Below are 70,000 nucleotides of genomic sequence, written 5' to 3'. Positions count from 1 at the left end.
CCAGCTCTTACTCAGTCCTGTATGTCTCCCTACTACACCCTCTCCTCTACCCAGCTCTTACTCAGTCCTGTCTGTCTGTCTGTCTGGTACACCCTCTCTCCTACCCAGCTCTTACTCAGTCCTGTATGTCTCCCTACTACACCCTCTCCTCTACCCAGCTCTTACTCAGTCCTGTCTGTCTGTCTGGTTCACCCTCTCTCCTACCCAGCTCTTACTCAGTCCTGTCTGTCTCCCTACTACACCCTCTCCTCTACCCAGCTCTTACTCAGTCCTGTATGTCTCCCTACTACACCCTCTCCTCTACCCAGCTCTTACTCAGTCCTGTCTGTCTGTCTGGTACACCCTCTCTCCTACCCAGCTCTTACTCAGTCCTGTCTGTCTGGTTCACCCTCTCCTCTACCCAGCTCTTACTCAGTCCTGTCTGTCTGTCTGGTACACCCTCTCTCCTACCCAGCTCTTACTCAGTCCTGACTGCCTGTCAGCCATCTGGCTTGGTCTCCTCAGGCTGTCTGGCTGGGCCAGTAATTACCCACAGCTGGACGTGAAAACAAAGGCAAAGCAACACGCCCTGCAAGGCCTGGTGACGGAGGGCTAATTGACAGAGACAGGCCACAGTGGTTCACCATTCACTTAGGTTGAGTCCCAAATTGCACCCTATTCCCTAGTGCAATACATTTGACCAGGGCTCATAGGGCTCTGGACAAAAGCAGTGCACTGTATGGGGAGTAGGGTGCCATTTGGGATTCAGCCTTACTGCTGTCCAGTCATTGCTTCCAGGACCGTGACATAACTTCCCCAATGGCAACATCAGTATAATCCCACCTTTTTTCTCTCTGTTTCACTTTTCTTCCAGACGTCAAAATGTTTCACCTTTCTTCCTGAGGTCAAACTATGGTTGAAGAGAACTGGCAGCAGCAGCGATGCCGGATGACTTTAACGTCATTATTTTGGAGTTCAAGACATTGAAAATGCGTCCGCAAAGCGTATTCCTAAACTTCAACGGTCCACAAGAGGTCCTGGTAAGGAAGGCCTTGCGTTTGGCTGATATGAGGAAAATAAATGGTGTATAATGTGACAGGATGTTCTGGGAAACAAGTGATAAACCCTCACTACATTTGTGTGGTCGTCTCTCTTCATCTCCGATTCATTGTTGAGACGGTTAATGATGCAAACCGCTTTCAGGTGATAGTTCTGACATTCCATTACTACTGTTCTGTAGAAGGATCCTTCCTCAGGGGGTAAACGGTTTCATACTAGGGAAGACCTAGGGAAGACACGGCTGCCTGCTTGGTGTGAAAAGGAGTGCTTTCATTGGCCCTGAACGCTGAACAACCCCACAACTGCTATACCCTCCCTCTGAACAACTGGAACCTGATACAACCTTACACTGATTTACATTGTCCATTCTCCAAAATGTCTTTTTCAATTTGGAACCTATCAAGACACGAAGTGGAAACCGTTACTCAGTGAGTCCTCAACATTAATTGCTTGCAGCTGAGATTCCAGCAGCTCTGGGAAGGCCAGAAGAAGGGAGGAGGGGAGAGACTGAGGTCATGTCCCTAATGACACCCTATCCCCTATATAGTGTACTACATTTGACCAGGGAATAGGGTGCCATTAGGGACACAGACTGAGAAGAGAGGAGGGGAAACTGTAGGAGGAACAAGTGCAGTTGACTCCATTGCGACTGACTGAATTCCTCCTCGGTGGGGGGTGATGCCATGTTGAGGTTTAATGGTCCCAGGAAACAGGCTCTCAGCTCTCTCAACCAGACAGGAAATGAAGTGGCAGACAGACACAGACCGGCTTGTGTTTCCCTCCTCTCCCCTCTTCAGCCTTCAGCTGGACCTTGTTAGCCCGGAGACACCGGGCCTCCTGATTATGTTCCCATAGAGTGAACAGTAAACAACCCTGCAACATGTTTAACTTAAACTAACTTCTTGTGAAGGCTGCTGTGGGGTCTTGTGTTTCTCTCTCACACACACACACACACACACACACACACACACACACACACACACACACACACACACACACGCACACGCACACGCACACGCACACGCGCATGCACACACACACACACAGGCACACACACACACACACACACACACACACACACACACACACACACACACACACACACACAGGCACACAGGCACACAGGCACGCACACACACATGAGCACACACACACAAACACACACTGTTTGCCCCTCTCAGAGGGTAGTGATAGAGGGTCCCATGTTGGGAACGGTCCTGTGTAGTGAAAGACAGATTAAAGAGTCACTTCATTTAGTTTAGTTAGCCTTAACTAATATTTAGTCAATCTTTCTGTGTTAGGAAAACATTCACTGCCTCAATAACCAAAGAGTGCTTCAGGACTCTTAACAGTTAAACATCATATATTTAGGTCCTTCTGGTTCTACCTTATATGGGCAATGTGGGACTGGTACATACATCGTTTGACTTTTAAATAACAATATATATAGCTGTTGTTGTTTGAATTTGTGCCTTTCTCCTGTCTGAGAGAGAGAAAGAAAGATACATCCCCCAGTTTGGTCTAGCCATGAATCCTTCACAACGAGAGGTAAAATACGAGTGCTCAGAGATTGCCCTGATAAAGGATACGCTATAGCTTTGTGTCAGGAATGTCCAGATTTATATAGGGTCTGAGCTTGCCCTCCATATCCCATGAATTATGAACCATGCTGGTTTGATACTGGCTTAACCAGTGGCAGCAGGAGAGAGACACTTCATAGGGGATAGATGTAGGTATGTATGGCAGCAGGAGAGAGATACTTCATAGGGGATAGATGTAGGTATGTATGGCAGCAGGAGAGAGATACTTCATAGGGGATAGATGTAGGTATGTATGGCTGTGGGAGTGAGGCAGCAGGAGAGAGATACTTCATAGGGGATAGATGTAGGTATGTATGGCTGTGGGAGTGAGGCAGCAGGAGAGAGATACTTCATAGGGGATAGATGTAGGTATGTATGGCTGTGGGAGTGAGGCAGCAGGAGAGAGATACTTGTAGGTATGTAGGGGATAGATGTAGGTATGTTTGGCTGTGGGAGTGAGGCAGCAGGAGAGAGATACTTCATAGGGCATAGATGTAGGTATGTATGGCTGTGGGAGTGAGGCAGCAGGAGAGAGATACTTCATAGGGGATAGATGTAGGTATGTATGGCTGTGGGAGTGAGGCAGCGAGAGAGGGAGACAGGACGAGGGAGATAGAGAGTGTGTTCTGCCCAAGGTGAGAAGACTGCATTTGGAGCAACAAGCTCTCACAGTCTCACTGCAAAATTAGACGTTTATCCACGTTTCTCCAAACTTCAAATTTCTAAGTTGCTCTAAATGTCAAATTTAGAAGGTTAGGGGTTCAGGTTTGGGATAGGGTTCAAACATAAAGTTTAGGCACTCATTTCCGAATGGTTAAGGTACGGGTTAAGGTTTGGGAAAGGTTTAAAATCATATTTTTTATGAATGACTAAAAAGTAATGGGATTACATCCATCCGCCACCCCTCTCCACAACGCCCTAGCAAAACACAAGCCTACTTGATGGTAATAGTGCTCAATGTTGCCCCTAGTGGCCAGTTCGGAAGGCATTTCAAGTGGTCCTCAATATCACGTGGATAGATGTCCAATTTCGAAGTTACTCTTGAGCGATCTGCCTGGTTCGTTGCATGTTTCCTTGATGTTATTGTTCACCTTGGTCGGTTTACCTTTAATGGTCAGCCAAATGGCTTACTGCAGCGGTGTCAAACTCACTCCTAGTGAATTTGGTTTCCCCTTTCAATTAAGACCTAGACAACCATGTGAGGGGAGTTCCTAACTACTCAGTGACCTTAATTCATCAATCAAGTACAAGGGAGGAGCGAAACCCCCCCGACACCTGGCCCTCTGTGGAGTGAGTTTGAGATGTGGCTTACCATATCACTTGGAAAAATAGAAAAATATGCACATACAATTTATCAGGTGCAGGACAAATAACTTCTCAAAGATAAAAGGAATGTCTTCAACTCTGGTATGTTCCTACGGTGATTTAAACAGATGCACAATAAAGACAAAGTTTCGATCATGACCTGACGAAGATCCAACTCAGATCAGAACGTCTGATTAAATCACCATGGGAGCGCACCAGAGTATTTTCTGACTGTATCACTCCTCATCGAAGCGAGCATAGAAGTTATTTAGCTTGTCTGGTAGGCCCGTGTCCATGGGCAGCTCTCGGCTGTGCTTCCCTTTGTAGTCTGTAATAGTTTGCAAGCCCTGCCACATCCGACGAGCATTGGAGCCGGTGTAGTAGGATTTGATCTTAGCCCTGTATTGAAGTTTTGCCTGTTTGATGGTTTGTTGGAGGGCATAGCGGGAAATATTCTAAGGTTCTGGGTTAGAGTCGCACTCCTTGAAAGCGGCAGCTCTAGCCTTTAGCTCAGTGCGGATGTTGCCTGTAATCCATGGCTTCTGGTTGGGGTATGTACGTACAGTCACTGTGGGGACGATGTCATCGATGCACTTATTGATGAAGCCAGTGACTGATGTGGTGTACTCCTCAATGCCATCGGAAGAATCCCGGAACATGTTCCAGTCTGTGAAAGCAAAGCTGTCCTGTAGTTTATCATCTGCTTCATCTGACCACTTTTTTAAAGACCGAGTCACTGGTGCTTCCTGCTTTAATTTTTACTTGTAAGTAGGAATCAGGAGGATAGAGTTATGGTCAGATTTGCCAAATGGAGGGTGAGGGAGAGCTTTGTACGCATCGCTGTGTGTGGAGTCGAGGTAGTCTAGAATTTTTTTTAACCTTTGGTTGCACGTTTAACATGTTGATAGAAATTAGGTAGAACTGATTTAACCCCTCTCTGTCTAGTTCCCTGACTTTCCACATGACTGACTTTCCACCTGACTGACGTGCCCAGAATAAACTGCCTGTTACTTATACCCAGAAGCCAGGATATGCATATAATAGAACTGGCCACTAGGGGCAACATTGGGCACTATGGTACCATTAGATAGAAAACACTTTGAAGTTTATAAAACTGTTAAAATAATGTCTGAGACTATAACAGAATTGATATGGCAGGCAAAAATTCAAAGAAAATCCGACCAGAATAATTTTATTTTGAGCTCCCAGGCTCTTATAATGGGTTCCTATTGTTTCTATGTAAATCTGTATCCCAGATTGCAATTCCTATGGCTTCCACTAGATGTAAACTGTCTTTATTCAAGGTTTCAGGTTTGTTTTTTGAAAAAACAAACACGTATTTGGAGTTGTGGTGAGCAGAGCACCGGAACAATATCAGTCTTTTGGTGCGTGTGGGAGAGGGAGTGCGCATGGGAGCGGGCATGGGCGAGGGCATGCGCGTGGGCGAGGGAGTGCGCCTGGGACGAGGGCGTGCGCGTGGGCGAGGGCATGCGAGTGGGCGTGCGAGTGGGAGAGGGCGTGCGCGTGGGAGAGGGCGAGCGCGTTAATTTTCCTTTCCTATTGAACATACTACTTTCCGTATGAAATATTATAGTTTATTTACATTTTAGAGTACTTGATGATTAAATAGAAACGTTGTTTGTCTTGTTTGGACGAAGTTTAAGGGTAGCTTTTTGGACTCCTTTGTCTGCATGTTGAACGAGTGGATTACTGAAATCGATGGTGCCAACTAAACAGACATTTTGGGATATAAAGAAGGATTTTGGGATATAAAGAAGGATTCATGTTGTAACTGGGACCCTTGGGACTGTAAACGTAAGTGATTTATTTAATCGCTATTTGTGATTTTGTGAAGCCTGTGCTGGTTGAAAAATATGTTGATGTGGGGCGCCGTCCTCAGACAATCGCATGGTGCTTTCGCCATAAAGCCGTTTTGAAACCGGACAACATAGTTAGATTAGCAAGAATTTAAGCTTTTAAATGATATAAGACACTTACATGCTCATGAATGTTTAATATTACGATTATTTATTTGAATTGTGCGCCCTCCAATTCCACAGGATGTTGTCGGCTTGTGTCCCACTAGCAGGGCGCCTTGATTTAAGTTTCCCTGCATTAAAGTCACCGGCCACTAGGAGCGCCGCCTCTAGATGAGCGTTTTCCTGTTTGCTTACGGCAGAATACAGTTAATTTAGTGTGGTTTTAGTTCCAACCTCGCTCTGTGGTGGTATATAGACAGCTACGAAAATAACAGACGAAAACTCTCTGGGTACATAGTGAGGTCTGCATCTTATCTGCAGCTTATTTGGGGTGGCTGGTAGCCTAGTGATTAGGGCGTTAGGCCAGTAACCGAAACGTTGCAAGATTGAATCCCTGAGATGACAAGATGAAAATCTGTTGTTCTGCCCCTGAACAAGGCAGTTAACCCAATGTTCCTAGGCTGTCATTGTGAATAAGAATTTGTTCTTAACTGACTTGCCCAGTTAAATAAAAAATAAAAAAATGAAGTAGATTATGATAAAATACTCCACCTCAGGCGAGCAAAACTTTGAGACTTCCTTAGATATCGTGCAGCAACTGTTGTTCCCATAAATGCATAGGCCCCCACCCTGTGTCTTACAGGAGTCTGCTGTTCTGTCTTACCAATAGAGTGTATAACCCGCCAGCGCTATGTTCTTAATGTCGTCCTTCATCCACAACTCGGTGAAGCAAAACATATTACAGTTTTTAATATGGTAGGATATACGTGCTTTCAGTTCGTCCCATTTATTTTCTAGCGATGGTACGTTAGCTAGCAGAACTGAGGGCAAAGGCAGACTAGCCACTCGTCGCCTGGTCCTCACAAGGCACCCTGAACTTTTGCCTCAGAACCGCCGTTTCCTTCTCCAGTGAATCACGGGGATCGGGGCCTGGTCGGGTGTCAACAGTTTATCCCTCGCTTTCGACTGATTGAAGACAAACTATTTGTCCAGTTTGAGGTGAGAAATCCCAGTTCTGATGTCCAGAAGCTCGTCACAAGAGACGGTAGCAGCAACATTATGTACAAAACAAGTTACGAGCAATGCGAAAAAACAAACAAAATAGAATGGTTGGTGAGGGCCGATAAGACGGCAGGCCTACCCTCCGGCGCCATCAGAAACTGGGACAGGTGGAGTCCGGTCCGTATATCGATGCCCTTTTCAGCGATCAGTGAGGATTTATCAACAACCGGGTGTTTTTCTCCTCCTCCCTCATCTATAAATGATCTCTCTGACAGAAATCAACGCTCCAAAGTGCCAGCGCCACAAAAACAAGCAGCCAATTATGGAACGTGTGTGTGTCCTTCTAACGAACAATGTGTGTGTGTCCTTCTAATGAAGAATGTGTGTGTGTCCTTCTAACAAAGAATGTGTGTGTGTCCTTCTAACAAAGAATGTGTGTGTGTCCTTCTAACGAACAATGTGTGTGTGTCCTTCTAACGAACAATGTGTGTGTGTCCTTCTAACGAAGAATGTGTGTGTGTCCTTCTAACGAAGAATGTGTGTGTGTCCTTCTAACAAAGAATGTGTGTGTGTCCTTCTAATGAAGAATGTGTGTGTGTCCTTCTAACGAAGAATGTGTGTGCGTCCTTCTAACAAAGAATGTGTGTGTGTCCTTCTAACGAAGAATGTGTGTGTGTCCTTCTAACAAAGAATGTGTGTGTGTCCTTCTAATGAAGAATGTGTGTGTGTCCTTCTAACAAAGAATGTGTGTGTGTCCTTCTAATGAAGAATGTGTGTGTGTCCTTCTAACGAAGAATGTGTGTGTGTCCTTCTAACAAAGAATGTGTGTTTGTCCTTCTAACGAAGAATGTGTGTGTGTCCTTCTAACGAAGAATGTGTGTGTGTCCTTCTAACAAAGAATGTGTGTGTGTCCTTCTAACGAAGAATGTGTGTGTGTCCTTCTAACGAAGAACGTGTGTGTGTCCTTCTAACGAAGAATGTGTGTGTGTTGTAACGAGGCCACTGGGACCGGAGAGTGAACGGATTACTATTACACCCAGAGAGCTGAACCTGAATATGGTCCACACACACACACACACACACACACACACACACACACACACACACACACACACACACACACACACACACACACACACACACACACACACACACACACACACACACACAGTGTGATGACAGCAGTGTGTCAGCTGCCAGAGGACAGGGGAAATCAAACACGACACAACATCTAGAGGAGCCAATAAGGCTGAACTCTGATCAAAGCTCTTCCTGTAAGGAAAGAGGTTCAGTTCCACTTCACTGACTTCTCTACAATCCAAACAGAACTCTAATACCCATGACATCAGTCACCAAGATCCTCACAACATTCATGGCTGTACACATACTAATTCTAACAGGCCATTAGGCTGCTTACAGACACTAACTTAAAACAACTTTTGATTTGGACAAACATATCGTAACATGTAACAATTAATGACACGGTAAACTCTATTTTGTAATTATATATTTTTTCTCCTAAAAACAGAATCATATACTCATATACTTCAATAACCAATTATCATACATGTTGTTTTGTAGATTTGTATTATTTTTATTTTATCTTTATTTACCTCAGCAAGTCAGTTATGAACAAATTCTTATTTTCAATGACAGCTTAGGAACAGTGGGTTGACTGCCTTGTTCAGGGGCAGAACAACAGATTTTTACCGTGTCAGGTCGGGGATTCGATCTTGCAACCCTTCGGTTACTAGTCCAACGCTCTAACCACTAGTCTACCTGCTCTAACCACTAGGCTACCTGCTCTGACCACTAGGCTACCTGCTCTAACCACTAGTCTACCTGCTCTAACCACTAGGCTACCTGCTCTGACCACTAGGCTACCTGCTCTAACCACTAGACTACCTGCTCTGACTACTAGGCTACCTGCTCTAACCACTAGGCTACCTGCTCTGACCACTAGGCTACCTGCTCTAACCACTAGGCTACCTTCTCTGACCACTAGGCTACCTGCTCTAACCACTAGTCTACCTGATCTAACCACTAGACTACCTGCTCTGACCACTAGGCTACCTGCTCTAACCACTAGGCTACCTTCTCTGACCACTAGGCTACCTGCTCTAACCACTAGTCTACCTGCTCTAACCACTAGACTACCTGCTCTGATCACTAGGCTACCTGCTCTAACCACTAGGCTACCTGCTCTAACCACTAGACTACCTGCTCTGATCACTAGGCTACCTGCTCTGACCACTAGGCTACCTGCTCTGACCACTAGGCTACCTGCTCTAACCACTAGACTACCTGCTCTGACCACTAGGCTACCTGCTCTAACCACTAGGCTACCTGCTCTGACCACTAGGCTACTTGCTCTAACCACTAGGCTACCTTCTCTGACCACTAGGCTACCTGCTCTAACCACTAGGCTACCTGCTCTAAACACTAGGCTACCTGCTCTAAACACTAGGCTACCTGCTCTAACCACTAGGCTACCTGCTCTAACCACTAGGCTACCTGCTCTAACCACTAGGCTACCTGCTCTAACCACTAGGCTACCTGCTCTAACCACTAGGCTACCTGCTCTAACCACTAGGCTACCTGCTCTAACCACTAGGCTACCTGCTCTAACCACTAGTCTACCTGCTCTAACCACTAGTCTACCTGCTCTAACCACTAGGCTACCTGCTCTAACCACTAGGCTACCTGCTCTAACCACTAGGCTACCTGCTCTAACCACTAGTCTACCTGCTCTAACCACTAGGCTACCTGCTCTAACCACTAGTCTACCTGCTCTAACCACTAGTCTACCTGCTCTAACCACTAGGCTACCTGCTCTAACCACTAGGCTACCTGCTCTAACCACTAGTCTACCTGCTCTAACCACTAGTCTACCTGCTCTAACCACTAGGCTACCTGCTCTAACCACTAGTCTACCTGCTCTAACCACTAGGCTACCTGCTCTAACCACTAGGCTACCTGCTCTAACCACTAGGCTACCTGCTCTAACCACTAGGCTACCTGCTCTAACCACTAGTCTACCTGCTCTAACCACTAGGCTACCTGCTCTAACCACTAGTCTACCTGCTCTAACCACTAGGCTACCTGCTCTAACCACTAGGCTACCTGCTCTGATCACTAGGCTACCTGCTCTAACCACTAGGCTACCTGCTCTAAACACTGGCTACCTGCCAACCACTAGTCTACCTGCTCTAACCACTAGGCTACCTGCTCTAACCACTAGTCTACCTGCTCTAACCACTAGGCTACCTGCTCTAACCACTAGGCTACCTGCTCTAACCACTAGGCTACCTGCTCTAACCACTAGGCTACCTGCTCTAACCACTAGGCTACCTGCTCTAACCACTAGGCTACCTGCTCTAAACCACTAGGCTAAGCACTGCTCCTGCTCCACTAGTCTACCTGCTCTAACCACTAGGCTACCTGCTCTAACCACTAGGCTACCTGCTCTAACCACTAGTCTACCTGCTCTAACCACTAGGCTACCTGCTCTAACCACTAGTCTACCTGCTCTAACCACTAGGCTACCTGCTCTAACCACTAGGGGACCTGCTCTAACCACTAAGGCTAGCTGCTGCCTAACCACTGGGGACCTGCAATAACCACTAGGCTACCTGCTCTAACCACTAGGCTACCTGCTCTAACCACTAGGCTACCTGCCTAACCACTAGCTACCTGCTCTAACCACTAGTCTACCTGCTCTAACCACTAGTCTGGGGATCCTGCTAAACCACTAAGTACTGCTGCCTTGGCAACCTGCTCCACTAACCACTAGTCTACCTGCTCTAACCACTAGGCTACCTGCTCTAACCACCACTAGGCTACCTGCTCTAACCACTAGGCTACCTGCTCTAACCACTAGGCTACCTGCTCTAACCACTAGGCTACCTGCTCTAACCACTAGGCTACCTGCTCTAACCACTAGGCTACCTGCTCTAACCACTAGGCTACCTGCTCTAAACCACTAGGCTACCTGCTCTAACCACAGGCTACCTGCTCTAACCACTAGGCTACCTGCTCTAACCACTAGGCTACCTGCTCTAACCACTAGGCTACCTGCTCTAACCACTAGGCTACCTGCTCTAACCACTAGTCTACCTGCTCTAACCACTAGGCTACCTGCTCTAACCACTAGTCTACCTGCTCTAACCACTAGGCTACCTGCCACCCCAGATATGTAGTGGTGTAATAATAATGTTATATGATGTACTGTTTTATCTTTTGTTTTATGTGTTTGGACCCCAGGAAGAGTAGCTGCTGCCTTGGCAACAGCTATTGGGGTCCCTAATGAAATACAGTTCTATCCTTAGTCGTATGCGTCTCTTTCCCCACTAACTAGTCTTGTGAGACAATCTGATCTGCTTCAATATCATACTCCAGTTAAGTTTAATATAATTATTAGTGACTGTCCAGTCAGAGGAATAGTTGACAGGTGATGGATGCCTGGCAGGACAGAGACTTCCTGTTTGGCAGTTGCAGGAATTCTGGGATGTGCTGAGGCCAGAGCTGACTGTGTGCCCATGCAAACACACACACACGCACACACACACACACACACACACACACACACACACACACACACACACACACACACACACACACACACACACACACACACACACACACACACACACACACACACACACACACAGCCCTGCTCTCCAGTCTAAAGGAGTCCACTGTATACAGATCTGCTATGACTGCTGCTGTTTCATGTGGGGGTACCGAGGGCCAAGTCAATAAGATAGTAGAGGTACACCTCAGAGTTTTTGTTGGCCAGGAAGTTGCAGTTTGTGTGTATTTAACACTGCCAGTCATGGAGTGTAAACCTAGTCTTGTTGACTGACCATGTTTGTAATGTTAACAGAGCTCCTCTCTGCCTCTCAGGTGTACAGGGACCTCTCAGTTTGGTGTGGGGGAATGACCTGCATGGCCTCTGCTACACTGCCCCACAGCACTGTGTGTGTGTGTGTGTGTGTGTGTGTGTGTGTGTGTGTGTGTTGTGTGTGTGTGTGTGTGTGTGTGTGTGTGTGTGTGTGTGTGTGTGTGTGTGTGTGTGTGTGTGTGTGTGTGTGTGTGTGTGTGTGTGTGTGTGTGTGTGTGTGTGTGTGTGACTTACATACTGAGTGTCCTGCTGTGTGGAGACCTCAGGGCTCCAAAATATTTGAAAGAAAACTAATTTGAACCCAGGTGTAGTATACTGTAGTAGTCCTGAGAGTCTCGTGGGGAATCAGACCTGAGTCAGAACAGGGAACAGGGAGGATAGAATAACTGCCTCCCACATGGCACCCTATTCCCTACATAGTGCACTACTTTTGATCAGAGCTCTATGGGCCCTGGTTAAAAGCAGTCCACTATTTAGGGAAATTAGGTGCCATTTGGGACCAATGACTTTCCTTTTAGTGTGAACTATGCAATTATGGTTTAAAATACATCCTCACAAATAACTCTAGTGTGAGTTTAAATCAGGTGTTCGTCCAGTGCCTCGGTCCCTAGGGGTGATACAATACCATCAATCTAATATATTAATCATTGTGCGTCTATCAAAGGCTGTAGAAGTGTTATATCATTGGAGATTCAAAAGCAGGGCTGCTATGAAGATTGCCAGGAGAATATAGCAGTGAGAATATAGCAGTGAGAATATAGCAGTGAGAATATAGCAGTGAGAATATAGCAGTGAGAATATAGCAGTGAGAATATAGCAGTGAGAATATAGCAGTGAGAATATAGCAGTGAGAATATAGCAGTGAGAATATAGCAGTGAGAATATAGCAGTGAGAATATAGCAGTGAGAATATAGCAGTGAGAATATAGCAGTGAGAATGATTGTTTGAGTACAAGTTGTTGTCATGGATATGAATTGTTGTAAATATCTTGTGTTTAATGTTTTAAAGATGATTCTGAGGAGAACAGAGTTCTGTCGTGAGACGTTGTGTACTGAACTTGAGTTTCTACCACAATAGTGAACATTCTGACAATCAGAAGAAAGCATTTAACATGCAGGAAGTTATATTTATTGTAGCGTCTACAGCCTTGTTGCAGTGGGTGTTTACCAGTCAGTTCAGGGTGTTTTAAGAGTTCCCTCTTGACTGTGTAAATATGGTCACTCTTCCTGGGGTCCAAACACATGAAGGCACTTACATTACATATCAAACTAATAATGAAACAGTTAAAGACATAGCATTATTACACCACTACATATCTACAATATAAAATGGTATTGGTTAAATATAAGAGTATATCATTCTGTTTTTAGGATTTTTTAAATTTACAAAACGGCACCCTATTCCCTATATAGTTCCCTATGGGCCCTGGTCAAACGTAGTGCACTATATAGAGGATAGGGTGCCATTTGGGACCCATTTCAGAGTCTTCTCTAACCTCGTTAAGTATTTATCATGGTGTTCAAGGCCAGAGAACCCAAGTGTACCACTGCATCTCCCAGACAGCGTTAGGTATTATACTGGTAATGAAAGCCAGAAGGTTTAGGTTCATTTTCGTTTGTTGCTTGTTGAGCTTCTTTCCATCATGTTATGACTCAGGTTCTGTTCAGCGTGACCTTTAAAACTGGAATCCCCAGTAGGGGGAAACAGCGCCACGGGCTGCCACGGGCCGCCACGGGCCCCCATGGGCCGCCACAGGCCCCCACGGGCACCCACGGGCCGCCACGGGCCACCACAGGCCGCCACAGGCCCCCACGGGCCGCCACGGGCCGCCACAGGCCGCCACAGGCCGCCACAGGCCCCCACAGGCCCTCACAGGCCGTCACAGGCCCCCACAGGCCCCCACAGGCCGCCACAGACCCCCACAGGCCCCCACAGGCCCCTACAGGCCACCCCAACTGTCACGACTTCCGCCGAGGTTGGCTCTCCTGCCCGTTCGGGCGGTGCTCGGCGGTCGTCGTCACCGTCCTACTAGCCACTACCGATCCCTTTTCGTGTATCTGTTGGTTTTGTCTGATTGGTTTCACCTGTGTGTTGTTTAGTTAATTAGTGTCTGTATATAATGTAGGTTGTCCCACCCTTGTTTTGTGCGGGATTGTTTATTTTGTCATTAATTTTCGTCTGTCGGTGTTATTGTGTTTCTTATTCTCCGGTTAGTCTGTTATCCTGTGTTGGATAATTTCACCCTGTGTGTGTTTGGGTTGACCGTGTTTGTTTTGTTCACCGGAGAATAAACCTTATATCGCTATCTGCTCTCTGCGCCTGATTCCACCCACCTTGATTAGACGTGACACCAACACCGTTGTTATTGTTTGTGTTGCCATGCTGAGGTGTGTTGTGCATCAAGGTAAATGAAATCACACTACATATTGTGCTCTTCTATGGAGCGTGAAATGTCTGATGGGGAAAAACAGTGTTGGTTGTTTGCAGTAACTTCTTTGTTGTTGTAATGTCCCAAACTGACAGTTTCACCATTACGGATTCCAGCACAGAAAAACAACATCAAACCTTTGAGTTCGAGCAGTAAAATAAACTTTCAGAAATACACAGAAAAACGTGAAATAGTAATACCCATTCAAATGTATTTCAAATGGAATATTTTATTTGTTCTTGTTGTTTGTTTTAATATATTTAATGAATCTACTTCATCAGGCAAAAATGTTAATCTACTTTGCTACATCCCCCCCTCATACTGCAACCTAATCGTCGCCCAAACTCTCAGTCAAACTCTCTCTTCCTCTCCATCTTGTTGTTACTTGGTTGATCCCATCTGTTGGAGTAGAGAGAGTAGAGTTTTGACAGGCAGAGGTCCTGCTCCCTGAGAGTTAGCGCTCAGCTCGAGGGGGCTTGTTACGATCAGGGGTGAACTAGTCGCCCGTCCATCTCCCTGACAGGACTGACAGCCATTCAGCAAGACCTGAAGAGGCCCTGCCAGCAATCAAAGGCTTTTGCATTGAGGGAGTCCAGCTCTAGTCTGTCATCAGGGAGTGTTCCCATATGTGTTCCCAGCTGTCAGACCCAGAGAAGAGAAGAGGGGTCCCCTCTAGTACCGCCCCCTCCTCTCCTCCCTCTTCTCTCCATTCTACTCCCTCTGTCAACTTTCTAGACCGAGGCATTGGGCCAGAGCAGGAGCTCCACCCTCTCTCTTGCTCTGTCTCTGTGGCTCTCTCTCTCTCCTTCTCTCTTTCGTTCTCTCTCACTCTTTCTCTCTCTCACTCTTCCTCACTCTTCCTCACTCTCTCTCTCTCTTTCTCTCTCTCTGCATCTCTCTCTCTCGTTCTCTCTCTCTCCCCTTCCCCTGTCTGTCTCTTTCTTTCTTTCTCTCTCTCTCTCTCTCTCTCTCTCTCTTTCACTCTCTCTCTCTTTTGTTATCTCTCACTCTTTCTCTCTCACTTTCTCTCTCTCTCTTCCTCTCTCTCTCTCTCTATCTCTCTTTTGTTCTCTCTCACTCTTTCTTCCCCTTTCTTTCTCTCTTCGCCTCTCTCTCTCTCTTTATGTGAAACCATAAAGATCGTCTTTAGATCTAGTGGTTCATTTTGAGGGTGTAAACTGAAGCAACGTTAGAAAGAAATGTGATGCAACCAGAATACACCCCCAGTAATCAGTAGGGTACCACACATTGTCTGGGTTGAACATGTGATGACAGGAGAGGTTTGTGTGTCTAGATCCAGCTGCTGGTTGTGGCAGGAACAACTAGTGTCCCTCGGTAGTCACACCCACACCTCTCACACAGCCCTCTTTTCATTTTGCTACCAGACTAATTATTGTCCATTTTGAAATAGTTATTTTAGTACTAGTTAATAAGTGCCAACTCTGTATTTCATTGGCGGCCCACCTCAAAATAAATGAAATGCCAGGGGAGATATTAGCCTGAGTGCCAGACTGTGTTGTCATGCCAAACATGTGAAAACTATTGGATGGTCCCGTGTGGCTCATTTGGTAGAGCATGGTGCTTGCAATGCCAGGGTTGTAGGTTTGATTCCCACAGAGGACCAGCACAGAAATGTATCCACTCACTATTGTACGTCTCTCTGGATTAGAGTGTCTGAGAAAATGACTGAAATGTAAATTATAGACTCTGGTTGTATTTGTGGCGCGTTGACCAAAACACTAATCTGTCATGAATTTCACTACACCCGCAATCACATCAGCTAAATATGTGTATGGACCAATCACATCAGCCAAATATGTGTATGGACCAATCACATCAGCTAAATATGTGTATGGACCAATCACATCAGCTAAATATGTGTATGGACCAATCACATCAGCTAAATATGTGTATGGACCAATCACATCAATCACATCAGCTAAATATGTGTATGGACCAATCACATCAGCTAAACATGTGTATGGACCAATCACATCAGCTAAACATGTGTATGGACTAATCACATCAGCTAAATATGTGTATGGACCAATCACATCAGCTAAATATGTGTATGGACCAATCACATCAGCTAAATATGTGTATGGAAATAATCACATCAGCTAAATATGTGTATGGACCAATCACATCAGCTAAATATGTGTATGGACCAATCACATATGTGTATGGATCACATCAGCTAAATATGTGTATGGACCAATCACATCAGCTAAATATGTGTATGGACCAATCACATCAGCTAAATATGTGTATGGACCAATCACAATATGTGTATGGACCAATCACATCAGCTAAATATGTGTATGGACCAATCACATCAGCTAAATATGTGTATGGACCAATCACATCAGCCAAATATGTGTATGGACCAATCACATCAGCTAAATATGTGTATGGACCAATCACATCAGCTAAATATGTGTATGGACCAATCACATCAGCTAAATATGTGTATGGACAGCTAAATATGTGTATGGACCAATCACATCAGCTATGTGTATGGACCAATCACATCAGCCAAATATGTGTATGGACCAATCACATCAGCTAAATATGTGTATGGACCAATCACATCAGCCAAATATGTGTATGGACCAATCACATCAGCCAAATATGTGTATGGACCAATCACATCAGCTAAATATGTGTATGGACCAATCACATCAGCTAAATATGTGTATGGACCAATCACATCAGCTAAATATGTGTATGGACTAATCACATCAGCTAAATATGTGTATGGACCAATAACATGTGATTTGATTTGAACAGGAAAATGAGGAAGGATCAGACTCAGTGGAAGAAAGGAAAATGAATTCCCTCTTTAGAAATGCTCTTTAAAGCTCCAATCCTTAGTTGAAACAATAACTGAAAGGCTGAGGGATGGACCTGAAGGAAGGTCACCACTCTCAAAGTCATAGACAGAGCAGTCTGTTTGTGCTATCATGCCAAATCCTTGGGACTCAACATGTTGTCTGGACAAGGACAGCGACGTACTTGGCTAGAGAACAAACAGATCTGGGACCAGGGGATCTACCTGTGGGACTCTTTTCACTGGGTCATCAAACTAAACCATGTTTATCTTGGAATGACATATATCTCTCCATTTACTCTGGATGCATGAATACCCAATCTAAATACACTATCTACACATTATGAGGATACCAGAGAGCGCTGGAGACAATAGCTGCATAAAAAATACGTTGCAGATATTTTTTTGTAGGTGAACATGTGTGATAATTCATAAAGAATGAAGTTGGATTCGCTACCTGTAACTGTGAAGTGTTGAACCTTGAAGTTCTCCGAAGGAGGGAGTTCAGCTCAGTCACAGATTGACGAGCCACTCGGGACCAGGGCTTAGATGGGATGTGAAGGAAAAAACAGGCTTCACCTCAAGATGTCACTGTAGATTGATGATCATTATTGATGTTTAAAGAAAACAGAATGTATTTGAAATGAGTTCAGATGTTGTTTTTCACCCTGCAACAGCCTGTATTTATTCTGCTGACGTGACAGGTTACAGGGGTAGAGCTCTGCAGGAGACTGGAAGACCTACAGGAACACAGATATCACACATCAAAGAGTGGATGGGAAAAACATCTTAAAGTTGGCCTTTTCAAGCATCCAGTAAACAAATGAGTAATCAATCAATTGATTGATGTATTGATTGATGAGTAATCTCTAGTATCACCTTGCTTGTCTGTGGTTTGTGTGTGTGGAGTTTTGAACAGATGTGGAAAACCTGTCAAACTGTCAGAGTTCCCATTGCTGTTATTGTGAGACTGTCTGTGGGGTTTAGTGTTGTAATAATCTCGGTTAACCCAGAACTAAAATCTCCTAGTCTTTACGTAGTCTGTCCACGAAAAGATGAGTGTTGTTAAACAAAGGTTTGCCATGGTTGATATGTGTCCTGGGGCTAGACTAGTATCAGAGGAGAGGGCTGGGGTCCTGCAGGGGGGAGAGGAGGGGGAAGAGGAGGGCCCTCAGGTCCTGTGTGGGAGCAGCAACCTCTGACCTCCTCCTCTCCTTATTTTTCTACACTTAACCCCCCCCTCCATCTCTCCTCTCTCTCTCAACCCCCACCCTCCATCTCTCCTCTCTCTCTCAACCCCCACCCTCCATCTATCCTCTCTCTCTCAACCCCCACCCTCCATCTCTCCTCTCCTCAATCTCTCAACCCCCACCCTCCATCTCTCCTCTCTCTCTCAACCCCCACCCCCATCTATCCTCTCTCTCTCAACCCCCACCCTCCATCTCTCCTCTCTCTCTCAACCCCCACCCTCCATCTATCCTCTCTCTCTCTCAATCCACACCCTCCATCTATCCTCTCTCTCTCAACCCCACCCTCCATCTCTCCTCTCTCTCAACCCCCACCCTCCATCTCTCCTCTCTCTCTCTCAACCCCCACCCTCCATCTATCCTCTCTCTCTCAACCCCCACCCTCCATCTATCCTCTCTCTCTCTCAATCCACACCCTCCATCTATCCTCTCTCTTAACCCCCACCCTCCATCTCTCCTCTCTCTCAACCCCCATCCTCCATCTCTCCTCTCTCTCAACCCCCACCCTCCATCTCTCCTCTCTCTCAACCACCCCACTACCCTCTGTCTCTCCTCTCTCTCAACCCCCCACTACCCTCCATCTCTCCTCTCTCTCAATCCCCCACTACCCCCATCTCTCCTCTCTCTCAACCCCCCACTACCCTCTGTCTCTCCTCTCTCTCAACCACCCCACTACCCTCCTTCTCTCCTCTCTCTCAACCCCCCACTACCCTCTGTCTCTCTTCTCTCTCAACCCCACCCACTACCCTCTGTCTCTCTTCTCTCTCAACCACCCCACTACCCTCCTGCTCTCCTCTCTCTCAACCCCCACCCCACTACCCTCCTTCTCTCCTCTCTCAACCACCCCACTACCCTCCTTCTCAACCACCCCACTACCCTCTGTCTCTCCTCTCTCTCAACCACCCCACTACCCTCCTTCTCTTCTCTCTCTCAACCACCCCACTACCCTCTGTCTCTCCTCTCTCTCAACCCCCCACTACCCTCTGTCTCTCCTCTCTCTCAACCCCCCACTACCCTCTGTCTCTCCTCTCTCTCAACAACCCCACTACCCTCCTTCTCTCCTCTCTCTCAACCACCCCACTACCCTCCTGCTCTCCTCTCTCTCAACCCCCACTACCCTCTGTCTCTCCTCTCTCTCAACAACCCCACTACCCTCCTTCTCTTCTCTCTCTCAATCCCCCCACTACCCTCTGTCTCTCCTCTCTCTCAACCCCCCACTACCCTCTGTCTCTCCTCTCTCTCAACAACCCCACTACTCTCCTTCTCTTCTCTCTCTCAATCCCCCACCCTCTACAATATTTATGCTCTCTCTTGCCCAATTTCTCTCTGCTTTACATGTGTCCAAAGCAGAGACAATATTGACCAAACATAGAACCCTGGCATCTAGTCTTGTTTTGTCATGTCTGAGAGCACTGTTTGGCCGACCACGGGCAATGGACACATCACTTACAGACTTAATCCTTTTAGTTCCTGGAGGAACATAGGGCCTGTACTAAAGTTATCCTCTTAGTTCCTGGAGGAACATGTGGCTTGTACTAAAGTTATCCTCTTAGTTCCTGGAGGAACATGGGGCCTGTTCTAAAGTTATCCTCTTAGTTCCTGGAGGAACATAGGGCCTGTTCTAAAGTTATCCTCTTAGTTCCTGGAGGAACATAGGGCCTGTACTAAAGTTATCCTCTTAGTTCCTGGAGGAACATGGGGCCTGTTCTAAAGTTATCATCTTAGTTCCTGGAGGAACATGGGGCCTGTTCTAAAGTTATCATCTTAGTTCCTGGAGGAACATAGGGCCTGTACTAAAGTTATCATCTTAGTTCCTGGAGGAACATAGGGCCTGTACTAAAGTGATCCTTTTAGTTCCTGGAGGAACATAGGGCCTGTACTAAAATTATCATCTTAGTTCCTGGAGGAACATGGGGCCTGTTCTAAAGTTATCATCTTAGTTCCTGGAGGAACATGTGGCCTGTACAAAAGTTATCATCTTAGTTCCTGGAGGAACATAGGGCCTGTTCTAAAGTTATCCTCTTAGTTCCTGGAGGAACATAGGGCCTGTACTAAAATTATCCAATATTTCCAGTCTTGGGTTGTTCTTTTTGCCTCTGACCATGACAGCAGATCTTCTTGAGTTCTGCATGTGAACTTCTGTGCCAGGTCAAGGTTGGGCGTCCTTTTCTGCGCCTGCCTTTTCAAAGACCTGTAGCTTGTGTTCTGCTCCATAGAGTAGCAGTAGGCAACGGATAACAACAGTTAAAAGGGCGCAGTGACAAGGTGACGAGCATCAGTTCCTCCTGTCTATGTCATAAGGAACAGGATGACATTACTTCTGAGCCGTACTGCTTCTTATCAATGAATATTTAATGTGTCAAAACACTGCGGGGCCTTTGATTGGGACAGGAAACCAAACCAAGCAGACAAGGTAGCACAATAAACGTTGAAGAACAACATGTGTACAGTCCATGTATCTCCACCGGGTCCCAAACACTTTGACTGATTTCTGCAGTTAAGAACAGCATCTTGAAGTCTTTGTCTCTCTATTGCACATGAAAGCCTTTTGAATGCCGAGCCCTGGAGTGAAGGGAGGCGTGAAGAGAGAAAGAGGGAGATATAGAGGAGTTAAAACCTTTGACAGACGAGAGAACCAACACAAGTTCCTTCCACATCCACACAGAGAATATGTGGTACTGTACGGCTGTACGGGGAGTTGGATCTATGGATCTGAGGGCTTCTGTTTTTGTAACAGTATTTTTATTGGAATTTCACCATTTTCACCCATATTAAGAGATACAACAACAGAGACAAAGCACACAGAACAAAAACAAGAAAAACAGCACCCACTTACACATATCTACGTGCATTTATATACACATACATACACATACATACACATACATACACATACATACATATACACACACATACATATACCCATGCATATACACACACATACGCATACATACATACACGCACACACACACATATACACACCCATACATACGTACACCATTTTCCTCTTCCCGCTCGGTGCTTCTCTCACCCCATCACCATCATTGATCTCTCAATACATACATTTTAAACAAACTTACAAACAGAAATTAAACAAAAAAGCTCAGTTTAAACCAAGAGGTTAGGTTCCACACATGGAACGTACAGTGTAGTTCTGAAATACATAGATCCCCGCCATTCTAAGAGAATCCTTGCAGCATAATAGCTGATATCTCAGGTTCTAGGTAATTTAGATAAGGTTCCCATACTTTGTAGAACTGGTCTGTTTTAGAATGCAATGTACATGTCAGATATTCCAGAGGCACCCATTCAAATAGTATCTTATGCCAATCTTTAATAGAAGGAACCTTATCACTAATCCACTGTAAAAGGATGTTTTTCCTCGCTGCGAAGGTAAGGATGTTGTAAAGCCTCCTTTTACCGACAGAAGTAACATGCCTACTAGGGAGACCTAACAGTAACGAAACTGGGTCCAATTCTAGATCAACCCCTAGGATCTTTTCAATTTCTTGCAGAACACCAGACCAGTATCTTTGTATTTTGGTACATGACCATAAACAATGTGTTAGGGTGCCTGTATCAGTTTTGCATTTAAGACACTGAGGGGAAGAGGAAGTGGGGCTAAAAGCATGTCTGCGATTTGGGGATAGAGGGCTACTGTTTTAATGTTCAATCAACCAGATCACAACCAGGACATCATCATCACCACCAGGTTCAATCAACCAGATCCCAACAGGACATCATCATCACCACCAGGTTCAATCAACCAGATCACAACCAGGACATCATTATCACCACGACCAGGTTCAATCAACGAGATCCCAACCAGGACATCATTATCACCACGACCAGGTTCAATCAACCAGATCCCAACCAGGACATCATCATACCACGACCAGGTTGAATCAACCAGATCACAACCAGGACATCATCATCACCACCAGGTTCAATCAACCAGATCCCAACCAGGACATCATCACCACCACCACCAGGTTCAATCAACCAGATCCCAACCAGGACATCATCATCACCACCACCAGGTTGAATCAACCAGATCCCAACCAGGACATCATCATCATCACCACCACCAGGTTCAATCAACCAGATCCCAACAGGACATCACCACCACCAGGTTCAATCAACCAGATCCCAACCAGGACATCATCATCATCACCACCAGGTTCAATCAACCAGATCCCAACAGGACATCATCACCACCAGGTTCAATCAACCAGATCCCAACCAGGACATCATCATCATCACCACCAGGTTCAATCAACCAGATCCCAACCAGGACATCATCATCATCACCACCACCAGGTTCAATCAACCAGATCCCAACAGGACATCATCATCATCACCACCAGGTTCAATCAACCAGATCCCAACCAGGACATCATCATCATCACCACCACCAGGTTCAATCAACCAGATCCCAACAGGACATCACCACCACCAGGTTCAATCAACCAGATCCCAACCAGGACATCATTATCATCACCACCAGGTTCAATCAACCAGATCCCAACAGGACATCATCACCACCAGGTTCAATCAACCAGATCCCAACCAGGACATCATCATCACCACCACCAGGTTCAATCAACCAGATCCCAACCAGGACATCATCATCACCACCACCAGGTTCAATCAACCAGATCCCAACAGGACATCATCATCACCACCACCAGGTTCAATCAACAAGATCCCAACAGGACATCATCACCACCACCACCAGGTTCAATCAACCAGATCCCAACCAGGACATCATCATCACCACCACCAGGTTCAATCAACCAGATCCCAACAGGACATCATCATCACCACCACCAGGTTCAATCAACCAGATCCCAACCAGGACATCATCATCACCACCACCAGGTTCAATCAACCAGATCCCAACAGGACATCATCATCACCACCACCACCAGGTTCAATCAACCAGATCCCAACCAGGACATCATCATCATCACCACCAGGTTCAATCAACCAGATCCCAACCAGGATCTGCCTTCCTATCTAGTCCTGTCTTCCTATCTAGTCCTGTATATTAGTCCTGTCTTCCTCTCTAGTCCTGCCTTCCTATAAAGTCCTGTCTTCATATCTAGTCCTGTCTTCCTATCTAGTCCTGTCTTCCTGTCTTGTCCTGTCTTCCTATCTAGTCCTGTCTTCCTCTCTAGTCCTGCCTTCCTATAAAGTCCTGTCTTCATATCTAGTCCTGTCTTCCTGCCTAGTCCTGTTTTCATATCTATTCCTGTCTTCCTATCTAGTCCTGTCTTCCTATCTAGTCCTGTCTTCCTATCTAGTCCTGTCTTCCTATCTAGTCCTGTATATTATTCCTGTCTTCCTATCTAGTCCTGTCTAGTCCTGTCTTCCTATCTAGTCCTGTATATTAGTCCTGTCTTCCTATCTAGTCCTGTCTTCATATCTAGTCCTGTCTTCCTATCTTGTCCTATATATTAGTCCTGTCTTCCTATCTAGTCCTGTCTTCATATCTAGTCCTGTCTTCATATCCAGTCCTGTCTAGTCCTGTCTTCCTTTCTAGTCCTGTCTTCCTATCTAGTCCTGTCTAGTCCTGTCTTCCTATCTAGTCCTGTATATTAGTCCTGTCTTCCTATCTAGTCCTGTCTTCATATCTAGTCCTGTATTCCTATCTAGTCCTGTCTTCTAGTCCTGTCTTCCTTTCTAGTCCTGTCTTCTAGTCCTGTGTTCCTATCTAGTCCTGTCTTCCTGTCTAGTCCTGTCTAGTCCTGTCTAGTCCCTTTATAGTGCACTACTTTTGACCAGGGCCCATAGGGTATAGTGTCCTATATAGGGAAAAGGGTCAGCCGTTTGGGACGCAACCCTCCCCTCTCTACTGAACTCAGCCCTCATGTGTGCCTCCTGGTCTGTTTCATCTAAAGGTTAATACCCAGTATAGCTCAAAGTGACAGAGGTATTTCAACTACTCCTTAGACTAGATACATGCCTGCTGGTCAGGGGCAATCCCCATCACCTCTACAGTCAAAACTGATCTAGTGGTCCAAAACTCCAGGAACACAGTGTTGACATTGTTAATGTTGTAAATGTCTGTTGTAGCTGGAAATGGCAGATTTTTTATGGAATATCTACATAGGCGTACAGAGGCCCATTATCATCAACCATCACTTCTGTGTTCCAATAGCACGTTGTGTTAGCTAATCCAAGGTTATAATTTAAACGGCTAATTGATCATTAGAAAACCCTTTCGCAATTATGTTAGTACAGCTGAAAACTGTCGTGCTGATTAAAGAAGCAGTAAAACTGGCCTTCTTTAGGCGAGTTGAGTATCTGGAGCATCAGCATATGTGGGTTCGATTACAGGCTCAAAATGTCCAGAAACAAAGAACTTTCTTCTGAAACTCGTCAGTCTATACTTGTTCTGAGAAATTAAGGCTATTCCATGTGAGAAATTGGCAAGGAACTCATACAATGCTGTGTACTACTCCCTTCACAGAACAGTGCAAACTGTCTCTAACCAGAATAGAAAGAGGAGTGGGTGACCCCGGTGCACAACTGAGCAAGAGGACAAGTACATTAGAGTGTCCAGTTTGAGAAACAGACACCTCACAAGTCCTCAACTGGCAGCTTCATTAAATAGTACCCCCAAAACACCAGTCTCAACGTCAACAGTGAAGAGGCGACTCCGGGATGCTGGCCTTCTAGGTAGAGTGCCTCAGTCCAGTGTCTGTGTTCTTTTGCCCATCTTAATCTTGTCTTCTTATTGATCAGTCTGAGACATGTTTTTTTCTATGCAACGCTGCCTAGAAGGCCAGCATCCCGAAGTCGCCTCTTCACTGTTGACATTTCAGTGGGGAATACACAAGCAATCTGGCAATCCTCCAAACAGGATTTCTTGAAAAACTGTGCATTTTTTAAAATTACAACTATATCCAATGCCTTGTGGTCAGGGGTCAACCTCCATCACCTCTAAACACTGGCTGGCTCAGATCTGTGGGTACTGACTGAACAGTTCACACTAGCAATCTCAGATGTGTGGATGTTGACTGAACAGTTCAGACTAGCTGGCTCAGATCTGTGGATGTTGACTGAACAGTTCAGACTGGCTGGTTCAGGTCTGTTGATGTTGACTGGAGGTGGGTGGATGGGTAGATGCGTGGGTGTATAACAAGAACGTCCAACAACCCAAAGGTTGCGTGTTAGAATCTCATCATGGACAACTTTAGCTAATTCACTCACTACTTTTTAGCTACTTTGCAACAACTTTGCATTTTAGCTAACCCTAACCCTAACCTTAACCCTAACCTTAACTCCTAATTCCTAGCCTACGTAAACGTCCAACTTCAACTGTAGGTGGCTAATGCTAATGTTATCTAGGTGACTAAAGTTAGCGTTAGCCACCTACAGTTAAAGTCGGAAGTTTACGTACACCTTAGCCAAATACATTTAAACTCAGTTTTTCACAATTCTTGACAGTTAATCCTAGTAAAAGTTCCCTGTCCTAGGTCAGTTAGGATCACCACTTTATTTTAAGAATGTGAAATGTCAGAATAATAGTAGAGAGAATGATTTATTTCAGCTTTTATTTCTTTCATCACATTCCCAGTGGGTCAGAAGTTTACATACACTCAATTAGTATTTGGTTGCATTGCCTTTCAATTTTTTAACTTGGGTCAAACATTTCGGGTAGCCTTCCACAAGCTTCCCACAATAAGTTGGATGAATTTTGGTCCATTCCTCCTGACAGAGCTGGTGTAACTGAGTCAGGTTTGTAGGCCTCCTTGCTCGCACACGCTTTTTCAGTTCTACACATTTTCTATAGGATTGAGGTTAGGGCTTTGTGATGGCCACTTCAATACCTTGACGTTGTTGTCCTTAAGCCATTTTGCCACAACTTTGGAAGTATGCTTGGGGTAATTGTCAATTTGGAAGACCCATTTGCGACCAAGCTTTAACTTCCTGACTGATGTCTTGAGATGTTGCTTCAATATATCCACATAATATTCCTCCCTCATTATGCCATCTTTTTTGTGAAGTGCACCAGTCCCTCCTGCAGCAAAGCACCCCCACAACATGATGCTGCCACCCCCGTGTTTCACGGTTGGGATGGTGTTCTTCGACTTGCAGACCTCCCCCTTTTTCCTCCAAACATAACGATGGTCATTATGGCCAAACAGTTCTATTTTTGTTTCATCAGACCAGAGGACATTTCTCCAAAAAGTACGATCTTTGTCCCCATGTGTAGTTGCAAACCGTAGTCTGGCTTTTTTATGGTGGTTTTGGAGCAGTGGCTTCTTCCTTGCTGAGCGGCCTTTCATGTTATGTCGATATAGGACTCGTTTTACTGTGGATATAGATACTTTTGTACCTGTTTCCTCCAGTATCTTCACAAGGTCCCTTGCTGTTGTTCTGGGATTGATTTGCACTTTTTGCACCAAAGTACATTCATCTCTAGGAGACAGAACACGTCTCCTTCTAGAGCGGTATGACGGCTGCCTGGTCCCATGGTGTTTATACTTGCATACTATTGTTTGTACAGATGAATGTGGTACCTTCAGGCATTTGGAAATTGCTCCCAAGGATGAACCAGACTTTTGGAGGTCTTTTCTGAGGTCTTGGCTGATTTCTTTTGATTTTCCCATGATGTCAAGCAAAGAGGCACTGAGTTTGAAGGTAGGCCTTGAAATACATCCCCAGGTACACCTCCAATTATCTCAAATGATGTCAATTAGCCTACCAGAAGCTTCTAGATCCATGACATAATTTTCTGGAATTTTCCAAGCTGTTTAAAGGCACAGTCAACTTAGTGTATGTAAACTTCTGACCCACTGGAATTATGATACAGTGAATTATTAGTGAAATAATCTGTCTGTAGACAATTGTTGGAAAAATTACTTGTGTCATGCACAAAGTAGATATCTTAACCGACTTGCCAAAACTATAGTTTGTTAACAAGAAATTTGTGGAGTTGTTGAGAAACGAGTTTTAATGACTCCAATCTAAGTGTATGTAAACTTCCGACTTCAACTGTAGCCAATTCGTCACATATCATCTACGAAATGAATGATGGACATCCACAAATGAATACAAACAAAACGTAACATGCTGTATCATACTAAATGAAGGGAGACAGATGTACATTTACTATGTTACTTCTACTCCTGAGTCCAGGTTTACTTATACAGTCATAATTATATTTAGAATGTGTGGGTAGTATAGTGCAGTATAGTGTAGTAGAGACTGGTATAGTGTAGTATAGAGTAGTATAGTGCAGTATAGTGTAGTAGAGACTAGTATAGTGTAGAATAGTGTAGTATAGAGTAGTATAGAGTAGTATAGTGTAGTATAGAGTAGTATAGAGTAGTATAGTGTAGTATAGAGTAGTGTAGAGTAGTATAGAGTAGTATAGTGTAGTATAGACTATTATAGTGTAGTATAGAGTAATATAGAGTAGTATAATGTGGTATAGTGTAGTATAGAGTAGTATAGAGTAGTATCGTGTGGTATAGTGTAGTATAGAGTAGTATAGAGTAGTATAGAGTAGTATATTTTGGTATAGTGTAGTATAGTGTAGTATAGAGTAGTATAGAGTAGTATAGTAGTAGTGTTCCCTTGAGCTGAGATTTACCTTGCTATCCTTATGAAACGATAACATCATTCTGATTTCAAAGTGCAGTACAACATAAATGAGTAATAATCATGAAGTGAATGAAGCTGTCCCCTGGGCTGGTACAGTATGTTGTAATGAGGGTATGCATACATTCATGTAAATAGGCTACTTACTGGGCACTGCATTTGCATGGGTTTAATGGCAGAGTGTAGTTTCCAAGAATGAATTTAGTTTCCTGTTCCTAGATGTCCTGCTGGGGTTCTATTTCCCCAGAAATTACACTCTCTGGTGTTATGATCATTATTATCATACAAATAGCTTTTATTACATATGACTGACTGATTCACACAGGTTAGCAGAGGGTAGTGAGCTTCTAGTTTCAGTTTCCCTTTCAGATTCTACATACAAAGGTGTTTATAATACTCAATCAGCTTTCATAATGAAAGCTTGTTGTGGCCTTGTAACTAGGATTCTGTCATCATAAACAAACAGTTGGAGAGAGAAAGAAGGAATAAGGAGAGAGACAGTGAGTGAAAGAGAGAGAGAAAGGAGAGAGAGAGGAGGAGGAGAGGGAGGGAGAATGAATAAGGAGAGAGACAGTGAGTGAAAGAGAGAGAGAAAGGAGAGAGAGAGGAGGAGGAGGAGAGGGAGGGAGGGAGAATGAATAAGGAGAGAGACAGTGAGTGAAAGAGAGAGAGAAAGGAGAGAGAGAGGAGGAGGAGAGGGAGGGAGAATGAATAAGGAGAGAGACAGTGAGTGAAAGAGAGAGAGAAAGGAGAGAGAGAGGAGGAGGAGAGGGAGGGAGAAGGAATAAGGAGAGAGACAGTGAGTGGAAGAGAGAGAGAAAGGAGAGAGAGAGAGAGGAGGAGAGGGAGAATGAATAAGGAGAGAGACAGTGAGTGAAAGAGAGAGAGAAAAGAGAGAGAGAGGAGGAGGAGAGGGAGGGAGAATGAATAAAGAGAGAGACAGTGAGTGAAAGAGAGAGAGAAAGGAGAGAGAGAGGAGGAGGAGAGGGAGGGAGAAGGAATAAGGATAGAGACAGTGAGTGAAAGAGAGAGAGAAAGGAGAGAGAGAGGAGGAGGAGAGGGAGGGAGGGAGAATGAATAAGGAGAGAGACAGTGAGTGAAAGAGAGAGAGAAAGGAGAGAGAGAGAGAGGAGGAGGAGAGGGAGGGAGAATGAATAAGGAGAGAGACAGTGAGTGAAAGAGAGAGAGAAAGGAGAGAGAGAGGAGGAGGAGAGGGACGGAGAAGGAATAAGGAGAGAGACAGTGAGTGAAAGAGAGAGAGAAAGGAGAGAGAGAGGAGGAGGAGAGGGAGGGAGAATGAATAAGGAGAGAGACAGTGAGTGAAAGAGAGAGAGAAAGGAGAGAGAGAGGAGGAGGAGAGGGAGGGAGAATGAATAAGGAGAGAGACAGTGAGTGAAAGAGAGAGAGAAAGGAGAGAGAGAGGAGGAGGAGAGGGAGGGAGAATGAATAAGGAGAGAGACAGTGAGTGAAAGAGAGAGAGAAAGGAGAGAGAGAGGAGGAGGAGATGGAGGGAGAAGGAATAAGGAGAGAGTAAGCAAGTGAAAGAGAGAGAGAGAGAAGAATAGAGAACGAGAGCATGACAGAATGATAAACACACAGAGAGAGAGAGAGATCAAAGACCACTATATAGTCAGGCCCCGTAACCACACTGAGGTTGGTCCCCTCGGCTCCCCCTTCCTCTCCTTCCTGTTCTCCTCTGTTCAGTGGATTTGAGAATAAACTCAATCCCTGTTAAATTATAGATTACAGCCCGGCTCTGGCTATAGTCACAGTATGGCTGTGCTGATTGACTGCCTGCCTAGCTGTGTGTGTGTGTGTGTGTGTGTGTGTGTGTGTGTGTGGAACCAGTTCTGAGCCTCACACAGCTGTTTCACCTCTCAACCTCATTAATTAAAAGCAACATCAAACGCTCTCGACAACCCTTCACAGAGCTGGAGCAGGGGATATAGTTAAAGAGACTATATGAATATGGAAACATCTCTTCTCTCACATTCAGTACAATATGGTTTCTGTTGGTGCTGTTGCCGTTTGTAGTCTTACCTTGTGCAATATTATTTATGGTGCATGGCTCTCTGAAACTGTACACATCAAAACTGTACACATCATCTGGTGTAGCCTATACAGTACCTGTGCTGTAATATGGAGAACACTGTGCTGTGATATGGAGAACACTGTGGTGTGATATGGAGACCACTGTGGTGTGATATGGAGTACCCTGTGGTGTGATATGGAGAACACTGTGGTGTGATATGGAGAACACTGTGGTGTGATATGGAGTACCCTGTGGTGTGATATGGAGTACCCTGTGGTGTGATATGGAGAACACTGTGGTGTGATATGGAGTACCCTGTGGTGTGATATGGAGTACCCTGTGGTGAGATATGGAGTACCCTGTGGTGTGATATGGAGAACACTGTGGTGTGATATGGAGTACCCTGTGGTGTGATATGGAGTACCCTGTGGTGTGATATGGAGAACACTGTGGTGTGATATGGAGTACCCTGTGGTGTGATATGGAGTACCCTGTGGTGAGATATGAAGAACACTATGGTGTGATATGGAGTACCCTGTGGTGTGATATGGAGTACACTGTGGTGTGATATGGAGTACACTGTGGTGTGATATGGAGTACACTGTGGTGTGATATGGAGAACACTGTGGTGTGATATGGAGTACACTGTGGTGTGATATGGAGAACACTGTGGTGTGATATGGAGTACACTGTGGTGTGATGGTGTGATATGGAGTACACTGTGGTGTGATATGGAGTACACTGTGGTGTGATATGGAGAACACTGTGGTGTGATATGGAGTACACTGTGGTGTGATATGGAGAACACTGTGGTGTGATATGGAGTACACTGTGGTGTGATGGTGTGATATGGAGTACACTGTGGTGTGATATGGAGTACACTGTGGTGTGATATGGAGTACCCTGTGGTGTGATATGGAGTACACTGTGGTGTGATATGGAGAACACTGTGGTGTGATATGGAGTACACTGTGGTGTGATATGGAGTACACTGTGGTGTGATATGGAGTACCCTGTGGTGAGATATGGAGAACACTGTGGTGTGATATGGAGAACACTGTGGTGTGATATGGAGAACACTGTGGTGTGATATGGATAACACTGTGGTGTGATATGGAGAACACTGTGGTGTGATATGGAGTACACTATGGTGTGATATGGAGTACCCTGTGGTGTGATATGGAGTACACTGTGGTGTGATATGGAGAACACTGTGGTGTGATATGGAGTACACTGTGGTGTGATATGGAGTACACTGTGGTGTGATATGGAGTACCCTGTGGTGAGATATGGAGAACACTGTGGTGTGATATGGAGTACACTGTGGTGTGATGGTGTGATATGGAGTACACTGTGGTGTGATATGGAGTACACTGTGGTGTGATATGGAGTACCCTGTGGTGTGATATGGAGAACACTGTGGTGTGATATGGAGTACACTGTGGTGTGATATGGAGTACACTGTGGTGTGATATGGAGTACCCTGTGGTGAGATATGGAGAACACTGTGGTGTGATATGGAGAACACTGTGGTGTGATATGGAGAACACTGTGGTGTGATATGGATAACACTGTGGTGTGATATGGAGAACACTGTGGTGTGATATGGAGTACACTGTGGTGTGATATGGAGTACCCTGTGGTGTGATATGGAGTACACTGTGGTGTGATATGGAGAACACTGTGGTGTGATATGGAGTACACTGTGGTGTGATATGGAGTACACTGTGGTGTGATATGGAGTACCCTGTGGTGAGATATGGAGAACACTGTGGTGTGATATGGAGTACACTGTGGTGTGATGGTGTGATATGGAGTACACTGTGGTGTGATATGGAGTACACTGTGGTGTGATATGGAGTACCCTGTGGTGTGATATGGAGTACACTGTGGTGTGATATGGAGAACACTGTGGTGTGATATGGAGTACACTGTGGTGTGATATGGAGTACCCTGTGGTGTGATATGGAGTACCCTGTGGTGAGATATGGAGAACACTGTGGTGTGATATGGAGAACACTGTGGTGTGATATGGAGAACACTGTGGTGTGATATGGAGAACACTGTGGTGTGATATGGAGAACACTGTTTATTTAGTCCTGTTCCTTGTTACCAGGCTATCTATGCAACACTGTTCTGTACATACTGTGCTGTGTGGCTGCAGGAGTGGAAAATGTCTTCCTTTCCTTCGTATGTCCAGCTTTTAGAACATTGGATGACCATGTTTCTGGTCTTCAGCTTGTGTTAGAACTCTTCAGGTAGCTCTCATAGACAACCTAGAACACAAACACACACCAGTCAACAAAACAGATGACGTCTACTGCAGAATAGATCATTTAATCCATAAAGGAAGCGGCTTCCATGAAATGAAGCTCCACCTTGAGGTGTCTCATCTGCAAAGAGGAAGACATGTTTTACTTATGAGATTGCACCCAATGGCCAATGATTATCAACACAAGCAACACATAATTATATCCTCTGACACTACAGAACAGGACACAACCATGTCCCAAATGGCTGCCTATTCCCCACATAGTGCACTACCTTTGACCAGAGCCCTATTCTACAGTACATCCACTGACCAGCAGAGAGCACTGAGGTCCACCGCAGTCTTCCTCTAGCAGCTCACTCCTGACCAGCAGCAGGGAAGTTGGTCTCCTCACCACTCTCCTCTACCTGCTCCCTCTCTCCCTGGCTCTCCTCCTCCTTCTCCTCCTCCTCTCCCTCCTCCCGTTGCTCTTGTTCCAGGTCGTAAAGAATTACAGGAATGTAGGTGATGCCCAGAGGGGCAGTGGGCAGGACTATCAAGCAGGGGGAGGAGTCTCTCTCTTTCTCTTCCTGGTCTGTGTCTGGCTCCTCCTTGTCCGAGGACAGGATGGCCTGCACCATGTTCCATGACTGAACAGATATTGAACCTGTGCAGTCACTGTTTGCAGTCATTTCTTGGTCCACTACTTGTGTGGTTGATCCTCTTGTATCAGACCAACTATGGCCATCTGTTTCAGAGTCTCTCTTGTCAACAATGTTGTGCAGATCCTCAATAAACTCTGGATTTTCATTGTCTGATCGCAGTCGTCCATTAAAGATGACTGGGCCGTCGTACACATCAAGGGAGGCACAGCACAGAAAACAATAGCAGAACCACCACTTGGCGGATCCTTTGCGTGGTCCTCCTTCCATGGTCAAATGTGAAATAACAGAATTAGAAAGAGTAGAACAGCCCTCCCCATTCAAATGAATACGCCATTATCGGTGGACTGGCAGCCATTATCGGTGGACTGGCAGCCATTATCGGTGGACTGGCAGCCATTGTGAGTGTTATCAGGAGCACAGCAAGAAGCAATAGCAGGTGTTCCACTCAATCTATGCTGTGATTTGTTGTGTCAACTCAACTGACATTTTAAAAAAAATACATTCTTTGAGCCACATCAGTTACTTCGCATCATTTGAATGAACATTCTATATTACCATGGAAACCAGCATCAGCTGATAGAACATTCCAAATTACCATGGAAATGTCCTGTCAATGTTAATTCAATGACTTGTCCCTTGTGTGTTCTTAGTTCTGGGCAGAGCCATAGTCCAATGTTCTTTCCTATTGACCTCCATTATAAAAGAGGCAACTCTGTTGTTGATTTTTTTGGTAATACAGAAATGTAAAAAACATGCCGAAAAGCTGCTGTGTTGCTCAATGTACATGTAGCCAGGTCAAAAATCTCAACCTACGGTTCGCAATGCTCCCTCTGTTGTCACGGCTTCAATAAGTAGTGTTTCCTAATCACACACAAAAAAACAAATGTTGATATATTCATAGGAGGCATGACACACACATTTGTGTACACTGAGTAAAAATCCTATTTTCAGTTTGCATTTGGTAGACTGGGACTGAAGGTTGGATAAACTGGGACACCATTATTAGTCTGAATTATACCCCAATGACAATTCAACTACATTTTGATACATTGATCCTTGTGGAATTTTGTAATTGTATTATGTAAGTTTTGCCCATCCCTCCTTTCTGTTTGAAGCTTGCTCCGCCCCCCTCTAATATGTCATACCAATGACGTGATTTTGACCATGTGGTTTCTCTGTAAGGGCTTAGTAACAATAGTTCTGATTTTCTCTTTTCAGACCAATAAATAAACAAGTCAGGATTAAGCTGTCCCAGTTTATCTAACTTGTCTGGATTAACAAATCAGAATTAAACTGTCCCAGTTTATCTAACCTGTCTGGATTAACAAATCAGGATTAAGCTGTCCCAGTTTATCTAACCTGTCTGGATTAACGAGTCAGGATTAAACTGTCCCAGTTTATCTAACCTGTCTGGATGAACAAATCAGGATTAAGCTGTCCCAGTTTATCTAACCTGTCTGGATTAACGAGTCAGGATTAAACTGTCCCAGTTTATCTAACCTGTCTGAATTAACGAGTCAGGATTAAGCTGTCCCAGTTTATCTAACCTGTCTGGATTAACGAGTCAGGATTAAGATGTCCCAGTTTATCTAACCTGTCTGGATTAACGAGTCAGGATTAAGCTGTCCCAGTTTATCTAACCTGTCTGGATTAACGAGTCAGGATTAAGCTGTCCCAGTTTATCTTGTCTGGATTAACAAATCTGTCCCTGGATTAACAAGTCTGTCCCAGTTTATATGGTGTCCCACTCTTTCTGAATTCACCCTTCAGTAATTGTAAGATTCTTGTGGATTTTGTCTATTTAATAATACTCTGGTATTCCGTAACTGTGTAGTATCATTGGGATCATTGTTTATTCCCTACTGCATAAAATAACCCCAACCGTAACGCATAAAATAACCCTAACCGTAACGCATAAAATAACCCTAACCCTACTGTATAAAATAACCCTAACGCATTAAATAACCCTAACCCTACTGCATAAAATAACCCTAACCGTGACGCATAAAATAACCCTAACCCTACTGCATAAAATAACCCTAACGTGTAAAATAACCCCAACCCTACTGCATAAAATAACCCTACCCTAAAGCATAAAATAACCCTAACCGTAACGCATTAAATAACCCTAACCGTAACGCATAAAATAACCCTAACCCTACTGCATAAAATAACCCTAACCCTACCGCATTAAATAACCCTAACCCTAACACATTAAATACCCTAACCCTAACACATTAAATAACCCTAACCCTAAAACATTAAATAACCTTAACCCTAACGCATTAAATAACCCTAAACCTAACGCATTAAATAACCCTAAACCTAACGCATTAAATAACCCTACCGCATTAAATAACCCTAACGCATTAAATAACCCTAACCCTAACGCATTAAATAACCCTAACCCTAACGCATTAAATAACCCTAAAGCATTAAATAACCCTACCCCTAAGGCATGAAATAACCCTAGCCGTAACACATTAAATAGCCCTAACGCATTAAATAACCCTAACCCTAAAGCATTAAATAACCCTAACCCAAAAGCATTAAATAGCCCTAACGCATTAAATAACCCTAACCCTAAAGCATTAAATAACCCTAACCCTAACGCATTAAATAACCCTCACCCTAAAGCATTAAATAACCCTAACGCATTAAATAACCCTAACGCATTAAATAACCCTAACCCTAACGCATTAAATAACCCTAACCCTAACGCATTAAATAACCCTAACCCTAACGCATTAAATAAACCCTAACCCTAACGCATTAAATAACCCTACTGCATTAAATAACCCTAACGCATTAAATAACCCTAACCCTAAAGCATTATATAACCCTAACCCTGACGCATTAAATAACCCTAACCCTAAAGCATTAAATAACCCTAACCCATTAAATAACCCTAACGCATTAAATAACCCTAACGCATTAAATAACCCTGACGCACTAAATAACCCTAACGCATTAAATAACCCTACCACATTAAATAACCCTACCGCATTAAATAACCCTACTGCATTAAATAACCCTAACGCATTAAATAACCCTAAACCCAAAGCATTAAATAACCCTAACCCTAAAGCATAAAATAACCCTACCGCATTAAATAACCCTACCGCATTAAATAACCCTAACGCATTAAATAACCCCAACGCATTAAATAACCCTAACGCATTAAATAACCCTAACGCATTAAATAACCCTAACCCTAACGCATTAAATAACCCTAACCCTAAAGCATAAAATAACCCTAAAGCATTAAATAACCCTACCCCTAAGGCATGAAATAACCCTAACCCCAACGCATTAAATAGCCCTAACGCATTAAATAACCCTAACCCTAAAGCATTAAATAACCCTAACCCTAACGCATTAAATAACCCTAACCCTAATGCATTAAATAACCCTAACCCTAAAGCATTAAATAACCCTAACCCTAAAGCATTAAATAACCCTAACCCTAAAGCATTAAATAACCCAACCCTAAAGCATTAAATAACCCTAACCCTAACGCATTAAATAACCCTACCCGCAAAGCATTAAATAACCCTAACCCTAACGCATGAAATAACCCTAACCCTAAAGCATTAAATAACCCAACCCTAAAGCATTAAATAACCCTAACCCTAAAGCATTAAATAGCCCTAACCCTAACGCATTAAATAACCCTAACCCTAACGCATTAAATAACCCTAACCCTACTGCATAAAATAACCCCAACCCTAAAGCATTAAATAACCCTAACACTAAAGCATAAAATAACCCCAACCCTAAAGCATAAAATAACCCTAATGCATTAAATAACCCTAACCCTAAAGCATTAAATAACCCTAACCCTAAAGCATTAAATAACCCTAACCCTAACCCTAAAGCATTAAATAACCCTAACCCTAAAGCATTAAATAACCCTAAACCTAAAGCATTAAATAACCCTAACCCTAAAGCATTAAATAACCCTAACCCTAAAGCATTAAATAACCCCAACCCTAAAGCATTAAATAACCCTAACCCTAAAGCATTAAATAACCCTAACCCCAACGCATTAAATAACCCTAAAGCATAAAACAAAATAAAATACTTCACAATTTTCAACACAAACCACACAAAGATAATCTTTTCGCATGCCAGTGCTTTTTAATTATTTACAAAACCACCTGAGGAAGACAGACATAAATTCTATTGAACCTTTCCATTGCACAATTTCTCTCAATATTTCATTTAAGTATTAGTGTAGAATGTAGAAACGGTGAGCAAAATGCTAATTGTGTATCCCCCATACAATACATATAGAGCCTAATATATATATATATATATTATTTATTTAACCTTTGTTTAACTATAATATATGAAAATATTGGCCGTTTGAATTCTGATACGGAGTTGCTATCTAAAATAGGAAACTGAGTCCGTATGTATAGTACCACTTTCAATAGTGCACCGCCACCAGTACACATCTCCCTACTCTCATCAGTGAAGACAAACTACTGTGGAGTACAGGAACAGGAACATCAAAAATAATTGATCAACACAATATTCAGTGTCAACAACAGAACGACCATGTCAAAACATATCAGCATGCTGTCCAATTTGGACTGTAGAAACCTCAGCATACTTCAACTCTACAGATACATTTGGACTGTAGAAACCTCAGCATACCTCAACTCTACAGATACATTTGGACTGTAGAAACCTCAGCATACTTCAACTCTACAGATACATTTGGACTGTAGAAACCTCAGCATACTTCAACTCTACAGATACATTTGGACTGTAGAAACCTCAGCATACCTCAACTCTACAGATACATTTGGACTGTAGAAACCTCAGCATACTTCAACTCTACAGATACATTTGGACTGTAGAAACCTCAGCATACCTCAACTCTACAGATACATTTGGATTGTAGAAACCTCAGCATACCTCAACTCTACAGATACATTTGGACTGTAGAAACCTCAGCATACTTCAACTCTACAGATACATTTGGACTGTAGAAACCTCAGCATACTTCAACTCTACAGATACATTTGACAAATAAATGCATACACATATAGTGTACACATCCAGTGTTGATATCATGCATGTACACATTGAACAGAGCAAATGTTCAGCCATAGGCTGAGTACACTAACATGTACAATAAACGCATGCAACCAAAAGGTTGGTCATAGGCCCTCATAAGCATACTTCAACTCTACAGTCACAAATGATACCCTATTCCCTATATAGTGCACTAGTTTAGACCAGCTCAAAAGTCCCACACTATACTCTGTATAGGTTGCCATTTGTGACACAGACATAGACATGTCAGCTACTCAAGTAGCTGACATAAACATTCAGGAACAAGATCATGCTCCGGTCTACATTCATTAAGGAAAATGACAGGATAGATAGAGGGAGACGGAAATAGAGAGGGCAGGGGTAGATACAGAGAGATACAGAGAGAGATACAGAGAGATACAGAGAGAGAGGAAGGGGTAGATACAGAGAGAGATACAGAGAGAGAGGAAGGGGGTAGATACAGAGAGATACAGAGAGAGATACAGAGAGATACAGAGAGAGAGGAAGGGGTAGATACAGAGAGAGATACAGAGAGAGAGGAAGGGGGTAGATACAGAGAGATACAGAGAGATACAGAGAGATACAGAGAGAGATACAGAGAGATACAGAGAGAGAGGAAGGGGTAGATACAGAGAGATACAGAGAGAGAGGAAGGGGTAGATACAGAGAGAGATACAGAGAGTTACAGAGAGAGATACAGAGAGATACAGAGAGAGATACAGAGAGAGAGGAAGGGGTAGATACAGAGAGAGATACAGAGAGAGAGGAAGGGGTAGATACAGAGAGATACAGAGAGATACAGAGAGAGATACAGAGAGAGAGGAAGGGGTAGATACAGAGAGAGATACAGAGAGAGAGGAAGGGGGTAGATACAGAGAGATACAGAGAGAGAGGAAGGGGTAGATACAGAGAGATACAGAGAGAGAGGAAGGGGTAGATACAGAGAGAGATACAGAGAGAGATACAGAGAGAGAGGAAGGGGTAGATACAGAGAGATACAGAGAGAGAGGAAGGGGTAGATACAGAGAGATACAGAGAGAGAGGAAGGGGTAGATACAGAGAGATACAGAGAGAGAGAGGAAGGGCTAGATACAGAGAGAGATACAGAGAGAGAGGAAGGGGTAGACAGAGAGAGATACAGAGAGAGAGGAAGGGGGTAGATACAGAGAGATACAGAGAGAGATACAGAGAGATACAGAGAGAGAGGAAGGGGGTAGATACAGAGAGATACAGAGAGAGATACAGAGAGAGAGGAAGGGGTAGATACAGAGAGAGATACAGAGAGAGAGGAAGGGGGTAGATACAGAGAGAGAGGAAGGGGGTAGATACAGAGAGAGATACAGAGAGAGAGGAAGGGGGTAGATACAGAGAGATACAGAGAGAGATACAGAGAGAGAGGAAGGGGGTAGATACAGAGAGAGATACAGAGAGAGAGGAAGGGGGTAGATACAGAGAGATACAGAGAGAGAGGAAGGGGGTAGATACAGAGAGATACAGAGAGAGAGGAAGGGGTAGATACAGAGAGAGATACAGAGAGAGATACAGAGAGAGATACAGAGAGAGATACAGAGAGAGATACAGAGAGAGATACAGAGAGAGATACAGAGAGAGAGGAAGGGGTAGATACAGAGAGAGATACAGAGAGAGAGGAAGGGGGTAGATACAGAGAGAGATACAGAGAGAGAGGGCAGGGGTAGATACAGAGAGAGATACAGAGAGATACAGAGAGGGGGGGTAGATACAGAGAGAGATACAGAGAGAGAGGGCAGGGGTAGATACAGAGAGAGATACAGAGAGAGAGGAAGGGGGTAGATACAGAGAGAGAGGAAGGGGGTAGATACAGAGAGAGATACAGAGAGAGAGGAAGGGGGTAGATACAGAGAGAGATACAGAGAGAGAGGAAGGGGGTAGATACAGAGAGAGATACAGAGAGAGAGGAAGGGGGTAGATACAGAGAGAGATACAGAGAGAGAGGAAGAGGGTAGATACAGAGAGAGATACAGAGAGAGAGGAAGGGGGTAGATACAGAGAGAGATACAGAGAGAGAGGAAGGGGGTAGATACAGAGAGATACAGAGTGAGAGGAAGGGGGTAGATACAGAGAGATACAGAGAGAGAGGAAGGGGGTAGATACAGAGAGATACAGAGAGAGATACAGAGAGAGATACAGAGAGAGAGGAAGGGGGTAGATACAGAGAGATACAGAGAGAGAGGAAGGGGGTAGATACAGAGAGAGAGAGGGGGTAGATACAGAGAGAGATACAGAGAGAGAGGAAGGGGGTAGATACAGAGAGAGATACAGAGAGAGAGGAAGGGGTAGATACAGAGAGATACAGAGAGAGAGGAAGGGGGTAGATACAGAGAGAGATACAGAGAGAGAGGAAGGGGGTAGATACAGAGAGAGATACAGAGAGAGAGGGCAGGGGTAGATACAGAGAGAGATACAGAGAGATACAGAGAGGGGGGTAGATACAGAGAGAGATACAGAGAGAGATACAGAGAGATACAGAGAGAGAGGAAGGGGTAGATACAGAGAGAGATACAGAGAGAGATACAGAGAGATGCAGAGAGAGAGGAAGGGGGTAGATACAAAGAGAGATACAGAGAGAGATACAGAGAGATACAGAGAGAGAGGAAGGGGGTAGATACAGAGAGAGAGGAAGGGGGTAGATACAGAGAGAGATACAGAGAGAGAGGAAGGGGGTAGATACAGAGAGAGATACAGAGAGAGAGGAAGGGGTAGATACAGAGAGATACAGAGAGAGAGGAAGGGGGTAGATACAGAGAGAGATACAGAGAGAGAGGAAGGGGTAGATACAGAGAGAGATACAGAGAGAGAGGGCAGGGGTAGATACAGAGAGAGATACAGAGAGATACAGAGAGGGGGGTAGATACAGAGAGAGATACAGAGAGAGATACAGAGAGATACAGAGAGAGAGGAAGGGGGTAGATACAGAGAGAGATACAGAGAGAGATACAGAGAGATGCAGAGAGAGAGGAAGGGGGTAGATACAAAGAGAGATACAGAGAGAGATACAGAGAGATACAGAGAGAGAGGAAGGGGTAGATACAGAGAGATACAGAGAGAGAGGAAGGGGGTAGATACAGAGAGATACAGAGAGAGAGGAAGGGGGTAGATACAGAGAGATACAGAGAGAGAGGAAGGGGTAGATACAAAGAGAGATACAGAGAGAGAGGAAGGGGGTAGATACAGAGAGAGATACAGAGAGAGAGGGCGGGGGTAGATACAAAGAGAGATACAGAGAGAGAGGAAGGGGGTAGATACAGAGAGAGATACAGTGAGATACAGAGAGAGAGGAAGGGGGTAGATACAGAGAGAGATACAGAGAGAGAGGGCGGGGGGTAGATACAGTGAGATACAGAGAGAGAGGAAGGGGGTAGATACAGAGAGATACAGAGAGAGAGGAAGGGGGTAGATACAGAGAGAGATACAGTGAGATACAGAGAGATACAGAGAGATACAGAGAGAGAGGAAGGGGGTAGATACAGAGAGAGATACAGAGAGAGAGGGCGGGGGGTAGATACAGAGAGATACAGAGAGGGAAAGAGAGACGGAAAGAGAGTGAGAAAGAGAGAGATCACAGTGATTTCTTGTACATGAAGGCATAACACATTGGTTACTGGACATCTTTGGTTTCAAAGCCGGTCCATGGATGCACAAGCTTTAACAAACAGGAGGTTTATCACGTGGGCAGCATTACTACATTTCACAAGAGCAGTGCAACGAAGGTGTGAGCAGGAATCTAACATGAATGGATGTTTCACACTCAATGTTCTTGTAATTACAATGTGATAAAGATCAACACGTAGTCCACTGACGTGTCCTACAAGGTGGAAACAAAGTGTAAAAAACAGACCTTTTTAATACCCCAACTAGATCAGTTTGAGGTACAGACACTACAGTACCACACAGCCTCCCCTCCTCTTCTCTTCCCCTCCCTATCTCCTAATTCCCCCTCCCCTCTCCTCCCTCCTCCTCTCTCCCCTCCCTATCTCCTAATTCCCCCTCCCCTCTCCTCCCTCCTCCTCTCTCCCCTCCCTATCTCCTAATTCCCCCTCCCCTCTCCTCCCTCCTCCTCTCTCCCCTCCCTATCTCCTAATTCCCCCTCCCTCTCTCCTCCCTCCTCCTCTCTCCCTCCCTATCTCCTAATCCCCCTCCCTATCTCCTCCCTCCTCCTCTCTCCCCTCCCTATCTTCTAATTACCCCTCCCTCTCCTCCCTCCTCCTCTCTCCCCTCCCTATCTCCTAATTCCCCCTCCCTCTCTCCTCCCTCCTTCTCTCTCCCCTCCCTCCTTCTCTCTCCTCCCTCCTTCTCTCTCCCCTCCCTATCTCCTAATTCCCCCTCCCTCTCTTCTCCCTCCTTCTCTCTCCCCTCCCTATCTCCTAATTCCCCCTCCCCTCTCCTCCCTCCTTCTCTCTCCTCCCCTCCTTCTCTCTCCCCTCCCTATCTCCTAATTCCCCCTCCCTCTCTTCTCCCTCCTTCTCTCTCCCCTCCCTATCTCCTAATTCCCCCTCCCCTCTCCTCCCTCCTTCTCTCTCCCCTCCCTATCTCCTAATTCCCCCTCCCTCTCTCCTAATTCCCCCTCCCTCTCTCATCCCTCCTTCTCTCGCCCCCTCCCTATCTCCTAATCCCCCTCCCTCTCTCCTCCCTTATTCGCTCTCCCCTTCCCTCTCTCTTCAAACTTCAGCCCCCTGCCCCTGAGACAGCTGCCCAGACCCTATACTTCCATCTGACCCCAGATGACCACTAGACTCTGTAGTGAGAACTGAAGTCTGATCAAGTACTGAATTTGACCCAAACTCTGGATGACCACTTGACTCTGTAGTGAGAACTGAAGTCTGATCAAATACTGAATTTGACCCAAACTCTAGTTGCGAGTTCTGACTGGAGTCTGGATTTTGATTGGTCTCTGGGTTGGGTCCTGACTCAGAGCCAGGAATCTGATTGGTCTCTGCAGTTCTGTGTGTGTGCTGCTGATAGGACGAGCCCAGCTCCTTCCACTTCATGCGGTTGGCTGCTATCCCATCAACCATAGGCTTCAGCTTCCCGTTTAGCTTCATCAGAGCCTAGAGGGGAGACAGTGTGGGAGACTGACTTAGAAGGGGCTGTATCGCAGACAGACATCGGCTCATTTCATGCAGGATGACTGAGAAAAGGGAGGAAATAAAGACATTTCAGAAGACATCATACTGTGAAAACATACAGGTCTGGACTAAATGAAAGTACTGGACATAGATTTTATTGCGTTGGATTTCCCCTTGAACTTGGTGTGTCAGTAACAAACAGACTAGATGGGTTTAGAACAGGCAAGTCCGTTACCTGGTAGAGGGGCTTACAGATTCCATCTATCCACTCCAGCTGCAGGGCAGGCAGCTCGTCTTTACGATTACGGTCAAAGATGGCCTGAGGGGAGAGATGGGGGTGAGGTGGGGGGGGCTGCCGTTACAGTATCATTCACTCCTAATCACTTAACTAACTTTAGTCATTTCATCCCAACAGTTGAATATCTAGAGAAAGAACTCCCTACATCAAGGCTAACTTTAGTCATTTCATCCCAACAGTTGAATATCTAGTCTGGGATCCCAGAGGGCGATAGAAAGATACTGACGCTCAGCAGAAGGAAAGATAAAAGTTGACTTCCTAAATGCTGTGCAGACTAAAGGTGCATTAATGGAGCTTGGACTCAAGGGAATCAAGGTCGTAGTGGATGGAGCGTTAATATCAAAGTTGATGATCTGACATTGAAGAGAAGTTTATTTTGAAGGGAGGGGTAGTTGGAAGCGAAGTTGTACAATGAAGTGTAGTTTAACAGGAAGTGTAGTTTAACAGGAAGTGTAGTTTAACAGGAAGTGTAGTTTAACGGGAAGTGTAGTTTAACAGGAAGTGTAGTTTAACGGGAAGTGTAGTTTAACAGGAAGTGTAGTTTAACAGGAAGTGTAGTTTAACGGGAAGTTTAGTTTGAAGGGAAGTGTAGTTTGAAAGGAAGTGTAGTTTGAAGGGAAGTGTAGTTTGAAGGGAAGTGTAGTTTGAAAGGTGTTACAGTAGTACTGTATACTGCTTACCGCTGGAGTTAACTTGAGCTCAGACCTCTCCCTGTCACCTTGCTCGAAAAACTCACTGGTCACCAACTCCGCAACCTGCAGGGGGATTTCAAAGTGATGTCAATGATGTCAATGATGATCATATGGACCCTAGTCAAAACTAGTACATTATACAAGGATTAGGGTGTCATTTGTGACACAGGAAGAAGTTTTGTAACATTTCACCTGTTTGGAGATCTCCCAGGGGCGGGTCACTGCACCCAAGTCACATGCTGTCATTAGCATAGACCTGGTGATGACAGAGGTCAGAGGTTGTTTAGAACCAAACCAAGTCTCCACATAAGGATATTGTTGATCATGGTTCAATACACAAGAAAGATGGAAGGACCTGAGAAGTTCTCTGTGAGCCTCGTCTGTCCAGCTGAACTCTCCAGAGAGAACACGGTCAAAGAACTGGCTCCTCCTCCTGTTTAGGAGCACAGAAAGAGTCAAAGAACTGGCTCCTCCTCGTGTTTAGGAGCACAGACAGAGTCAAAGAACTGGCTCCTCTTCCTGTTTAGGAGCACAGACAGAGTCAAAGAACTGGCTCCTCCTCCTGTTTAGGAGCACAGACAGAGTCACAGAACGGATACAAGGAAAAGGAGAGAGGTTCAATGGCAAAGCAGGCGGGAGGTGGCCTGAGTGCCGGTCTGTTTGTGTTATCACGTTTCTGTTCTACAACTGCATGTGGAAGTTGTAAGTCTTACTGGAAGTGCAGGGTGAGGTCAGTGGAGAGGATGGCCTGTTTCAGTAGCTGCATCATACTACTGTACTCTTTGGAACACAGGTTGGCAAAGATATTATGACCCTGTTGGAAGACATGAGCAAAATATATATTAAGATTTTATGACCCTGATGGAAGACATGAGCAAAATATATATTAAGATTTTATGACCCTGTTGAAAAATATATATTATCAGGTAATACATGGAAGGGGGAATGTCAGGGTTGAGGAATAAATGGAAGCTCTTAAGTAAAGGTGATGGTAGCCAAGGTCACCTCACTCTGTAGGATCATGACTGCATGGTTGAAGTGATGGTGCTCCAGAGTAGCTGATGTCCCGTAGAGCAGGGCCAGAGCAGAGCCAGTCCTGTAGGAAGCAGCAGAGGAGGGACATTCAACTGATTGATTGATTAACAGGGAAGATGGACGGACGGACGTGCAGACTGACTGACTGATCAGACTAATATCGTCCTCATTTTTCTTTATTTTCCTTCATTTTCCTTATTTCTCTTCGGTGCTCAGCCGAGGTGACTCACTTGGCCTGGAAGGCGTTGTTGGTGCCACGGTGGTCTAAGTCATGGCAGAGACAACCCACCATCAACGCCAGGGTCTCTGCATCCGACAGAACATCCTGGAAACCAGCCGTCTGCGGACACAGAGGTAACGGAAGTACGGAAACTATCCAAGACATTACTTGTGTCCCAAACGGCACTCTATTCACTATATAGTGCACTACCCTTGTCTCGTCCCTGGTCAAAAGTGGAGAACAAAATAGGTAATTTGGGACAGAACCATTGTAATTGGTTCATCTTTACTTTAATTGCCGTGGTGGGGAAACAAATTGAGGAACAATGTGAACAAAACAGTTTGCCATGACAAAGGGCATTTCAGCCTTAAATGTGAAATTAATTTCAAAAGTTTCAAAAAACATCATTCCACGTTGACATTACAGGGTATTGTGTGTGTGGGCAAGTGACACAATCTCAATTTAAGACATGTTTTCATTCAGGCTGTAACACAACAAAATGTGGAAAAAGTCAAGGGGTGTGGATTCTTGATGAAGGCACAGTAGAACCCTTTTTTGAAGGTTCTATAAGGGTTTTAAATTGAACTTTTACAGTGCTGTAGAGAACCCTTTCCTGAGGTTCTACAAAGAACCATTCAAATATGGTTCTACATACAATAGCACCAAAAAGGTTCCGCTATGCTTACAACCCTTTTCGTTGCTATTGAGAACGCTTTTTAATGGTTCTTTATAGAACCTTTATGGAGAATGGTTCTTCAAAGAATCTTTGCCAATCTCAAAAGTTCTACAAATAACCTTTCAAATGAACATTACACTGTGTTTTATTCTGGTTAGTCGTATTATATTGTTAAAACTCCATAGTTGCCATTATTGTGTTAACTGGTAGCTGTGGAAGGGCTGGGGTCCCTGAGGAGAGGATTGAGATCGTCTGACTCAGCAAACAGAACTGACACAAGGTCTTACACAGAGTCTTTTACAAGACACTGTCCTGGCCATGTAATAACACAACACATTAGATCAACTGGAATGACACTTTCACTCATGGCAGCACAAAAAGATTTTTGAGGAAACCCCGTCCTTAAATTTGAATTATCACTAAAAGATCAAAGAACCCTTTTCTGAACTGCAAAGAACCATTTAAGGGCTCAAAGTGAACTTTGACTCATTATGGTTCGGTTCCACATAGAACCATCCGCCTTACCAAAGAACCCTTGAGGAACCCTCTTTTCTAAATGTGTACATAGAGCATCTTTTGTTGTGTTGACTCACTGTGATCATGAGGAACATGCACTGGCACACGTTGAAGGCATGCCTCCAGTTATGGTATGCCACCGTACGATAGTTCTTCCTCACCGTCAACAGCCAGCGACACAGGACCTGAGAGGGAGGAGGGACGGTCATAAGGAATAAACAGTCATAAGGAATAAACAGTCATAAGGAATAAACAGTCATAAGGAATAAACAGTCATAAGGAATAAACAGTCATAAGGAATAAACAGTCATAAGGAATAAAACAGTCATAAGGAATAAACAGTCATAAGGAATAAACAGTCATAAAGAATAAACAGTCATAAGGAATAAACAGTCACAAGGAATAAACAGTCATAAGGAATAAACAGTCATAGGGAATAAACAGTCATAAGGAATAAACAGTCATAAGGAATAAACAGTCATAAGGAATAAACAGTCATAAAGAATAAACAGTCATAAGGAATAAACAGTCATAAGGAATAAACAGTCATAAGGAATAAACAGTCATAAGGAATAAACAGTCATAAAGAATAAACAGTCATAAGGAATAAACAGTCATAAAGAATAAACAGTCATAAGGAATAAACAGTCATAAGGAATAAACAGTCATAAAGAATAAACAGTCATAAAGAATAAACAGTCATAAGGAATAAATGTTTGCTTTGCTGTTGTTCTCATATCAGGTGTTACTGTAACATGTCACCAAGAGAGTTCATCAAAAACAAGATCAATAGGGTTGTAATATTCTGGTACTCCCAATAGGGTTGTAATATTCTGGTACTCCCAATAGGGTTGTAATATTCTGGTACTCCCAATAGGGTTGCAATATTCTGGTCCTCCCAATAGGGTTGCAATATTCTGGTACTCCCAAAAGGGTTGTAATATTCTGGTACTCCCAATAGGGTTGTAATATTCTGGTACTCCCAATAGGGTTGCAATATTCTGGTCCTCCCAATAGGGTTGCAATATTCTGGTACTCCCAAAAGGGTTGTAATATTCTGGTACTCCCAATAGGGTTGTAATATTCTGGTACTCCCAATAGGGTTGTAATATTCTGGTACTCCCAATAGGGTTGCAATATTCTGGTCCTCCCAATAGAGTTGCAATATTCTGGTACTCCCAAAAGGGTTGTAATATTCTGGTACTCCCAATAGGATTGTAATATTCTGGTACTCCCAATAGGGTTGTAATATTCTGGTACTCCCAATGGGGTTGCAATATTCTGGTACTCCCAATAGGGTTGTAATATTCTGGTACTCCCAATAGGGTTGCAATATTCTGGTACTCCCAATAGGGTTGTAATATTCTGGTACTCCCAATAGGGTTGCAATATTCTGGTCCTTCCAATAGGGTTGCAATATTCTGGTACTCCCAATAGGGTTGTAATATTCTGGTACTCCCAATAGGGTTGCAATATTCTGGTACTCCCAAAAGGGTTGTAATATTCTGGTACTCCCAATAGGGTTGTAATATTCTGGTACTCCCAATAGGGTTGTAAATATTCTGGTACTCCCAATAGGGTTGTAATATTCTGGTACTCCCAATAGGGTTGCAATATTCTGGTCCTCACAAAATTCCCGGGATCAGGACAGAATAACCAGGAAATCTGCTACAATCCAACCAGGATTTCTGGAAAATGTAGTGATTTTGGAAAAGTTGCTGGAGAGAAATAAGAAAGCCTCTCCATTCTCCCTCATTGTTGACCTCACTCACGTCGTAGTCAATCTTAAACTTCTGGACGGCTCCGAGTTCCAGAAACATCCGGAGGGAGGCAGTGATCATGGCGTCGTTGTCCAATGAGAAATCGTTGAAGTGGAACTCTTCGATGCCCAGCTCACTGCTCAAAGGGATCTTAGCAGCCTGAGGGAGTAGAATGTGGGGGTGAATATTGAGCGTCCTAGTAGGTGAACAGGAAATAACAAACACAAAGCCTCAGGTTCTCCAACCCCCTCCACCCCCCTCACCAGTCCCTCCAGTCTCTCTTTATGATAGGTCCTCTGACCCCCACCTCCACCCCCTCACCAGTCCCTCCAGTCTCTCTTTATGATAGGTCCTCTGACCCCCACCTCCACCCCCCCTCACCAGTCCCTCCAGTCTCTCTTTATGATAGGTCCTCTGACCCCCACCTCCACCCCTCACCAGTCCCTCCAGTCTCTCTTTATGATAGGTCCTCTGACCCCCACCTCCACCCCCCCTCACCAGTCCCTCCAGTCCCTCTTTATGATAGGTCCTCTGACCCCCACCTCCACCCCACACCAGTCCCTCCAGTCTCTCTTTATGATAGGTCCTCTGACCCCCACCTCCACCCCCTCACCAGTCCCTCCAGTCCCTCTTTATGATAGGTCCTCTGACCCCCACCTCCACCCCCCTCACCAGTCCCTCCAGTCCCTCTTTATGATAGGTCCTCTGACCACCCCCTCCACCCCCTCACCAGTCCCTCCAGTCCCTCTTTATGATAGGTCCTCTGACCCCCACCTCCAACCCCCTCCACCCCCCTCACCAGTCCCTCTTTATGATAGGTCCTCTGACCCCCACCTCCACCCCCTCACCAGTCCATCCAGTCCCTCTTTATGATAGGTCCTCTGACACCCACCTCCAACCCCCCTCACCAGTCCCTCCAGTCCCTCTTTATGATAGGTCCTCTGACCCCCCCACCAGTCCCTCCAGTCCCTCTTTATGATAGGTCCTCTGACCCCCACCTCCACCCCTCACCAGTCCCTCCAGTCCCTCTTTATGATAGGTCCTCTGACCCCCACCTCCAACCCCCTCACCAGTCCCTCCAATCCCTCTTTATGATAGGTCCTCTGACCCCCACCTCCAACCCCTCACCAGTCCCTCCAGTCCCTCTTTATGATAGGTCCTCTGACCCCCACCTCCACCTCCTCACCAGTCCCTCCAGACCCTCTTTATGATAGGTCCTCTGACCCCCACCTCCACCTCCTCACCAGTCCCTCCAGTCCCTCTTTATGATAGGTCCTCTGACCCCCACCTCCACCTCCACCTCCTCACCAGTCCCTCCAGTCCCTCTTTATGATAGGTCCTCTGATCCCCACCTCCAACCCCCCTCCAGTCCCTCCAGTCCCTCTTTATGATAGGTCCTCTGACCCCCACCTCCAACCCCCTCCACCCCCTCACCAGTCCCTCTTTATGATAGGTCCTCTGACCCCCACCTCCACCCCTCACCAGTCCCTCCAGTCCCTCTTTATGATAGGTCCTCTGACCCCCACCTCCACCTCCTCACCAGTCCCTCCAGTCCCTCTTTATGATAGGTCCTCTGATCCCCACCTCCAACCCCCCTCACCAGTCCCTCCAGTCCCTCTTTATGATAGGTCCTCTGACCCCCACCTCCAACCCCCTCCACCCCCTCACCAGTCCCTCTTTATGATAGGTCCTCTGACCCCCACCTCCACCCCTCACCAGTCCCTCCAGTCCCTCTTTATGATAGGTCCTCTGACCCCCACCTCCACCCCCTCACCAGTCCCTCCAGTCCCTCTTTATGATAGGTCCTCTGACCCCCACCTCCACCCCTCACCAGTCGCTCCAGTCCCTCTTTATGATAGGTCCTCTGACCCCCACCTCCAACCCCCACCCCCTCACCAGTCCCTCCAGTCCCTCTTTATGATAGGTCCTCTGACCCCCACCTCCAACCCCCCTCACCAGTCCCTCTAGTCCCTCTTTATGATAGGTCCTCTGACCCCCACCTCCAACCCCTCACCAGTCCCTCCAGTCCCTCTTTATGATAGGTCCTCTGACCCCCAACTCCACCCTCACCAGTCCCCCAGTCCCTCTTTATGATAGGTCCTCTGACCCCCACCTCCAACCCCCCACCAGTCCCTCCAGTCCCTCTTTATGATAGGTCCTCTGACCCCCACCTCCACCTCCTCACCAGTCCCTCCAGTCCCTCTTTATGATAGGTCCTCTGACCCCCACCTCCAACCCCTCACCAGTCCCTCCAGTCCCTCTTTATGATAGGTCCTCTGACCCCCACCTCCACCCCTCACCAGTCCCTCCAGTCCCTCTTTATGATAGGTCCTCTGACCCCCACCTCCAACCCCCTCACCAGTCCCTCCAGTCCCTCTTTATGATAGGTCCTCTGACCCCCACCTCCACCCCTCACCAGTCCCTCCAGTCTCTCTTTATGATAGGTCCTCTGACCCCCACCTCCTCCTCCACCCTCACCAGTCCCTCTTTATGATAGGTCCTCTGACCCCCACCTCATCCTCCACCCTCACCAGTCCCTCTTTATGATAGGTCCTCTGACCCCCACCTCCTCCTCCACCCTCACCAGTCCCTCTTTATGATAGGTCCTCTGACCCCCACCTCCTCCTCCACCCTCACCAGTCCCTCTTTATGATAGGTCCTCTGACCCCCACCTCCTCCTCCACCCTCACCAGTCCCTCTTTATGATAGGTTCTCTGACCCCCACCTCCTCCTCCACCCTCACCAGTCCCTATTTATGATAGGTCCTCTGACCCCCACCTCCTCCTCCACCCTCACCAGTCCCTCTTTATGATAGGTCCTCTGACCCCCACCTCCACCCCTCACCAGTCCCTCCAGTCCCACTTTATGATTGGTCCTCTGACCCCCACCTCCAACCCCCCACCAGTCCCTCCAGTCCCTCTTTATGATAGGTCCTCTGACCCCAACCTCCACCTCCTCACCAGTCCCTCCAGTCCCTCTTTATGATAGGTCCTCTGACCCCCACCTCCACCTCCACCCTCACCAGTCCCTCTTTATGATAGGTCCTCTGAACCCCATCTCCTCCTCCACCCTCACCAGTCCCTCTTTATGATAGGTCCTCTGACCCCCACCCTCCTCCTCCACCCTCACCAGTCCCTCTTTATGATAGGTCCTCTGACCCCCACCTCCTCCTCCACCCTCACCAGTCCCTCTTTATGATAGGACCTCTGACCCCCACCTCCTCCTCCACCCTCACCAGTCCCTCTTTATGATAGGTCCTCTGACCCCCACCTCCTCCTCCACCCTCACCAGTCCCTCTTTATGATAGGTCCTCTGACCCCCACCTCCTCCTCCACCCTCACCAGTCCCTCTTTATGATAGGTCCTCTGACCCCCACCTCCACCCCTCACCAGTCCCTCCAGTCCCTCTTTATGATAGGTCCTCTGACCCCCACCTCCAACCCCCCACCAGTCCCTCCAGTCCCTCTTTATGATAGGTCCTCTGACCCCCACCTCCACCTCCTCACCAGTCCCTCCAGTCCCTCTTTATGATAGGTCCTCTGACCCCCACCTCCACCTCCCCCTCACCAGTCCCTCCAGTCCCTCTTTATGATAGGTCCTCTGACCCCCCCAACCCCCTCCACCCCCCTCACCAGTCCCTCTTTATGATAGGTCCTCTGACCCCCACCTCCACCCCTCACCAGTCCCTCCAGTCCCTCTTTATGATAGGTCCTCTGACCCCCACCTCCACCCCTCACCAGTCCCTCCAGTCTCTCTTTATGATAGGTCCTCTGACCCCCACCTCCTCCTCCACCCTCACCAGTCCCTCTTTATGATAGGTCCTCTGACCCCCACCTCCTCCTCCACCCTCACCAGTCCCTCTTTATGATAGGTCCTCTGACCCCCACCTCCTCCTCCACCCTCACCAGTCCCTCTTTATGATAGGTCCTCTGACCCCCACCTTCTCCTCCACCCTCACCAGTCCCTCTTTATGATAGGTCCTCTGACCCCCACCTCCTCCTCCACCCTCACCAGTCCCTCTTTATGATAGGTCCTCTGACCCCCACATCCACCTCCACACCTCACCAGTCCCTCTTCATTATAGTCCTGGGGTGTACTCGTTTGTCTGACGTAATAAAACGTTTTGCAACGGAAATGGACGTTTCTATTGGTCAAATTCAGGTAGATTCCTCCCTGTTTCATTCCATTTTCTTCTGTTTGGTTCCTAGTGAATACACCCTTGGGAAAGTAACCAGGTGACTTCTACTGTTGTGATTATTATCTTGTAGATTTAGTTTGTTTGTTTGTTTTTCTATTTCTTCTACATGTAATGTTTCTGTACAGCACTTTGAGATATCAGCTGATGTTCGAAGGGCTATATAAATAAATTTGATTTGATTTGATTTGAATTCTCAGACATACCTTGAGTCTGTCCACCTCTACCTTGGAGCATGTGGCGTGGTAGGACAGCATCTGAGGGAGGAGAAAACATCATCATGGACTCTCTCTCCCTCTTATATCCCTCTCTCTCTCGCTCTATCGCTCTCTCTCTCTCCCTCTTTATCTCTCTCTCTCTCTCTCTCTCTTTTCTCGCTCTCTCTATATCTCTCTCTCTCTCTCTCTCTCCCTCTTTATATCCCTCTCTCTCTCTCCCTCATTATCTCTCTCTCTCTCTCTCTCCCTAATTATCTCTCTCTCTCTCTCTCTCTCTCTCTCTCTCTCACTCTCTCCCTCATTCCCTCATCTCTCTCTCTCTCTCCCTCATTATCTCTCTCTCTCCCTCCCTCCCTCTTTATATCTCTCTCTCTCACTCTCTCCCTCATTATCTCTCTCTCTCTCACTCTCTCCCTCATTATCTCTCTCTCTCTCCCTCATTATCCCTCTCTCTCTCCCTCATTTTATCTCTCTCTCTCGCTCTCCCTCTTTATATCCCTCTCTCTCTCCCTCATTATCTCTCTCTCTCTCCCTCATTATCTCTCTCTCTCTCTCTCTCTCTCCCTCATTATCTCTCTCTCTCTCTCTCCCCTCATTATCTCTCTCTCTCTCTCCCTCTTTATATCCCCCTCTCTCTCTCTCTCTCCATCATTATCTCTCTCTCTCTTTCTCTCTCTCTCTCTCTCTCCCTCATTATCTCTCTCTCTCTCTCTCCCTCATTATATCTCTCTCTCATGAACCTCTCTGGCCCCCTGCAGGTGGGTGTGGGACATGCATGATGATATGGGATCTGGCGCAAAGTAGTGCACTATATAGGGAATAGGGTGCCATTTGGGATGCATACATAGACGCAATATTGTCTTCTTCACACTACTCATGACTGCATTTTTACAGTATCATCCTCTACTGCCTGAGCCGATACGACAAATTAATATTCAGCAGGGTTCTTCTCTCCCACCATAAATATTTCAGGTATTTTCACTGTTTCCAAAGAGGGGATGCTGTCAAAAAAAGATTGCCCACGGCAAAAAGTGTCTGGAGTAAAAAATATACTAGTATATAATATATCAATGTATAGTATATTTAGTATAATATATGGTGTATATAATTTAATATACCAATATATAGTATATATATATATAGTATATATATATATATATAGTATATATATATATAGTATATATAATGCAATATATTAGTATATAGTATATATAATATAATATACTAGTATATAGTGTATACATAATATAATATAATATAATATACTAGCATATAGTAAATATAATATACTAGTATATAGTGTATACATAATATAATATATTATACTAGTATATAGTATATATAATATAATATACTAATATATAGTGTATATAATATAATATACTAGTATATAGTGTATACATAATATAATATACTAGTATATAGTGTATACATAATATAATATAATATACTAGCATATAGTAAATATAATATACTAGTATATAGTGTATACATAATATAATATATTATACTAGTATATAGTATATATAATATATTAGTATATAGTGTATACATAATATAATATAATATACTAGCATATAGTAAATATAATATACTAGTATATAGTGTATACATAATATAATATATTATACTAGTATATAGTATATATAATATATTAGTATATAGTGTATACATAACATAATATAATATACTAGTATATAGTGTATACATAACATAATATAATATACTAGTATATAGTATATATAATATATACTAGTATATCGCCTCTCATCAAGTCTGATATGTGTTTTAACCACATTACCTCCGTTGTTTCATAAAGCATTCTGAGGACCAGACAGACAGACAGACAGACAGACAGACAGACAGACAGACAGACAGACAGACAGACAGACAGACAGACAGACAGACAGACAGACAGACAGACAGACAGACAGACAGACAGACAGACAGACAGACAGACAGACAGACAGACAGACAGTGGACAGTGGAGCCTAAAGCCCAGCAACTAGACTGGCTAGCTAACACGTTCATTTTACATTTACCAGACACTCTTATCCGACTTAAAGTTAGTGCATTCATCTTAAGGGAGCTAAGTGGGACAACCATCTATCTCAGTCATAGTAAGTACATGTTTTCTCAGTAAAACAGCTATCAGTAAAGTCAGAGCTAGTAGGGGGGGGAAAGTCAAGTGTGAGTGTTAGTGCACGAAAGGCATATTAATAAAAAACTAAACGCCTAGTGAGTGAAGGGAGAAGAGTACATGGCTCAGTCCCAAATTGCACCCTAAACCCTTTATAGTGCACTACTTTTGACCATTTGGGATGCATCCTATCAATGCTCACATCCAGGGCCACAGACTGCTTGGCCCAGGTCTTCTTCACTTGATTGTACATCATGGTGTTGTTGATCCCCAGCCCACAGAATATCACAAAGGCCTGTATGGAGACAGGGTAGAAAAACGTTTCCACCAATAAAACAGCTTTCAAATTAAGCAATAAGGCATGAGGGGGTGTGGTATATGGCTGATATACCACGGCAAAGAGCTGTTCTTAAGCACGACACAGTGCCTGGATACAGCCCTTAGACGTGGTACATTGGCCACATACACATACATACGTGGTACATTGGCCATATATCACAAACCACAGAGGCGCCTTATTGCTATTATAAACTGGTTGCCAATGTAATTAGAGCAGTAAAAATACATATTTTGTCATAGCATGGCTGTCAGCCAATCAGCATTCAGGGCTCGAACCACCCAGTTTATAATATCTATTATACAACAGGTGGGTCTAATCCTGAATGCTGATTGGTTAAAACCACATTCTAGCCAGTGTCTATTCCACAAGTTAGCAGCGGCTAAATCTATGACATTGAAATGTCTATTTACTCTGTTCCATCTGACTGCTGAATCCACTGTCTCATCATACATATATACAGTGAGGGAAAAAGGTATTTGATCCACTGCTGATTTTGTACGTTTGCCCACTGACAAAGAAATGATCCGTCTATAATTTTAATGGTGGATTTATTTGAACAGTGAGAGACAGAATAACAACAAAAAAATCCAGAAAAACGCATGTCAAAAATGTTATGAATTGATTTGCATTTTAATGAGGGAAATAAGTATTTGACCCCCTCTCAATCAGAAAGATTTCTGGTTCCCTGGTGTCTTTTATACAGGTAACGAGCTGAGATTAGGAGCACACTCTTAAAGGGAGGGCTCCTAATCTCAGCTTGTTACCTGTATAAAAGACACCTGTCCACAGAAGCAATCAATCAATCAGATTCCAAACTCTCCACCATGGCCAAGACCAAAGAGCTCCCCAAGGATGTCAGGGACAAGATTGTAGACCTACACAAGGCTGGAATGGGCTACAAGACCATCGCCAAGCAGCTTGGTGAAAAGGTGACAACAGTTGGTGTGATTATTCGCAAATGGAAGAAACACAAAAGAACTGTCAATCTCCCTCAGCCTGGGGCTCCATGCAAGATCTCACCTCGTGGAGTTGCAATGATCATGAGAACGGTGAGGAATCAGCCCAGAACTACACGGGAGGATCTTGTCAATGATCTCAAGGCAGCTGGGACCATAGTCACCAAGAAAACAATTGGTAACAGACTACGCCGTGAAGGACTGAAATCCTGCAGCGCCCGCAAGGTCCCCCTGCTCAAGAAAGCACATATACATGCCTGTCTGAAGTTTGCCAATGAACATCTGAATGATTCAGAGGACAACTGGCTGAAAGTGTTGTGGTCAGATGAGACCAAAATGGAGCTCTTTGGCATCAACTCAACTCGCCATGTTTGGAGGAGGAGGCATGCTGCCTATGACCCCAAGAACACCATCCCCACTGTCAAACATGGAGGTGGAAACATTATGCTTTGGGGGTGTTTTTCTGCTACAACTTCACCGCATCAAAGGGACGATGAACGGGGCCATGTACCGTCAAATCTTGGGTGAGAACCTCCTTCCCTCAGCCAGGGCATTGAAAATGGGTCGTGGATGGGTATTCCAGCATGACAATGACCCAAAACACACTGCCAAGGCAACAAAGGAGTGGCTCAAAAGAAGCACATTAAGGTCCTGGAGTGGCCTAGCCAGTCTCCAGACCTTAATCCCATAGAAAATCTGTGGAGGGAGCTGAAGGTTCGAGTTGCCAAACGTCAGCCTCGAAACCTTAATGACTTGGAGAAGATCTGCAAAGAGGAGTGGGACAAAATCCCTCCTGAGATGTGTGCAAATCTGGTGGCCAACTACAAGAAACGTCTGACCTCTGTGATTGCCAACAAGGGTTTTGCTACCAAGTACTAAGTCATGTTTTGGGGTTAGGGGTCAAATACTTATTTCCCTCATTAAAATGCAACTAAATTTATAACATTTTTGACATGCGCTTTTCTGGATTTTTTTGTTGTTATTCTGTCTCTCTCTGTTCAAATAAATCCACCATTAAAATTATAGACTGATCAGTTCTTTGTCAGTGGGAAAACGTACAAAATCAGCAGGGGATCAAATACTTTCCCCCCTCACTGTAGATATAGATAGATAGAACCTGCTCAATCCACTGTTTCATCATACATACATAGATATAGATAGATAGAACCTGCTCTATCCACTGTTTCATCATACATACATAGATATAGATAGATAGAACCTGCTCAATCCACTCTCATCATACATATATAGATATAGATAGATAGAACCTGCTCAATCCACTCTCATCATACATATATAGATATAGATAGATAGAACCTTCTCAACCCACTGTCTCATCATACATATATAGATAGAACCTGCTCAACCCACTGTCTCATCATACATATATAGATATAGATAGATAGAACCTTCTCAACCCACTGTCTCATCATACATATAGATATATAGAACCTGCTCAACCCACTGTCTCATTATAGATATATAGATAGAACCTCAGTGGAGAGGGAGCTCGCCTCAAACAGTCTTTGATCTGCATCATTGAACGTCCTCCTGTCCAGGCGATTTAGAATCTGGGCAACCCCTTAAAACAGTACAGAAAATACATCAATATTTGTCATTATTGAACGGGTGGAATAGCAGAAAGGTAAAAAGACAGAGTGGTTTTCAAGTGACAGTGGATGGCTGAACAGACTGGTGAACCCACCTATTATCTGATGAGTCCGATTCCAGATGGGGACGCACAGTACTGATCTGATGTGGAATCCTGAGGCTTGATCTGCCTGGGGAGTGCGGAGTGGAATGTTACTGTGTGTGTGTGTGTGTGTGCATACAGGTGTAGGATCTTCATTTAATCATTCTTTTGTTGCTGAGAATGTTCCTGCACAGAATGAAATGCAAACCTGCAGTGTATTCAAGGTTTAAAAAAAGCTTTCAAAGTTTGTAATTTCCACTTTGAAATGTCAGGATTGTCAGGATCAAAAAATTTATCAACCCCTACAAAACATTTGCATTAATCATAATCCACATAATATTCACATTTCCTGTTTCAGCAGGATTATTTTCCTGCTGTAGCAAACTGGCTCAAATTAAGATCCTACATCTGTATGTGCGTGCCTGCGTGTGCCTGTGTGTTTGTGTGTCCAAATGTGTGTGTGTGTGTGTGTGTGTGTGTGTGTGTGTGTGTGTGTGTGTGTGTCCGTGTGTGCGTGTGTTGATTGTGAGTGATTGGTGCCCCACCTCAGCATCAAAGCGGGGGTCCTGACAGACGTCGCTGATGTTGACAGGCAGTCCTGTGGACGCCACCAGCTCTGCAATGCTGTTATTGATCAGCCAATCAGAGCAGGACAGCTTCTCCATGCTGACTTTGTCAAAGAGACACACACTCTCAAGAAATGCCAAATACATGGATTGGGGATACAGGAGGATGTCTGTCCTTCCTATCAATGATTATGTATAACTGTTAAAATATCTTCTCCCATGCAGTGGAGACTTCACCTGATGTCACGGTCCATGTTGCACAGGGGAGACATGAGCTCAAAGGTCTTTGAGAACTTTACCACCTGCATAAAATACACACAATTGGAGAGGGGAGAATTGGAGAGGGGAGAATTGGAGAGGGGAGAATTAGAGAGGGAGAATTGGAGAGGGAGAATTGGAGAGGGAGAATAGTAGAGGGAGAATTGGAGAAGGGAGAATTAGAGAGGGAGAATATGAGAGGGGAGAATTAGAGAGGGGAGAATTGGAGAAGGGAGAATTGGAGAGGGGAGAATTAGAGAGGGAGATTATGAGAGGGGAGAATTAGAGAGGGGAGAATTGGAGAAGGGAGAATTGGAGAGGGGAGAATTAGAGAGGGAGAATAGGAGAGGGGAGAATTGGAGAGGGGAGAATTGGAGAGGGGAGAATTAGAGAGGGGAGAATAGGAGAGGGGAGAATAGGGGAGAATTGGAGCGTGAAGTATTGGAGAGGGGAGAATTGGAGAGGGAGAATTGGAGAGTGAAGTATGGAGAGTGAAGTATTGGAGAGGGGAGAATTAGAGAGGGAGAATTGGAGAGTGAAGTATTGGAGAGGGGAGAATTAGAGAGGGGAGAATTGGAGAGTGAAGTATTGGAGAGGGGAGAATTGGAGAGGAGAGAATTGGAGAGGGGAGAATTGGAGAGTGAAGTATTGGAGAGGGAAAACAGAAGGAAAGAGAAATTTAGAATATAAAGGAGGAGAGAATAGCTGAGGTCTCACAGATGAGTTTATTGTTTATGACACATTCATAGCAGAGGAGAGAAATGAGAGAAGGAGGAGGAGAGGAGCCAGGGAGAAGAAATTAGAGGAGGGCAAGGAGAGGAGTCGGGGAGAAGGAAGCGGATGAGAAGAGAGGAGAGGAGCCGGGGAGAAGGAAGCAGAGGAGAAGAGAGGAGAGGAGTCGGGAAGGAGAGGAGAAGAGAGGAGAGGAGACAGGGAGAAGGAGAGGAGAAGAGAGGAGGAGACAGGGAGAAGGAAGCGGAGGAGAAGAGAGGAGAGGAGACAGGGAGAAGGAAGCGGAGGAGAAGAGAGGAGAGGCTCAGACAGGGAGAAGGAAGGAGACAGGGAGAAGGAAGCGGAGGAGAAGAGAGGAGAGGAGACAGGGAGAAGGAAGCAGAGGAGAAGAGAGGAGAGGAGACAGGGAGAAGGAAGTGGAGGAGAAGAGAGAGAGGAGACAGGAGAAGGAAGCAGGGAGAAGGAAGAGGAGACAGGGAGAAGGAAGCGGAGGAGAAGAGAGGAGAGGAGACAGGGAGAAGGAAGCAGAGGAGAAGAGAGGAGAGGAGAGGGAGAAGGAAGCGGAGGAGAAGAGAGGAGAGGAGACAGGGAGAAGGAAGCAAGGAGAAGAGAGGAGGGAGACAGGGAGAAGGAAGCGGAAGAAGAGAGGGAGAAGAGGGAGAAGGAAGCAGAGGAGAAGAGAGGAGAGGAGACAGGGAGAAGGAAGCAGAGGAGAAGAGAGGGAGGAGGAGAAGGAAGCCAGGGAGAAGGAAGCGGAGGAGAAGAGAGGAGAGGAGCCAGGGAGAAGGAAGCAGAAGGAAGGAGAGGAGACAGGGAGGAGAAGAAGAGAGGAGAGGAGCCAGGGAGAAGGAAGCAGGAGAAGAGAGGAGAGGAGACAGGGAGAAGGAAGCAGAGGAGAAGAGAGGAGAGGAGTCAGGGAGAAGGAAGCGGAGGAGAAGAGAGGAGAGGAGACAGGGAGAAGGAAGCAGAGGAGAAGAGAGGAGAGGAGACAGGGAGAAGGAAGCGGAGGAGAAGAGAGAGAGGAGAGGAGAAGGAGCCAGGGAGAAGAAGGAAGGAGACAGGGAGAAGAAGAGAGGAGAAGAGAGGAGAGAGCCAGGGAGAAGGAAGCAGAGGAGAAGAGAGGAGAGGAGACAGGGAGAAGGAAGCAGGAGGAGAAGAGAGGAGAGGAGAGGGAGAAGGAGGGAGGAGAAGAGAGAGGGACAGGGAGAAGAAGGAGGAGAAGAGAGAGAGGAGCCAGGGAGAAGGAAGTGGAGGAGAAGAGAGGAGAGACAGAGAAGGAAGGGAGAGAGGAAGGAGCAGGGAGAAGGAAGAGGAGAAGAGAGGAGAGGAGACAGGGAGAAGGAAGTGGAAGGAGAAGAGAGGAGAGAGAGGAGAGGAGAAGAGAGGGAGAGAGGAAGTGGAGGAGCAGAGAGGAGAGGAGACAGGAGAAGGAAGCAGAGGAGAAGAGAGGAGAGGAGGAGAAGGAAGCAGGGAGAAGGGGAAGCGGAGGAGGAGAGGAGAGACAGGAGAAGGAAGGGAGGAGAAGAGAGGAGAGGAGACAGGAGGAGAAGAGGAAGCAGGGAGAAGGAAGAGGAGAAGAGAGAGAGGAGCAGGGAGAAGGAAGCAGAGGAGAAGAGAGGAGAGGAGACAGGGAGGAGAGGAGAGAGGAGAGGAGACAGGGAGAAGGAAGCAGAGGAGAAGAGAGGAGAGGAGACAGGGAGAAGGAAGCAGAGGAGAAGAGAGGAGAGGAGACAGGGAGAAGGAAGCAGGAGGAGAAGAGAGGAGAGGAGACAGGGAGAAGGAAGAGGAGGAGAAGAGAGGAGAGGAGACAGGGAGAAGGAAGGGAGGGAGAAGAAGAGGAGAGGGAGAGGAGACAGGGAGAAGGAAGTGGAGGAGAAGAGAGGAGAGGAGACAGGGAGAAGGAAGTGGAGGAGAAGAGAGAGAGAGGAGAAGGAAGTGGAGGAGACAGGGAGAAGGAAGCGGAGGAGAAGAGAGGAGAGGAGACAGGGAGAAGGAAGTGGAGGAGAAGAGAGGAGAAGGAAGAGGAGAAGAGAGGAGAGGAGACAGGGAGAAGGAAGTGGGGAGAAGAGGAAGGAGACAGGAGGAGAAGAGAAGAGGGAGACAGGGAGAAGGAAGGAGAAGAGAGGAGAGGAGACAGGGAGAAGGAAGCAGAGGAGAAGAGAGGAGAGGAGACAGGGAGAAGGAAGCAGAGGAGAAGAGAGGAGAGGAGACAGGGAGAAGGAAGTGGAGGAGAAGAGAGGAGAGGAGAAGGAAGCAGGGAGAAGGAAGTGGAGGAGAAGAGAGGAGAGGAGACAGGGAGAAGGAAGAAGGAGGAGAAGAGAGGAGAGGAGACAGGGAGAAGGAAGCAGGGAGAAGGAAGAGGAGACAGGAGAAGAGGAAGAGAGGAGAGGAGAAGGAAGCAGGGAGAAGGAAGGAGAGGGAGAAGGAAGAGAGGAGAGAGACAGGGAGAAGGAAGCAGAGGAGAAGAGAGGAGGAGAGGAGACAGGGAGAAGGAAGTGAGGAGAAGAGGAGGAGGGAGACAGGGAGAAGGAAGGGAGAAGGAAGCAGGAGGGAAGAGAGGAGAAGAGAGGAGGGAGACAGGGAGAAGGAAGCAGAGGAGAAGAGAGGAGAGGAGACAGGGGAGAAGGAGGAAGCAGAGGAGAAGAGAGGAGAGGAGACAGGGAGAAGGAAGTGGAGGAGAAGAGAGGAGAGGAGACAGGGAGAAGGAAGGAGACAGGAGGAGAAGAGAGGAGAGGGAGACAGGGAGAAGGAAGCAGAAGAGGAGAGGGGAGAAGGAAGAGAGGAGAAGGAGACAGGGAGAAGGAAGCAGGAGGAGAAGAGAGGAGAGGAGACAGGGAGAAGGAAGGAGAGGAGGAGAGGAGACAGGGAGAAGGAAGGAGAAGAGACAGGGAGAGAAGGAAGTGGAGGAGAAGAGAGGAGAGAGGAGACAGGGAGAAGGAAGTGGAGGAGAAGAGAGGAGAGAGACAGGGAGAAGGAAGCAGAGGAGAAGAGAGGAGAGAGAGGGAGAAGGAAGGAGGGAGAAGAGAAGAAGAGGGAGAGGAGACAGGGAGAAGGAAGCAGGAGGAGAAGAGAAGGAGAGGAGACAGGGAGAAGGAAGCAGAGGAGAAGAGAGGAGAGGAGACAGGGAGAAGGAAGCAAGGAGAAGAGAGGAGAAGAGAGGAGAGGAGACAGGGAGAAGGAAGCAGAGGAGAAGAGAAGGAGAGGAGACAGGGAGAAGGAAGCAGAGGAGAAGAGAGGAGAGGAGACAGGGAGAGAAGCAGAGGAGAAGAGAGATAGGAGAAGAAGGAATAATATATATATTTACATGGAGGAGAAGAGAGAGAGGAGACAGGAGAAGGAAGAGAGGAGAAGAGAGGAGAGGAGACAGGGAGAAGGAAGCAGAGAAGAGAAGAGAGGAGAGGAGACAGGGAGAAGGAAGCAGAGGAGAAGAGAGGAGAGAGACAGGGAGAAGGAGGAGAGAAGGAGGAGAGGAGACAGGAGAAGGAGAGGAGAAGAGAGGAGAGGAGACAGGGAGAAGGAAGCAGAGGAGAAGAGAGGAGAGGAGACAGGGAGAAGGAAGCAGAGGAGAAGAGAGGAGAGGAGACAGGGAGAAGGAAGCAGGAGGAGAAGAGAGGAGAGGGAGACAGGGAGAAGGAAGCAGAGGAGAAGAGAGGAGAGGAGACAGGGAGAAGGAAGCAGGGAGAAGAGAGGAGAGGAGACAGGAGAAGGAAGTGGAGGAGAAGAGAGGAGAGGAGACAGACAGGAGAAGGAAGCAGAGGAGAAGAGAGGAGAGGAGACAGGGAGAAGGAAGCAGAGGAGAAGAGAAGAGGAGACAGGGAGAAGGAAGCAGAGAGAGAGAGAGGAGAGGAGACAGGGAGAAGGAAGCAGAGGAGAAGAGAGGAGAGGAGACAGGGAGAAGGAAGCAGAGGAGAAGAGAGGAGGGAGAGGAGACAGGGAGAAGGAAGCAGGGAGGAGAAGAAGAGGAGAGGAGACAGGGAGAAGGAAGCAGAGGAGAGAGAGAGGGAGAGGAGAGAGGAGAAGAGAGGAGAGGAGACAGGGAGAAGGAAGTGGAGGAGAAGAGAGGAGAGGAGACAGGGAGAAGGAAGTGGAGGAGAAGAGAGGAGAGGAGACAGGGAGAAGGAAGCAGAGGAGAAGAGAGGAGAGGAGACAGGGAGAAGGAAGAGGAGAAGAGAGGAGAGGAGACAGGGAGAAGGAAGGAGGAGAAGAGAGGAGAGGAGACAGGGAGAAGGAAGTGGAGGAGAGAGGAGGAGAAGAGAAGGAAGAGGAGAAGAGAGGAGAGGAGACAGGAGAAGGAAGGAGGAGGAGAAGAGAGGAGAGGAGAAGGAAGTGGAGGAGAAGGAAGACAGGGAGAGGAAGTGGAGGAGAAGAGAGGGGAGAGGAGACAGGGAGAAGGAAGTGGAGGAGAAGAGAGGAGAGAGACAGGGAGAAGGAGACAGGGAGAAGGGAAGTGGAGGAGAAGAGAGGAGAGGAGACAGGGAGAAGGAAGTGGAGGAGAAGAGAGGAGAGGAGACAGGGAGAAGGAAGCAGAGGAGAAGAGAGGAGAGGAGACAGGGAGAAGGAAGGGAGGAGAAGAGAGAGAGAGGGGGAGACAGGGAGAAGGAAGTGGAGGAGAAGAGAGGAGAGGGAGACAGGGAGAAGGAAGCAGAGGAGAAGAGAGGAGAGGAGACAGGGAGAAGGAAGCAGAGGAGAAGAGAGGAGAGGAGACAGGGAGAAGGAAGCAGAGGAGGAGAAGAGAGGAGAGGAGACAGGGAGAGGAGGAAGCAGAGGAGACAGGGAGAAGGAGAGAGAGAAGGAGAGGACAGGGAGAAGGAAGCAGAGGAGAAGAGAGGAGAGGAGACAGGGAGAAGGAAGCAGAGGAGAAGAGAGGAGAGGAGACAGGGAGAAGGAAGTGGAAGAGAGGAGAGGAGACAGGGAGAAGGAAGTGGAGGAGAAGAGAGGAGAGGAGACAGGGAGAAGGAAGCAGAGGAGAAGAGAGGAGAGGAGACAGGGAGAAGGAAGCAGAGGAGAAGAGAGGAGAGGAGACAGGGAGAAGGAAGCAGAGGAGAAGAGAGGAGAGAGGAGAAGGAAGCAGGGAAGAAGGAAGACAGGGAGAAGGAAGCAGAGGAGAAGAGAGGAGAGGAGACAGGGAGAAGGAAGCAGAGGAGAAGAAGGAGAGGAGACAGGGAGAAGGAAGCAGAGGAGAAGAGAGGAGAGGAGACAGGGAGAAGGAAGCAGAGGAGAAGAGAGGAGAGGAGACAGGGAGAAGGAAGCAGAGGAGAAGAGAGGAGAGGAGACAGGGAGAAGGAAGCAGAGGAGAAGAGAGGAGAGGAGACAGGGAGAAGGAAGCAGAGGAGAAGAGAGGAGAGGAGACAGGGAGAAGGAAGCAGAGGAGAAGAGGAGAGGAGACAGGGGAGGAAGCAGAGGAGAAGGAAGCAGGGAGGAGAAGAGAGAAGAGAGAGGGAGACAGGGAGAAGGAAGCAGGGAGAAGGAAGCAGGGAGAAGAGAGAGGAGAGAGAGAGGAGACAGGGAGAAGGAAGCAGAGGAGAAGAGAGGAGAGGAGCCAGGGAGAAGGAAGCAGAGAAGGAGAAGAGAGGAGAGGAGACAGGGAGAAGGAAGCAGAGGAGAAGAGAGGAGAGGAGAGGGAGAAGGAAGCAGAGGAGAAGAGAGGAGAGGAGACAGGGAGAAGGAAGCAGAGGAGAAGAGAGGAGAGGAGACAGAAGGAAGCAGAGGAGGAAGCAGGGAGAAGGAAGCAGAGGAGAAGAGAGGAGAGGAGAGCAGGGAGAAGGAAGCAGAGGAGAAGAGAGGAGAGGAGACAGGGAGAAGGAAGCAGAGGAGAAGAGAGGAGAAGAGAGGAGACAGGGAGAAGGAAGCAGAGGAGAAGAGAGGAGAGGGGAGAAGACAGGAGAGGAAGGAAGCAGAGGAAGAGAGAGAGAGGAGACAGGGAGAAGGAAGCAGAGGAGAAGAGAGGAGGGGAGGAGAAGAGGGAGAAGGAGAGAGGAGGAGAAGAGAGAGGAGAGGGAGAAGGAAGCAGAGGAGAAGAGAGGAGAGGAGACAGGGAAGGAAGCAGAGGAGAAGAGAGGAGAGGAGACAGGGAGAAGGAAGCAGAGGAGGAGAAGAGAGAGAGAGGAGGGAGAAGGAAGCAGAGGAGAAGAGAGGAGAGGAGACAGGAGGAAGGGAAGCAGGAGGAAGAAGGAGAAGGAGAGGAGACAGGGAGAAGGAAGCAGAGGAGAAGAGAGGAGAGGAGACAGGGAGAAGGAAGTGGAGGAGAAGAGAGGAGAGGAGACAGGGAGAAGGAAGTGGAGGAGAAGAGGAGAAGGGAGAAGGAGGAGTGGAGGAGAAGAAGAGAGACAGAGGAGAAGAGAGGAGAGAGGAAGCAGAGGAGAAGAGAGGAGAGGACAGGAGAAGGAAGCAGAGAAGAGAGAGAGGAGACAGGGAGGGAGAAGGAAGGGAGGAGAAGAGAGGAGAGGAGACAGAGAGAAGGAAGCAGGGAGAAGGAAGGAGAGGAGAAGAGAGGAGAAGGAGACAGGGAGAAGGAAGTGGGAGAAGAGAGGAGAGGAGACAGGGAGAAGGAAGCAGAGGAGAAGAGAGGAGAGGAGACAGGGAGAAGGAAGCAGAGGAGAAGAGAGGAGAGGAGACAGGGAGAAGGAAGCAGAGGAGAAGAGAGGAGAGGAGACAGGGAGAAGGAAGCAGAGAAGAGAAGAGAGAGAGAGGAGACAGGGAGAAGGAAGCAGAGGAGAAGAGAGGAGAGGAGACAGGGAGAAGGAAGCAGAGGAGAAGAGAGGAGAGGAGACAGGGAGAAGGAAGCAGAGGAGAGAGGAGAGGAGACAGGGAGAAGGAAGCAGGAAGAGAGAGAGGAGAGAGAGGAGAAGGAAGAGGAGAGGGAGAAGGAGAGCAGAGGAGAAGAAGGAGAAGGAAGAAGAGGGAGAGGAGACAGGAGAAGAAGCAGAGGAGAAGAGAGGAGAGGAGACAGGGAGAAGGAAGCAGAGGAGAAGAGAGGAGAAGGAGAGCAGAGGAGAAGGAGAGGAGAGAGGAAGCAGAGGAGAAGAGAGGAGAGGAGAAGGAAGCAGAGGAGAAGAGAGGAGAGGAGAGAAGAAGAGAGAGGAGGGAGGAGCAGAGGAGAAGGAAGCAGAGGAGAAGAGAGGAGAAGGAAGCAGAGGAGAGAGAGAAGGAAGCAGAGGAGAAGAGAGGAGAAGGAAGCAGAGGAGAAGAGAGGAGAGAAGAGAGGAAGGAGACAGGGAGAAGAGAGGAGAAGGAAGCAGAGGAGAAGAGAGGAGAAGGAAGCAGAGGAGAAGAGAGGAGAAGAGAGGAGAAGAGAGGAGAGGAGAAGAGGAGGAGAGGGAAGCAGAGGAGAAGGAAGCAGAGGAGAAGGAAGCAGAGGAGAAGAGAGGAGAAGGAAGCAGAGGAGAAGAGAGGAGAAGGAAGCGGAGGAGAAGAGAGAGAGGAGAAGGAAGCAGAGGAGAAGAGAGGAGAAGGAAGCAGAGGAGAAGAGAGGAGAAGGAAGCAGAGGAGAAGAGAGGAGAAGAGAGGAGAAGGAAGCAGAGGAGAAGAGAGCAGAGGTCAGTCTCACAGGTGAGTGTATATCCTCCAGCAGCAACACAGAGCAGCGTTCACACTGCAGCAGGGTCACAGCTCTCTGCATGATCTTCCTCACTATCTTCTCCAGGTCTGTCTGTTCCTCAAACAGGTCATTCACCACCTCTAGCAGAGCCTGGAGGAGCACAACAACAACACTGACCACTCTCTCTACTTGTCTAAGAAATGGAGAGAGAGAGAGAGTCTGCAGAACGGTGTAGTGTACAACTCCTCAGAGGGTATAAAGTTTAGCTTGTGATTGTTGTAAGACATGTTTTCCCATTTTTTGTTGTGAACAGATTCAATGTATACTGTAAACTGTTTGTCCCTTTAAATGCAATAGACATCTAAATGATGGCTTACATAATCAGGACTAATCATCTTGTTTATGGTTGGAAGTCTAATTCAACATAAATTGAGAGACAGACAGGCTATGTGAGAGACAGACAGGCTATGTGAGAGAGACAGGCTGTGTGAGAGAGACATGCTATGTGAGAGAGACAGACAGGCTATGTGAAAGAGACAGACAGGCTATGTGAGAGAGACAGGCTATGTGAGAGACAGACAGGCTATGTGAGAGACAGACAGGCTATGTGAGAGAGACAGACAGGCTATGTGAGAGACAAACAGGCTATGTGAGAGAGACAGACAGGCTTTGTGAGGCAGATAGGCTGTGAGAGAGACAGACAGGCTATGTGAGAGACAGACAGGCTATGTGAGAGACAGACAGGCTATGTGAGAGAGACAGACAGGCTATGTGAGAGAGACAGGCTACAGACAGGCTATGTGACAGACAGACAGGCTATGTGAGAGAGACAGACAGGCTTTGAGAGAGACAGGCTATGTGAGAGACAGACAGGCTATGTGACAGACAGATAGGCTATGTGAGAGACAGACAGGCTATGTGAGAGACAGACAGGCTATGTGACAGACAGACAGGCTATGTGAGAGAGACAGACAGGCTATGTGACAGACAGACAGGCTATGTGAGAGAGACAGACAGGCTTTGTGAGAGACAGACAGGCTATGTGAGAGACAGACAGGCTATGTGACAGACAGACAGGCTATGTGAGAGAGACAGACAGGCTTTGTGAGAGAGACAGGCTATGTGAGAGACAGACAGGCTATGTGACAGACAGATAGGCTATGTGAGAGAGACAGACAGGCTATGTGACAGACAGACAGGCTATGTGAGAGAGACAGACAGGCTATGTGAGAGACAGACAGGCTATGTGACAGACAGATAGGCTATGTGAGAGAGACAGACAGGCTATGTGAGAGACAGACAGGCTATGTGACAGACAGATAGGCTATGTGAGAGAGACAGACAGGCTATGTGAGAGACAGACAGGCTATGTGAGAGAGACAGACAGGCTATGTGACAGACAGACAGGCTATGTGAGAAAGACAGACAGGCTATGTGAGAGAGACAGACAGGCTTTGTGAGAGAGACAGGCTATGTGAGAGACAGACAGGCTATGTGAGAGACAGACAGGCTATGCACTCTTAGAAAAAAAACGTGCTATGTAGAACCTAAAAGGGTTCTTTGGCTGTCCCCATAGGAGAACCCTTTGAAGAATCCTTTTGGGTTCCATGTAGAACCCTTTCCACAGAGAGTTCTACATGGAACCCAAAAGGGTTCTACCTGGAACCAAAAGGGTTATCCTTATGGGGGCAGCCAAAGAACTGTTTTGGAACCCTTTTTTCGAAGAGTGTGTGAGCCAACTCACTCTGCTCCTCTCGTACTCCTTCCGAGACTCTGAAAACAACTTGGCATTGGAGATGGATATTCCACAGAACGGTAGATACATCTGCAGCACCTGATGGGGGGGAGCAGAGGAGAAGACAGAAATAGTTCTAGTTCTTCGGCTAAATGATAAACAGAAAAAACAACATCTATAATTCAGTAGTTGGAGTCTGATCTCAACTTTACTGTGTTCCTTCTAAACAGCCAAGTCACAAAACCCATCAGTGGGATATAACAAACTTTTTTGGGCCGTCAAGAGTATCTGTGTTTACACGTGTGCATGTGTGTGTGTGTTGGTGGCTAGTTTACCATTGATAACCTTCTTCTTTTCTTCAACGTCTAATAACACACCTGGCTGCTTTCCTCTTAATGGAGTATTGATTTAGTAAATGAATTACTCAGGTATTAAGTAGGTATTCTGAATGTGCTAGACAACAAGCAGTCACTTACGTAAGATTGAGTCTTTTTTAATTGGTTTTCTGTTAAGCAGCCTGTGGGGTTACTGCCTAGACCTATTTTCCAACACACACTGAACATACATCTCAACCCAACTCTTTGATATGTGCTGCCATTTCTCTCAAAGACTAGGTTCAAACCTAGATTAGCAGATAGTATGCATCACAGATAGTATGCATCACAGATAGTATGCATCACAGATAGTATGCATCACAGATAGTATGCATCACAGATAGTATGCATCACAGATAGTATGCATCACAGATAGTATGCATCACAGATAGCATGCATCACAGATAGCATGCATCACAGATAGTATGCATCACAGATAGCATGCATCACAGATAGTATGCATCACAGATAGTATGCATCACAGATAGTATGCATCACAGATAGTATGCATCACAGATAGTATGCATCACAGATAGTATGCATCACAGATAGTATGCATCACAGATAGTATGCATCACAGATAGTATGCATCACAGATAGTATGCATCACAGATAGTATGCATCACAGATATCACAGATAGTATGCATCACAGATAGTATGCATCACAGATAGTATGCATCACAGATAGTATGCATCACAGATAGTATGCATCACAGATAGCATCACAGATAGTATGCATCACAGATAGTATGCATCACAGATAGATATGCATCACAGATAGTATGCATCACAGATAGTATGCATCACAGATAGCATGCATCACAGATAGTATGCATCACAGATAGTATGCATCACAGATAGTATGCATCACAGATAGTATGCATCACAGATAGTATGCATCACAGATAGTATGCATCACAGATAGCATGCATCACAGATAGTATGCATCACAGATATATGCATCACAGATAGTATGCATCATCAGATAGTATGCATCACAGATAGTATGCATGC

General features: G+C 45.9%; 1 protein-coding gene across 1 annotated transcript; it reads right to left on the bottom strand.

The window, feature by feature from the left end:
* Positions 1–42,637: 42,637 nt before the first annotated feature.
* Positions 42,638–68,710, bottom strand: LOC112242253 (dual 3',5'-cyclic-AMP and -GMP phosphodiesterase 11A-like; the record flags this gene model as incomplete). The annotated part of the gene is made up of 18 exons (XM_042318477.1): positions 42,638–43,027; positions 43,281–43,364; positions 44,024–44,098; positions 44,228–44,291; positions 44,391–44,468; positions 44,749–44,849; positions 45,041–45,131; positions 45,301–45,410; positions 46,560–46,667; positions 48,255–48,401; positions 52,643–52,693; positions 54,997–55,089; positions 57,605–57,672; positions 57,796–57,871; positions 58,329–58,473; positions 58,587–58,651; positions 66,886–67,026; positions 68,621–68,710. Coding segments are annotated over 18 exons (1,977 nt in total), but the record flags the coding sequence as incomplete, so codon positions are not given.
* Positions 68,711–70,000: the final 1,290 nt, after the last annotated feature.

The sequence above is a fragment of the Oncorhynchus tshawytscha genome, unplaced genomic scaffold, assembly GCF_018296145.1.
Source record: "Oncorhynchus tshawytscha isolate Ot180627B unplaced genomic scaffold, Otsh_v2.0 Un_contig_4572_pilon_pilon, whole genome shotgun sequence".
Lineage (NCBI taxonomy): Eukaryota > Metazoa > Chordata > Actinopteri > Salmoniformes > Salmonidae > Oncorhynchus > Oncorhynchus tshawytscha.
Note: the sequence above shows the minus strand (reverse complement) of the source record. Positions and strands in the feature narration are given on the sequence as shown.